The 67145-nt window shown below is 43.5% G+C and overlaps 1 protein-coding gene across 1 annotated transcript; it reads left to right on the plus strand.

Moving 5' to 3' along the window:
- Nucleotides 1-10606: 10606 nt before the first annotated feature.
- Nucleotides 10607-38402, plus strand: LOC110488487 (adhesion G protein-coupled receptor B1). Its single transcript, XM_036971450.1, has 30 exons — nucleotides 10607-11061; nucleotides 15753-16661; nucleotides 17512-17661; nucleotides 17798-17896; nucleotides 18097-18267; nucleotides 18552-18716; nucleotides 20053-20217; nucleotides 20409-20573; nucleotides 20737-20838; nucleotides 20963-21069; nucleotides 21497-21691; nucleotides 21877-21945; nucleotides 23567-23675; nucleotides 24547-24690; nucleotides 24945-25014; nucleotides 25311-25413; nucleotides 25723-25766; nucleotides 28417-28543; nucleotides 31912-32015; nucleotides 32123-32225; nucleotides 32635-32785; nucleotides 33035-33104; nucleotides 33222-33288; nucleotides 33487-33744; nucleotides 33855-33953; nucleotides 34089-34125; nucleotides 34396-35060; nucleotides 35315-35422; nucleotides 35762-35812; nucleotides 36183-38402. Exons 2-30 carry the CDS (start codon nucleotides 15944-15946, stop codon nucleotides 36378-36380), a joined length of 4614 nt encoding a protein of 1537 aa, XP_036827345.1. The 5' UTR covers nucleotides 10607-11061; nucleotides 15753-15943; the 3' UTR covers nucleotides 36381-38402.
- The last annotated feature ends 28743 nt before the right edge of the window (nucleotides 38403-67145 follow it).

Here is a 67145-nt window from a genome sequence, read left to right on the forward strand (position 1 = left end):
GCGGGAAAAGTATACATCGCTGCTGCGTGCTTTGAACGGTGAGTTCTCTCATCGTTTTGAGGATTTCGAAGTGTTGGAAAATTATATGCTGTTGGTTTCCTCTCCCTTCACCGTGGATAACGCTCCCACTGACCTGCAACTTGAGCTTATCAATCTTCAGTCTGATGCAGTGATTGGAGAACTATTCAAAACAATGTCGCTGACGAGGTTCTATGCTTCTCTCGAACAAAACTACCAAAGATTAGAAGTCATGCTCAGAGGATGTTTGTACTGTTTGGGTCAACCGATGTAAGGGAACAGACATTTTCCGTGATGAAATATAACAAGGCACAGATCATCTCTCACTGACTCTCACCTTTCAGCAATCCTGCGCATAGCAATGTTTTACATTTTTTAATTTGTAATTTTATTTCACCTTTATTTAACCAGGTAGGCCATTTGAGAACAAGTTCTCATTTACAACTGCAACCTGGCCAAGATAAAGCTATCAGTGCGACAAAAACAACAACACAGAGTTACACATGAACAAACGTACAGTCAATAACACAATAGAAAGATTCAATGTACAGTGTGTGCAAATGTAGAAGAGTAGGGAGGTAAGGTAATAAATAGGCCATAGATACGAAATAATTACAATTTAGTGCCAAGTTTGGGACCCTAAAATATATAATTGCCACATTCTAAGATCCGATGACAGTATCAGTAATGTGTTTTCGGACCCTCCTTTGGTCGTATTCTCGCTTGGAAGAAATCTCAGATCAATTGGTAAACTCTGATTTACCACCTCCAAAATATCCCTGCACAACATCTATTTGCGCCCCTACTGGATGGAAACTACAAGTGTAATGGCTGTGCTCAATGCAATGGCCCTTACAAATGTAGATCCTTTAAACACCCCCAAACAAGGAAACAGATCCCAATCAAAGGTGTCATCACGTGCTCCACTAAGGCAGTTATTTATCTTATAACTTGTCCTTGTGGTAAAAATGATGTGGGTAAAACAAAGCACGAATTAAAAGTATGTAGCATCGTAACACCATTAGGTGCAAAAAGTCAACTTACCCAGTTGCGGCCCACTTTTTGGAAGCAAACCACTCGATTTCGTCCCTACGTTATATCAGCATCGAACATGTCACCCTCCCTAGGAGACCAGGGTGACCTCGACAATTTATTGTCAAAAGGAGAGGCTGCCTGGATCTTTAATTTAAAGACCCTTGCTCCCTTCAAACTCAACATGGACTTTGATTTGAAGCCATTCTTGTGATTATTGTGATTTTGATATTCATTGTCAATGTTTATAGGCCTATACGAGCCAAATTGTATCCATGATCGTATGCTATCCATTCATGTTTTTGGTATGTTCTTTTTATATCTGAGAATTAACCAATGATATCAGGCCACCCCCGGCCATGATTACAGACACCTGTGTGTGTCCTTTGACACTATATAAAGTAGTCACCCCGTAGTGTTTGTCATTATACCCTGATGAAGACAGCTTGTCTGTTGAAACGTTGGTTATTAGGTTATTCAATTATTGCATCCGAGCTCCTAGAGTGTGCGGCTCTCCTTTAATTTACCAAAAAGCACCTGAACAGCTTCTACCCCCAAAGCCATAAGACTACTGAACAGTTAATCAAATGGACAATTTACATTGACTTCCTTTATTATTTATTTATGTATCTTAATTGTTTTGCACTGGCTCTACGCATACTATCTAGACTCTACCCACACACTGACACATACTACACTGACACTCCAACACACACACACACACACACACACTACATTCGCTCATACACACACACACACACACACACACACACACACTACATTCGCACACACACACACACTACATTCGCTCACACACACAAATGCATATGGACGCCACACACACTTACACATAGACACAATTTCACACATCATGTACGCTGCTGCTACTCTGTTAATTGTAGATCCTGATTGCCTAGTCACTTTTACCCATTCTCACATGTACATACTGTATTACGTCAACTACCTCAACTACCTCGTTCCCCTACACATTGACTCGGTATTGGTACTCCTTGTATATAGCCTCGTTATTGCTTTTATTGTGTTACTATTTCCTTTTTTATTTAGCAAATATTTGTCTTATTGTTTGACTCTGCATTCTTGGGAATGGGCTCTTACAGTTTTTTCCAACTGCTTACACACGTTTTTCAAAACTGTCTCCTTTTTTCAAAACTCTACACAGAATTCCCAAAACTGCACAGACAAAATGCAAAATGCCTCACATATCCTTCAAAATGTAACACTGCATTCAAAATGCCATAAACACATGTCAGAATTAAGCATTTGCATCAAATGGCAAACACTGCTTTGATAATTGTACATTTTTGGATATACCATGTAAACACTGCTTTTCTAAATCTAAAGCTCTTTGGTCTTTCATAGGCTTATATCTACATTTCAATACAATGTTCTACAGTGAAAGTAATCTGCTGAGAGGGGTAACAAGTACACTGTAAACACCAATGCAATGTAGAAACAGAAAATATTTATTAGGCCAAACATTACTGTTGTATACAGTAGCATACAACAAAACCATAAACATATGTGAACCAAAAGTATATTCTTCAGAATACAGTAAAGAACACAATTGTTTGTGTGGGGTCCCGGGGGGGTAGTCCAGGAATTTGTAGGGGGGGGGGATGCTAAGCTACGCTTCATCTCTTCTCCGGCCTGGGTCTGGCCATAACACTTCGTCCACATCAAAAGATACGTTTTCTCTTGCCAAACATCGAGGGAAGTATCTCCTAGCATGGCGTATCCAACCTTGGACAGAGGCAACCTCTATGTCCCCACATGCGTCCGCCATTGCCTGGAGAAGCGGCTGTACATTACTGTAATGCTAAAATAGTCTTTAGATAGTTGCATACCTGTTCTCATTTCTGAAGGTTCGAATTATGGACGCCACTGTAAATCGACTCAAGTTGGGCTGGACTCTCAGTCCAGCCTCTCTCATGATCAAACCGTGGTTGATCACATGATCAACAAGTGTTGCCCTAATCTCATCAGAGATGGCTATCCTTCCTTCTCTTCTTTGCCCTTGTCCTCTTCTTCCTCTTCCTCTCCCTCCTACTCCTCTCGCTCTCTGTCCAATGTTGGCATCCATTGTGACCATTGACCTATTTATAGGCCTATACTACAGTAAAGCAGTGATTGGTTAGTGATCAGTTAAGCTATTAGTGTTTGCACATGTGAGGAGTGAGTGTGTGACCCTGTGAATAAGTGTAGCATTTTGATTGGTTGTGTTTGGAAAAGGAAAGCAAGTCACTTCCTGTTAGATTTCTGTGTTTTAGGTAGAGAATTGTGTGTAGTGTTTTGAAAAAAGTGTTTTATGCAATTGACAACTGAGTCAAAGGCTGAGAAATAGCTTATGGTTTTGGATATTTGGTGTGTAGTTTTGCACTTTGAGTGAGAGGTTTCAAAAATTGTGTGAAAAAACTGTAAGTAAGCATTTCACTGCAAAGTCTACACCTGTTGTATTCGGCGCATGTTACCAATCAAATGTAACTTGTCATCGAAAGAGCAGGTGTAGACTGTACACTTCTTGAAGATGACGTGCTAAACAAAAACAGATGTACATTAGAGCCCGTGGGAGTTGAACTATCGGTCTATCTCTCCAACATTAAGCACCAACATGATATTTACAACCCCTGTACATGCTCCACATTGTCTTCGTTTTGCTACACTTTTACAGATCAAAGAAAAAACATCAAACACGTTTCTCCTCAGCCATTACACAGTTTCCAGAGATTTCTGATTTTTAGTGCACACAGCATCTCTCTTCACTGTGAGGTCTCTTGTCCATGGAATATAAAAAGCAGCGCCCTCTAGAGTAGAGATCGCTTTACAACCACTTGAGCAGGAGAGAAGCCCGAGATGCAGCCTGCTGCTGAGAGAAATAAAAGCAAGTGCCGCACATCTAGCAGGTTGTGACAAGTATTGTGACTGATGGAGTTCATTTAGACATAAAGTGCAAACTCTAAGTTAAACAATGACCCATGGAGGCTGCTAATTTATTGACCCTTATTTTAACAGGTAAGACTACTGAGAACATATTATATTTTACATCAATGACCTGGGAAAGAGTTACAGGGGGAAGGAGAGGGGATGAATGAGCCAATTGGAAGCTGGGGATGATTAGGGGGCCATGATGGTATGAGGTCCAGATTGTGAATTGAACACTCCTACTTTTACAATAAGTGCCATGGGATCTTTAGCGATCGCAGAGTGTCAGGACATCCATTTTAACATCCCATCCGATAGACAGCACCCTATGCAGGGCAATGTTCCCTTCACTGCCCTGGGTCAATGGGACGAGTGTGCGCTACTGGACATCCAACAACACTTCCAGCAGCATCTGGTCTCTCATTTATTTTTTTATTTAATCTTTATTTAACTTGGCAAGTTAGTTAAGTGCATATTCCTATTTACAACAATGGCCAACACCGACCAAACCCCAATCATGGCCGGTTGTGATACAGCCTGGATCTCATGATCCGGGGACCGAACAGGACCGACCCTGCTTTGCTTCAGAACCAAGCCAGCAGTGGGAGCAGGGCGGTATGGTATTGCCAACAATGTTGCTCATGCTGATGATAAAGATAGTTGTAGTAGTAGTAGTAGTACTAGCAGTAGCAGTAGTAGCAGCAGGGGTAGTAGTGGCAGTAGCAGTAGTACTAGTAGTAGCAGCAGTAGTGGATGAAGCACTATTTAGTTAAACAACTATATTGTAGTAACCATCATAGTTTCCCACAGGCCCAGATTATTGTCATGGTTAACATGCAGCATTTTCTCTTTGTATACTACTAGTGCATTGTTACATTGTCGTGCATAGTATGTGTAGCTTGCCATTGTCAATGATGCAGGGGTTGCCTCTGTTTGGACACGACGCTGACTCTGCTACCGGGTGGAAGTGTTTCAAGCAGACTCTGAAATAGCATAGTGAAGGGCTGGCCCGGGCCATGTGGGATGGCTTATGCGGAGGCAGCAGTGGTTGCAGTGGTGGTGATTCCTCACAACTTTCCCTCCCACTGTTATGGGCATCTGTGTACACACCGGTAGCAGTAGGATGATGTTTGGCCATACAGCATAAGTTGTTAAAGTTGTTGTTAAATGCCCAGAAAAATACACAGTTCATTTTGTCTTTTTTTTCTCACCTTGATTTAACCAGGTAGGCCAGTTGAGAACAAGTTCTCATTTCCAACTGCGACCTGGCCAAGATAAAGCAGAGCAGTGTGACAAAAACAGCAACACAGAGTTACACATGGGATAAACAAACGTACAGTCAATAACACAATATAAAAATCTGTATACTGTGTGTGCAAATGTAAGGAGGCAAGGCAATAGTGGCAAAGTAATTACAATTTAGCAATTAACACCAGAGTGATAGATGTGCAGATGAGAATGTGCAAGTAGAAGTACTGGTGTGTAAAAGAACAGAAAAACAAAAACAAATATGGGATGAGGTAGGTAGTTGGTTGGATGGATGGGCTATTTACAGATGGGCTGTGTACAGCTGCAGTGATCGGTAAGCTGCTCTGACAGCTGATGCTTAATGTTAGTGAGGGAGATATGTCTCCAACTTCAGTGATTTTTGCAATTCGTTCCAGTCATTGGCAGCAGAGAACTGGAAGGAAAGGCGGCCAAAGTAGGTGTTGGCTTTGGGGATGACCAGTGAAATATACCTGCTGGAGCACGTGCTACAGATGGGTGTTGCTATGGTGACCAGTGAGCTGAGAAAAGGCGGAGTTAGCAGTTCTATCTTGAGGGAAAATATTGTAATTGAGAATGGACATTTCAGAATTTTTGGTGGCTTTCCTAAGCCAGGATTCAGACACGGCTAGGACATCAGAGTTGGCGGAGTGTGTTAAAGCAGTGAATAAAGCAAACTTAGGAGGGAGGTTTCTGATGTTAACATGCATGAACCCAAGGCTTTTACGGTTGCAGAAGTCAACAAATTAGAGGGCCTGGGGACACACAGGGCCTGGGTTAACCTCTACATCACCAGAGGAACAGAGGAGGAGTAGAATGAGGATGAGGGTACGGCTAAAGGCTATAAGAACTGGTTGTCTAGTGCATTGGGAAAAGAGAATAAAAGGAGCAGATTTCTGGGCGGGGTAGGATAGATTCAGACAAGGGTATGGTAGGGCGCAAGTACAGTGGAGGTACACCTAGGCATTGAGTGACGAGAGAGATTGCATCTCTGGAGGTGCCAGTTAAGCTAGGTGCGGTCTCCGCATGTGTGGAGGGTGGGACAAAGGAGCTATCTGAGGCATGTTGAGCGGGACTAGGGGCTCCGCAGTAAAATGAAACAATGATGCCCTAAACAACAGTATACAAGGAATATTGACATTAGAGAGAGGCATAAAGCAATCACAGGTGTTGATTGAGAGAGCTAAGACAACAACGGGTAAGACAATAATAGGTTAACAGCTAAGACAACAACAGCGGGTAAATGGCGATGACTGGGCAGAGAGGGTCAGCTAGCTACACACAGGGCCTGAGTTCGAGGCTGGGGCCGACAGATAAACAAAATGAAGTACCGTGTTAATGAACAGTCCTACAGGCATCAGCTGTGTAGCTGAGTGATCACAGGGTCCAAGGAGCAGCAATAGATGAATTAGGGAGCCGTTCGGTAGTCATTACTACGCTAGGCAAGCGGGAGACAGAGAGTTCAGAAAGCTAGCGGGCCAGGACTAGCAGATGGATCTTCACCGACATCCACGACGCAGAGGCCGGTTGAGAGCACATCGGACAAATTACGTCAGCAGACCAGTCATGATGGATCGGCGGGGCTCCGTGTCGACAAAGGGTCCAGGCCAATTGGCAAGAGAGGTATTGTAGTTGGTGTTCTTCGTTTGTTAGCCGGGAGATGGGCCTAGCTCGAGGCTAGCTCGAGGATAACTGGTGCTTGCTTCTGGACAAGGGTGTTAGCCACAATAGCCAATCGGTAACCGCTAGCTAGCTGCAATGATCCGGTGTGATGCACCAGAGCTTGCGGCAGGAATCCGGTAACGTAGTAGAAAAAAGCAGTCCGATATGCTCAGGGCTGATAACGTGCTGTGCAGACTGGCAGGTATTATCCGGGCTATCCGGGCTAAAGCGGCTGGTGTCTGAGCTAAAGGTAAAGACCGCTAGCAGTGGCTAACAATGACTAAATAGCTAGTAGCTAATTAGCTGGATAGCTTCTGATGGAGGTTCCAGTTTTAAGGTAAAAAAAAATAGCAGATCCATACCACATTGGGTGAGGCAGGTTGCAGGAAGGTATATTTAATCAGAAAATGGAAAAAAGAGATTGAAATATATTGAAATGTATACAAAGAAAACGGGGGGAAAATGAATATTTACACGGGACAAAAACAAACACGTCTTACTGCTACGCCATCTTGGATTGATTGACATGCTAGTGTGTCAGTTGGATGGTTTGCTTTTGTAACTGTATGGTGCCCAGCTGTCATCCCTCAGCAGACATCGCTGGCTCGTGCTCCTCTTGCCTTCTTAGATCCTAATTAACAGTGTTAGAGCTCTCCTCAGTTGTCCTCCGTCTGCCCTGTTGACCTGACATCAGCGTCTGTGTTCCAAATGGCACCTTATTCAATACATAGTGCACTCCTTTAGACCAGGGCCCTATGGTCCTGATTTCACCCGATGTTTTCCTGAACAGCGGGTGAAATCCGCTCTCCACTGCTGAGTGTCTAATGACTGATCTGATTACACAATTAGTGGACTTGACTTGGTATCTCCATGAGTTCTGTAAATTAATGTAACTCGAAGTCTGTGTCCCAAATGGCACCCTATTCCCTTTGTAGTGCACTACTTTTGATCAGGGCCCACTGGGACAACAACGCGAAACGTCTAGCAACCCAATGATTGCGTGTTCGAATCTCATCACAGACAACTTTATTATTTTTTCTCATTAGCAACATTTCAACTACTTACTACTTTTTAGCTACTTTGCAACTACTTAGCATGTTAGATAACCCTTCCTCTAACCCTAACCTTAACCTTTAACCTAACTCCTAACCTTAACCCTAACCTTAACGCTAACCCCTAAACTCTGGCTAACATTAGCGACAACAAATTGGAATTCGTAACATATAATTTGTTTAGCAAATTTGTAACATATTGTAAGTTCTGCTAATTCGTAATATATTGTATGTTTTGTAAATTTGCAACACAGGATGATAGGCATCTACAAATGTAACATATCATATTAAATGGAGTGTCGCAGATTTACATCTGAGATTTACGTACAGGATCATTTTGAAATGCCCTGAGACCGGGTTGTGTAAGAGCACACCTCTATGTCATTGCCTGCATGCCCCATAATTGTCCTTAAGGTGCATTTCAGACCTCATAAAGGATGTCAGTGCTGCAATGCTCAGATGCCATGACTCATCTCATCCCTCAACTCAAGTAATACTCACAGACCATGTTGTGTGCTCTAGGGTCGCCACAGCCACTAGTGAGTAGGTCTGCACTCCATTACTGTATTTTTGCCTCTTTCTCCAGGGGATGCCACACATGTCACATACTGTATGACATCATTACTTCCATAGTGCACGTGGGCTTTAAGCCCCCAATCTTCTATGACTCTTTACTACTCCCCTATGAGCATTCAGCCACGTGTCTGTCCTTTTGGGGACATCATGATGTTGCCATTAAAGCATATGCATTAAGACAAAAGGGATGATCAGTTAGGAGCTACAACTCGTGTTTCTTGTGGTTTATATAATGTTGAGTCATGTTGTCCGGGTTTTGGGTCTAAATCATGCACAGTCGCCCTCTTAAACAGTTGTAGGTAGGCTTGGATATAGCGCAGTAGGAGCCAATAAATCCAGCAACCTGACGCCCCCATTGGTGCTCTCCTTCCCAGCAGCTCACATGGAGGGACACTCGCATTCCGAACGCCCATTCAGAGTCATCTTACTCCCTAGAAGCGGGGGAGTGTATGGGCTGCTGCAACGTGTTTTCCCTCTTTCCGACATTAATTACGACCTTGCTTCAGCCTATCCCTACCACAATTTTTGATTGACGTGTTTCAGATTTTGCTGTGCCATATCAGAATCATTGGAAAAGTCATGCATTCACTATTAGATTACACAGCATATTGAACTGGGTTTTCTTTTCACTGCATCCACAACCGGGTCTCAGAGCATTTCGTACTATTCTGTACGTAAATCCGAGATACTCCATTTAGTATGATATGTTACAAGTTACAATTGATATTATGTGTTATGAATTTGCTAAATGTATAATATGTTATGAATTTCCAAAGAGTACAATATGTTATACATTTGCTAAACATATGATATGTTATGAATTCTAGCTAGAAGGCTAGGTGCTAACATTAGCTAGCTCAATAACATTAGCTAGGCTAGGGTTTAGGGGTTAGGTTTACATTTAGGGGTTATGTTAAATGGTTAAGGTTAAGGTTAGGGGAAAGGTTCGCTAAAAGGGTTAGGGTTAGGGGGAAAATGAGCTAACAGGCTAAATAGTCGCAAAGTACAGTAGCTAAAAAGTAGTAAGTAGTTGAAAAGTGACCATGATCAGATTCTAAATCACAACCGTTGGGTTGTTAGGCATTCGCAATATACGCCCACCCATCCACCCACTATCAATTAGTTTTTGCCATCTGCCATCTGTCTTATGTAACCATACCAAACATAACATATCATAATAAATGGAGAATCCCGGATTTATGTACAGAAGAATACGAAATGCTCTGAGACCAGGTTGGCATCTTTTATCCCCTATTAAAGCTTTTATTAATCTCTGCCCATGAAACTTAAATTGCCAAGTAACAAGCAGCTGCTCTGTCGATAGAAGCTTTATTGCATGCACCTGTAGTCCAAAACCATATAATATCCCCAAATGATGATGATTTGTTTTATTCTTCAAGGTATTTATCATGTAATTATCGCATTTTATACAATGGTGCATCACATATTAGCCTGCCCTATAGGCTACTTCGCAGATATGGTGTGTGTCATATAATATTATGTTAACTTGAGGCGCTTATACCATTATTTCCAATGATAGCCTATGCTTGACTTGGCGCAGGAGCTATCCAGAGTTGAGTACCGGCACCTCAACTGTTCTACTGCTTGAGCTCTTGTTCCTCTTTCAGAATACTAGCTCAAAAGTATTGTGGAGCTCCTGCACCTAAATATGAACGGTACCGGCACCCAAAGTGAGTACTGGCACCTAATTTCAATCCAAGTCACCAAGTCAAGCACTGATGATAGCCTGCAGTACAGACATAGGCTATGTAGACGACAGCTCCCCTTTCCGGTGCCCATGCTCCTGCGTCCATCTCTGCGTAGTTTGGTGCTCACATCGTCTTTCACTCTCCCTCCTTCTCCTGTCTCTCCCGCCCTCCCTTCTACACACTCACACGCACATATACATACTCCCCCCCCCCCCCCCCCCCCCCCCACCTTTGCGTTGTCTCATTCACTTCAATGTGTTATCCACGCAGAGACTCCGACTCAGAGCAGGGGGGGCGGGGTAGGATAAATACTATTGAGAAGATGCCACAAGGCACACTGAGACTGAAACCCACTTGCAGTTCAAGAACCACAAGCAAGACTCCGAAGCCGGGAGTAAAAGTACCAACGATATATTGGAGCTCATAAAGGAAAGACAAGAATACATCTTCTGCTATTAGGACTTTTTGGAGCTCCGATATACAATCAATTCGATATTTGGCTATAGTCCGTTTACCTGGATATAGCAACCAAGAAAAGTTGGTAGTACACTCTTTGGAGTTTGGTCAGAGTCGTTTTATTTTACTTTTGCTTGTGGAAGTGGACACTGCTCTAGAACTTGGGGTCGATCCGATACAGTCGTGTCTGGACTTGCCATTTACAGTTTCTGCCGTCGCCCCTTGCTGAACGTTTTGGCCCGAACATTCTGCGATGACAACGTGAAGACTCCGAAAGTTGCTTCCTGAATCCAGCTCGAAAAATTGTAGACTTTTGGATGGAGAGTGTGCACTAGAAGAACATTCTCAAGGTACAGTGATATCCGATTCTATTGGTTGATTCATGTTTTATCGTGTTTTGTTGCTTTGTCTTTTTGACAGTTCAATCATGTGGTTTGTCAGTAGTGCTTTGGTCAAATAGTTGGTATTGCAATGTTGTTGTTTTTCTTGATGTGTTTACATGGAAGCTTATGTGAGAAAGTTGTCACTTCATATGTGGAAAAACCTGCCAGACTTTTGGAGAGTTTAGGTACTGGAATCTTAGCATGACTTCAGTCAGTGAAACGGAGCACGCATTAAGACTCACTCGCTGTACACGGTGCTGAACAACGACATTCTGACTCGGTCGCTGTCCATGGTGCTGAACAATGAGAGTCGGGTTCAGTCGCTGTCCAAAACGCTGTCAAAGTACTTCCGTTTGTTTGCAATCGTCTTATTGTTGCATTATTGTGACTTCAGAGAACATTATTGCAGCAACCTGCACATGGGATTCATGATTAGCCTGCAACAACACCACACGGAATGACAAGCTTTAACGCATGTGAATCAAGCATGCAAATGCAAATCATTTCAACAGGTCTCTCATGTACTGCTCCACTTGTTCCTTCTCTCCCTCTAAATCGCCTTTAAGTTATTTTGTGGGAGCAAAGGAACTATCATTCCACCTTGAGAATAGCCGTTCAGATCCGTTTGGGCTGCACGAATCTGAAGGGTATGTGTTGCATTGTTATGATCGCAAACAATCGTCCACGTATTAATGATATCATGCAATTGCTTTACCCTTGGAGATATCAACTTGACGAATCCTTTGTAAGTTTGCACTCAGCCGGGCAATATTTCTCAATGTCGCTGTGCGCTATATGTCATTTCATATAGACACGGACACAGACAGACATCAGAAGAAACCGTGTGCAATGAGCTTGTAAATTGGAAGTGATTCTTGACGACAGCATGCATTTGATCATGTTTATTATGAATGTTATGAACATTTCCGCCGTGGGAGTGGTGATATATTGTCACATGGACAGCAACAGAAATATACATGCATCGGCATTTATCAACAGGTTGCTCTAAGCAAAGATTTCTCAATTATGTTTTCATTTAACTGTCCAGCATTCCCGAGCGTCACAATTATACCCTGCTGAACTCTGACTCATCTCTGAATTTGATTTGATTTAATAACGTCTGTTAAGAACCTATGATTTGATTATGCAACATTTGCTATTCATATTGCTTTAATAGTTTCATGTTTACCATTTCAGTTTTAGTTTATTCTATGACTATGGAACTAGAAAAAACACTTATCGGTATCTTCCGGCTTTGATGACCTTCCTAATGCATGATATCCGGTGCATGCATGTTGTTTTGTCATTTCTGTGACTCAGTATTCATGTAATGCTTCGGAAGTTAAGACACAGGAGCACATACAGACGACTTGTTTTCACATCAAGGTTTGAATTTACTAACTTGCTGCCTGCTGCCATTGCACAACATTCACCGAAAGTGCATTTGGGGAAAAACACACACACACAGTTGCCACAGCAACTGAACTGACTCTTACCATAGGTCTCCAAAACAAAGGGGGGCTGTTAGAGGCAGTAGTGCTTTATAATGTGAATAATTAGGACCATTTTGTTCCAGTGCTAACTAACAAGTCAGATCTCATAGAGAGACACAAAGGGTGTGAACGTGGAATGAAGCAAAGCATATTTAAAGGTTGCCGAAAGCTGTCTTGGCTTGCACATGGCACGCAATTGAATAGAAACAGCTTGAGCCATTTATTTGACTTGATGACCCCGAGAACGCGTTTATTTATTTTTTCATGTTTTTGCTTTTGCTGTGAAAGTCAGCAGAAAGAGAGCAATCTTGCAGAGAAATGAAAAATGGGGACACAAAAGTAGAAGTGACCTCTCCTCCCTCGTTCACCCCCCCCCCCCCCCCCCTCCTCCCCTCCCCCCTAGGGCTTCTATCACAGATGGTTCAGTTGCAGCTTGCTTATTCCCATCTTTCCCTTCTCCAACCTCTGCACAAAAATAGACAAAGTGATAGAAGATCTGGGGATTTGTTTGGTCACCTGCGGCAGCTGTGGACTTAATTGCCTGCATGTTATCTTTTCAGAAGAACCAAGGAGATGTCCCTGTGTTCAAACAGTTCATATACATATTACAGGCAGTGTAGAATAGAGCAAGCTGTGTGGCAATGTACTATGATTTGACTCTGATTAGAGTAGTCAGGACTTGACAGCCACAGGTATATATATCCTGCTGGCAGAATACTTGTCAACTGATCTATGATTGCCTTCAAAACAACCACATATGTACAAGGGGTAATGGTTTCTGTGGCAGCAATAGAACTCCCCCACGCACACCCAGTACTTTCTCACAGCTCTCCATTTTCATTAGTCATGCAAACCCATGGCCCTTCTGGCTTAAAGCGATTCTTCTATCTCTGCAGATCTCCTGTGAAGTCTTGAATCATTGTACTTCAACATAGATATGTTGTACACATTCCTAAGTCCACATCTCCGGAGAGAAACGGGAGTGTTTGTTTACTGGGCTGTTAGTGCTGATGGGTGCATGGTATTATGCAAAGCACAGCATCAGCTCTCTGGTGAAAAATGCCACTTGAAAGCTGTGCATCACAGCACAAACAGACAGAGAGCACCTGATGGTAATTTAGCTCTTTCCCCTCTTCTGAATTTTACACTAATCTGCACAAAAAAAAATCATAACAGCTGTTTCCATAACTACCACCTGATTACGCGTAGGCTGCCTGCTTTTGTAGAAATGTTGTTGACGATAGGGAGAGAGGTAGAGATGGAGCGATGAAGACAGAGATAGAGAGAGAGAGGGAGGGAGCAAGGGTGAGAGAGAGGGGCTGTAAATGTGACAGCCATACATGTTTTTCTCTCCTCAGTCCTCGCCCCATTTAAAGCCCATTTATGGAGCTTCCGGCTGGTTGCTGAGTGGCGGAGGGAGAAGAGAGAGTGAGACACATACTCCCACACAAGCAGAGGTCTACCTCAGAGGGAGAGTATAGGAAGGAGGCTGGTGCAGAGCATGGGCAAATTAATGATGGTCTAGCTTTGAAGGATGCAGGTGCATCGCTACTGAGAGAAGGAAGGAGGAGGCAATGCTGAAGTTGTATTTCAAGTTTTTTTGTATATCATTCTGCACCTGGTTGTACCTCCTGCTACCCCACCCACCCAATAACTTAGCCAAGGCTTTGAATCCCTTTGCAGACCTACTCATAACGTTTTAATTATTTGTGAATTACTCGGCATCAGTTGGTGGGTTAATAGTGTTTTAGGGCTTCTTCCGACATTAGTCACGAGCTCAAGGCGACTGGGCTGCCATAGAGACATGTAGCAGGAAGAATAGCCTTGCCCTGCATGCATGAGAAAGTTGTTGTTGAGCAACAGTCTTCTTCTCTCCTTATTCCCCCTTAGGCCCAGGGAACGACCAGAAACCTAAGTCACCATAACACCTAGACAATGTGTAACCTCATCAAGAATAAGGTGCCACATGGAGAGTCCAGTACAGGGATACTGATCTTGTGTGCTCTTTGTTCCAGGGCCAGATAGGGTTATTCCTATATATGACTTGACAGATACAGATGTAGGATCTTAATTTGAACCAGTTTGCTACTGCAGGAAAATAATCCTGCAGAAACATGCCATTTTAATTATTATGTGGATGACAATTAATGGAGATTTTTGTAGGAGTTGACACATTTTTTACAAGAGAAAATAAAGTCTGAAATTATCAAATGGGAATAACAAACCTCAAATACACTACAAGTTTTAAATGTGATCAAATTAAGATCTTGCATCTGTACCTCTCTCCACAGGGCATTGTAGTGCAGCAACTACATGCTGTATATGTTGGTTTATGTCTAAACACATTTAGGGTGGGAAAAGCAATGTTGCATGAGTGTCATCCCAATGCACTCCACAGCTGCATATTCTAGTGTGGGAACTGGCAATCGAATAGACCCTCCCTTCAGTCTGCCCTGAATGGGGCTCCTGATAACCAAGGCTTCTTCATTTTTGAGGGAACGCAATAGGCAAGGGTCAAACAAAGTTCATGCAACTTGTGGAGCTGTAAGTGAGATCAATGACTTAACCTTACCATGTTGCTCTTGCTTCTCAGATTCCTGGGCATTGTAGAGTGTAATTGACTTTAAGTGTTGTCTGCGGTTCCCAGTGCCAACGCGCCAGCACCAGACGTCAGCCTGACGCACTTCGGTTAGCATTTAGCAGCACATTCCCGTGTGTGGGAGGAAAGAGTGAAAGAAAGAAATAAAGAAAGAGAGGGAAATTGAGAGAGAGCGGAGGCTAGGACTGTAATTGCAGATCCACACACTGTTATTACACTCTGGACCCTCAGTGCATTTGTTCACTGGAGAGATCTGCTGCTGCACAGTATTGCTAATCACAGGCTCAACACTCAAGTGGAGATAGACGTAATCAGGAGACTGGGAATTATTTTTCCACCTTTATTTATACAGGTATGTCAATTACCTCAATTAAGACCAAATTCTCACTAACAAGGATGAGCTGTGCAGGTTGCAATGAGCATATGTATATTAGAAGTTAGTTCTGAAGAATTCCTTGAATTCACCATAGGGCCGAGGTACTTCTTGGTTGGTTCTGATCAGAGAATTGTTACACTTAGTGACCTGTCATGTATCTTTTTTTTTGTCTTCCCTTTTGTCCAAACAGACACATCTTTGACACATGGCTGTCTGTCTGTCCCACTGAAGCCTTTGAACCCCATCCAATTCCTCGGAGAGTAAACCAACAAGTTCCAAGCAACTGAAGTCACATCGCAACAAATTACATAAATAGAGGAGAGAGAAAAGAGTGAAATCGATTTGAGTCCCCTTGAAACGTCCTCTCGAAGCGACCACAGAATGGCGTGGCCACCTCCTCGGTCGGGGCCCTTAGTGGCCCTTGTGGCCCTCCTTTTCCTCGGTTTGACTTCCAGCATCCCGTCTGGCCCAGCCTCTGATACCTGCGCCACCCTGGAGCAGAGCCGCTTCTTTGGGCTGTTCTCTTCGACCGCCAACCTGCCCTCCACGCCGTGCTCCTGGACCCTGCAGAACCCAGACCCTCGCCGCTACACCGTCTACATGAAGATCACAAAGCCCTCCGACTCCTGCCTGCCCCGCCAGGTCAAGACCTTCCAGTTCGACTCCTTCATCGAGACCTCTCGCACCTACCTGGGTATGGAGAGCTTTGATGAAGTCGTCCGATTGTGCGACGCTTCAACATCTGTAACCTACCTGGAGTCTAGCAAGCAGTTCCTGCAGCTCCGCAAGGTGGCGCCAAGACACGGCCTGGAGATTGTGGAGGGAGAGAGCAGCGGTGAGTTCAAGGCCGAGTTCCTGGTGGTGGGCAAGAGGAACCCCAGTATGCCAGCCTGTCAGAAGCTGTGCCAGTGGCTGGAGAATTGTTTGTCCACCAGCACTCATCCCAACCCCTGCGGCATCATGAACACCCCCTGCCAGTGCTGGGAGACCCCCGTCAGGAAGCCCGGTGGCTGCTACCGTGGAGGCGTCTACCTGGAACAGTGCATCCCAACCCCCAGAGACAATGGACGTGACATTGTACGTGACACCGAAATCATAAGTGAGTAGAGTTACCACCACCTAACTGGCTTACTGTGTAATGCTCAATGTCCACGAATCCACTTGTCTGTTTTTGTTTTCCCATCCAATAGAGTCTAGACTAGATTTCTGTCTGGCTGATTGGAATCATGTTCCCTTGGAAGCACAGCCTCCCCATGCCGACTCAAACTAATCAACCCTCCCCCCGTTAATGATCTAAATTCTAGAGGTATAGAGAACGTGAGGTTCTGATGAAGATGTGCCCTTTGCTGCCCCAGTATCATAAGGCATAAATGAAGGGTGTTAGGAAGAGACTGTGCCTCCTTAAGGTCTAAGTGGTCAGATTGCTCCCACTGCACAGTGTTAGCTCGCCATTTTGTTTTCATGGATGGCGGACATGTTTGCTGGCTCTTTGCTGGGGGATTGAGGGATACAAAAGGCACACACACAGTGTACACAAAGCCCTCACAGTTAGCTGGCACAGGAAATCGAAGCCAATCACTTGCAGTAACCATAGCAACACGCCAGCCTTGCACACCGTGCTTTCCAGGGCGCTGGAAAGCAAACAATCATTTCAAATGAAAAACTTTTATCTGGTGTGGTTTCCTCACAAAGAGCTGTCCTTGTGCATTTCTCCTTAGCTCTCTGACAGGCACAGTAATTTCCCGTTACAGTTTTTACATCGAAATCCTTGAGAACACTACCTGAAAAAACATTTACAGTCTTACTGAACTGTAGCAATTTCTATATCTACATTTCTGAGCGGTAGGGCTTTTTAAGAAAGCTCCATCCACATCTATATACCATCTTCAAGAAGGATGTCTCTGGACTTGTGTGTGATGCCATGTGTCTCATGTTTTTCTCTTCTGCAGAGGGCTGGAATGGTTGGGGCCGCTGGTCTGAGTGCAGTATGGAGTGCGGGGGTGGAGTCCAGGTGCGCAGCCGAGCCTGTCATCCAGAGGATAGTGTGTGTGAAGGCGTGGTCGAAGAGGGGCGGGCCTGCAACCCTCAGCCCTGCATTGGTGAGTCTACCTGTCAATCTAGCTGTCTAGTTGTTTTCTTGGAAGTCTGTAATGTCTAACCTACTGTCTGTCTTTGTTTTGATCTGTTTGGAAGCAGCTTGAGTTTCAGCTCACTAATCATCGTTTACCTCCCAAGGTCAAGTGCGTGCCCGTAGCCAAGCCCTAGCTTCCATTGTTGGCCTGAAAAGAGAGAACGCTGATGTTCCTAGCACTGGAGTCGTGGCCCCTCAAACAGGTGAGATACACATTCTGGTGATAAAGGATACAAAATCCAGTTTTGGAGATAGTTGGAGAGGTGTTTACGATAGTATAATACATTTAAGAGACCGGTAGATCATTTGCAGTTATGTCATGTAAAGCTTAGCTCTACCATATAAGTTGTGTTACGGCCGCCGGACCTTCAGCGCTGACTCTTTGACCCCTGACCTTTTGTAGTGGACGCTGCTGCGGTTGCAGATGAGTGGTCCCCCTGGAGTGTGTGTTCAGTGAGCTGTGGAGAGGGCTGGCAGGCCCGCTCCCGTTTCTGTGTTACGTCCTCCTACAGCACCCAATGCACCGGCCCCCTCCGCGAGAACCGGCCCTGCAACAACACCATGGTTTGCCCCGGTAAGTGGTGGCTCATTTACCGGGGGCCGTGTTTAGGGTGGTGTTTAGGGTGTGTGTGTGTGTGTCTCTAGACACGTTGGCAACTCTGGTCAAAATCACAACTCCACCTAGTGGATAGCTCGTGAAATGGTCCCCTCCTTGAACTCACAGTCAATAAATAACCCAAAGACCCTACAACTCAGTTACCTATGAATAATTTATGTTCATTTTGATGGCAAAACCATCACGTTAAAAAAAATATATATGTTTGGTGACATGGTCTGAATTTTTCCTCTTGTTTTCAGTTGATGGAGCTTGGGACGAGTGGTCCCCATGGAGCCTGTGCTCTTCCACCTGCGGCCGTGGTTACCGTGACCGCACCCGCACCTGCAAGCAGCCCCAGAACGGAGGAGAACCCTGCAAGGGACCCATCAAACAGACCAAGTTCTGCAACATCGCAGTCTGCCCAGGTTAGCCTTATTACTTACTTAATTATGACATATGCCACTTGGCTGACTCTTTTATCCAAAGCAACTTACAACAGTGAGTGCATGCATTTAAGTATATGTGAACCTAGCGGGAATTGAACTCACCACCCTAACTCTTAATGAGCATATCTTTGTCAATGGGTTGGCTTTGTCACTGACCCCTGTGGGAAGAACTCTGACTGACTAAGAGACGTTCACTTTCAAGGCTTCTCTCTTTCGTCCTTCCTGACTTCCTGCCCGTTCTAACTCACATCTAAAATCCTTTAGTGATGGTGGTTATCGTGGGGAGTAAAAGTGTTGGTTTGGCATCACATCTGACGTACTGTATCTGCAGAACAAATACCTGCAGGGCTTAGTCATGGGCTATACAGGCAGTGAGTCATACACTCCTCATGGTCATCCTCACCACTCTCACTCTCTCACACACACACACGTCGGAGCTTCAGTTCTCTCTCTGGTGATACATGCACACCGCCCACTGGCAGTGAATGGTTAGTCCTCTTCTCTCTCTCACCTGAATGTTTAGTCAGTCTGATACCTAGACGTTTTTTAATTAAAATAACAATGGCTTTATATTTTGCAATTCCGTTATTCACTTAGCACATAGCTGATTGTCTGCCGCTCCTCAATACTTTGGAGTTAACTCATTCAATCTGCCTGGCCATGTAGTTTCATACTGTGGACAGCAGATGGCAATATGCACCACCAAGAGATGACCGCTGTAAATGAAAATCCCATTCTAACACTGGACTTGGCAGTGAGAGAAAAAAAAGGCTCCTGCATCATCCATGTAGGCTGATGGGATCACTTAATGAGGTGAAACTCGGGGAGTGATGGAATCCGACGTCCTCCAGAGGCTCCTAATTAGGCCTGCCATCCCGTGTTGGGAGACATAGACTGCATCTTAAATGGCACCCTATTCCCTATATATAGTGCACTACTTTTGACCAGAGCCCATGGGATAGCTATAGGGCTCTGGTCTTCCCATACGACACATAGTTGTAAGCCCATGTTGACCTCCAATGAGCGAGCAGACATTTTTCTCCCTTTAAATACAGTACACTTGATGAGGTTCTCCAACGACTGGAGGGTTTTGTGTGTCGTTTGAGGAGGGCAATTGGTTGGGGAGGCATTTAGAGTTAGAGACACCTGCAGTGGTGCATGAAGGGCAAACGAGAGCAGAAGTTGAGCTTTCACTGCTGCTCAGTCTCAAAGTAGGACATGTTGAAATGTTAATAGCATCTCTGTGCCATGATGATTACTGGCCCGAGGCTTGACGGTGTCCTAATTCTCCACCTCCCTCTCTGGTTCCCTCTAGTGGACGGTGCCTGGAACGAATGGTCCGGTTGGACCACCTGCTCCGCCTCTTGCTCGAATGGCACCAAGCAGAGGACACGTGAATGCAACGGACCGTCCTACGGAGGCTCGGAGTGCCGTGGTGATTGGCGTGAGACCAACAACTGCTTCCTGAAAGATTGCCCAGGTAGACAGCTAGCACCACCAAGTTTGTAATGGAGACCTCTTTTGTCATAATAACTTGTCAATCACCCTGTTCCAGACGTAGTCTATGTGTAAAAGGCCAGCATTGGGCCACTATGGCCAGTAAAAGGCCACTATGGCTACTGGTCAGTCTGTCGAAGGTCAGGGAAAAAACATTTGTTTGTCTCTCTCTAGTTGATGGACGCTGGTTATCATGGAGCTCATGGGGAAGCTGCAGCAAGACCTGTGGTGGAGGAAGCCAGCAGAGACAAAGGATGTGCGAAGGACCTTACTTTGGTGGAGAGCCTTGCCCTGGAGAGAGAGGAGAGCTGAGACGCTGCAACGAGAAAAGATGCCCAGGTCAGTGAGTTGAAACAACATGGCTGACATGTGGGGTGAAATCAAATTCAGTGGTTCAACACAAAACAACAGTTTTCTAATACAACTTGACCAAAGACAACCAAGCAATACTTTGATTCAATGCAACCAAATATGCAACCAAGTCTCCTTCTCTTCTCTTCAGAACCCCATGAGATCTGTCAGGAGGAGACCGACGGCGATGTTGTGTGGAAGAGAACCCCAGCAGGAGATATGGCGGCCGTTACCTGCCCTAGAGATTCCACAGGTCAGTACATTAACACATGTAGCCCATTATTCTTAAAATATATAAATGTACTTCACATGTTTAAGTAATGTAATCATCCCTGTGTATGATGATGCTGACCTCCGGTACTCTGTCGTACACACAGGCTTGACCTTGCGCCGATGCACCCTTGGCGCTGTAGGCCTTGCTTATTGGGAGAATCCGACCTACATCAAGTGCATCTCCAAGAACTACCAGGACATTTCCACATTGGTAAGTTGACTAGACCAGAAAGGAGTGTCTGGAGATGTATCTTCCAACAACCGTGCTAGTTATGATCGTCTATTGTTGTCTCACACAATTAGTAGTCAATCCTTTAAACTCTGAAGATGCTGCCCTTAAAGTCATAGCTACAAACCATTAGAGATGGGGCTCACTACAATGATAGATACCTAATATGAAGATTGTTGAAAACACATCTCCACAACCTATGATTTCCCGGCAGTGTACTCAAGCTACGTTGTATCAAACTCAACTCCGGAACTCAAAGCAAGTTCCACTGCGTTATTTCATTGTTCCCCTCTAATCAGGGACTGAAACAGACCTGGGACACCAGGTGCTTGCAATTAAATATGATCCAGGGGAGTTGAATGCTCCTGAACTAGAGTGTGACCTCTCTACTTACCCTCCCGTCCTATAGGCCCAGGATGGTGTTGATAAGGCTAAGAAGGGCCTGATGGCTGATGGGATTTCTGAGGTGATCTCCCGACTGAGGGCCACCTCTGATGAGGGGACCAAGTACAGCGGAGACCTACTGTCCATCATGGATGTCCTCAGGAACACCACTGAGATCTACAAAGGAGCTGGATACAGCCTGAGCAATGCCGATGTGGAGGTCAGTCCGAAATACTGTGTTGCTTTTGAATTAAGCATTGCAAATAAAATTGCAATGTGTATTGTCACTCACACATTATAAGCTATTCCTTTTGCCATTGTGTTATGTTCGGACACTCCTCCGGCAAAGTATGATTTGGGCTTGATCAAGTCTAACACCTATCGCTCATATCTCCTTCTCTACAGAACTATGCCCAGACAATCAGCAACTTACTGAAGGAGGAACATCATGACAAATGGGAGGAGGCACAGCTGGTGAGTGACAAGTTCTGAGAGCAGTGTATTTAGGCAATGCAACATGTGAATAGGTGCGAGTGGATGACTGTGTCACTGAGAAAAAGAGTGGTGGAGAAAGTTTTTCATCCTTTGTCAGGTTTGTGTGAGAGATGGAGTGGAGGAGAAAGTTCGGTCTGTGAGAGCGAATGGGGGAAAAAGTGGTAACTGGTGGTACCTCATTATCACCCCCCCCCCCCCCCCCCCATAGTAAAAAACAGGACACTCCATAGTAAAAAACAGGACACTCAGAGAAAGAATGGGCAGTATGTGAGAGTATTGATTAAAAGGAACAGAACATGTGTCATTTCAATCCTCACCCCTTGACTTCCCTCACACCACCCCATACTGAAGATAGTGTTAGGAGCATTTTTAACATGTTATGCTCTGAATCAGATGAGCCTCGTGATAATTTTAAGGAAGACTCTTGGCGTTTTTTTTTCTCATTTGTCATGAGAAGTCAAATCACTTTCAGGACACAAACTAAAAACGAATTGTATAGTTGTTGTTGAGGCAACCACAAATGAGGACATTGTGCAATATTTAGTTTCTAACGAATGTCTGTGTCTTTAAAGGAAATTAAGTTAATGTATATATAATTTGATATACAGAAGAATATACATAACTGTCTTATGATTTATATTATCTTGTTTGACATCCCACTGTGATTTGTCTTTACCTTTTATGATTTTGTTACTTTAAACCCCTGTTCAAGTGAACTTTGACCTCCAGCCTCATGGATAGGATTAGTCCAGGTATTATTGTAATAGATATTGTGTTCTCAATAGCCTACTTGGTTAGATAAAAGTAATACATCTATTAGTATGGAAAACTCCAGTCACTAATCAAAAGGCTCCACATTCAGGGAATAACAATTTGCTTGTCAAATTGAAGATGATCTGATTACGAATTAGCCGTGTGTCAGTTCGGGGCAGAGAGAAAGAGCAAGGCAGACAGGGAGAATCACAACGCCCACTCTCCAATCTGTGCGTCTCCATACCAACCCACAGACCATGGTCGTTGTAAAGAAGGGACACATACACAGACACTGTACAATATGTATTACACAGATATACACACACCTTTCGCCCACATCGCTACAGTTCTGCGTCAGAGAGGCGCAAGAGCCCTCCCTCCCGTCCACAGAGAACAGAGAGAAAAAGAGGAGAGCGAATCAACAGCCTGCTGCCTGATGCCCATATATGTCCCTCCGGAAGTTAGGAGGCTCCACAGTCGATGATAGTGCTTTTCACTGCTCAGGAACATTGGTAATGTGAAAGACTAAGATACAGTATGAAAGGCATTACATATACAGTGCGGTATAAGGCCTATACGTTCATTGTTCCTCTTTATGCTCAGCATAGATAAGCGATGCTATGAAAAACAAATGGTCTCCCAGCCGGCAAAACTGGCATTGTAATAGTGACGCAATTTCAACCGGACAACAACAAGTTCTGGTTGTAAATTCATTGTAATGACGTTCATTCAACCAACTTCAAACAACCCAAGGATGTTTCTGAGTTTCCTTTATATAAACGTATGGTCTCCCCTCCTCTTTTCTTCCTTCTCGCTCTCTCCCTCCCTCCACTTAACTCTCCTCTAGATGGGCGCTTACGTCAAGGAGTTCTTGCAGCTCGTCGAGGACTTTGTGGACATGATCGGTATGCAGATGAAGGACTTCCAGGACATTTATGAAGTCACTGAGAATTTAGGTGAGCCCCTCATTTTTCCTGGCAGGAGCTCTCTGCTCTGACATCCCACGGTGATTTGTCTTTACCTTTTATCCGGCCACAGAGTGCATCAATCTTAATCATGTCACCGAAGAGAGGTTCTAGATTAACAAGAAAAAATGTACCTGTTATCACTGTGACATTTTGGCAGGCCCGTTAGTAGCAATCCATCTTCAAGATAGTTTTGTCCTATAGCAGCTGAAATATGTCACAAATCTTATCAAATACAATTTTATTTGTCACATGCTTAGACAACAGGTGTTGGCTAATAGTGAAATGCTTACTTAGGGGTCCTTTTCCAACAAAGCAGAGTTAAATAATTTTTTTTAATGAAAAAAAATAAACAATTAAATAGTGACACGAGGAATAAATTATACAGTGAATAACTAATAAAAAGAATGAGTAAAAATAACATGGCTACATATAGGGAGCAGAAAATAACATGGCTAGTAAACAGGAAGTACCAATACCGAGTCGATGAGCTAGATGCAAAGATACAAAGATAAACCCCATCCTGCATGTTACCAATTACGTGGGAGGAAGCTAGAATCCGATTGGGTTTTACATAAGCTCTCAGAGAAGGCACATACTGTCCAAACTGTAGAACTCACACTTATTTCTTGCCATGCCGCCTTGGCTATAGCAAAGCTGACATTCACAATCCCAGTTCACACAGGATTCAGCAGCAACTCCTCCAGACAGTTAAAAGAAATGATGTGTGACGCATGAAACCATAGCTGTCCTCGGCTCTTCACTTACCAAACCCTAAGGGAGTCGCAGTATCCTATACACACCATGTATTCCAGGGACACTCTTTGACACGACACCTTCCATCTCTTTTTCTCCTCTCCAGTGTTGAGCATCCATAAGCGCCCCACAGCCATGACCACCGACTTCACCTTCCCAGTGAAAGGATGGAGAGGCATGATGGACTGGGTCAGGACCTCAGAGGAGAAGATCACCGTCTCCCGCGACGCTCTGTCCATCGACCAGTCCGGTGAGAATGGCATACATACTGTATTTAAATAGTGTACATTCACAACCACTGATGCATGTATGGTACAGATAGTCTACAGATACACATGTGTGTACGTATTTGTGTGAAGAAACCGATAGCAGACAGTAAAACAAAACCGTTCTGCGGAGTCTCAAAACACCTCGAAGCTCTCGCCTGCTCTTGTTGACACCCACTGTTTTCTTCTCTCCTAGTGAATAATAACAATAATAATTGTGTATTTGTGTCTGTGACAGAGGGCACCACTGCATTTGTGACCGGGATCATTCTGTACAGAAACCTCAGCTCCATCCTATCCTTCCAAAGGTAAGACTTTCCTACTGAATGACTCCTACTCTATTCTAGCACACTTTTACAGTGCCCTCTTGAGACACCTTGGGGGAAGGTAGACTTTACTCCATTGAAACCCGGGCAGGCACGGGACTGATTAACAGGCATATGGTTACTCACTGTACAAACCCCATTCAAACCATTTTAGCATTCCCCTGAAGTATTCGCCGTTGATTGCCAATTCATCCCATCAAACACTGGAAATGCTCCGACAGCACATTACCAGTACTGTGCTTTTGTTTGACCAAATGTCCTGTCTCTTCTCTCCTCAGTAACAGCAGCGTACTCAACTCTAAGGTAGTTACGGTTGTGGTCAAGCCCACCCCAGGTCTGCTCTCCACCCCAGTGGAAATCGAGTTCCCCCACCTCCATAATGTAAGTTCCCATTGGATACCCACCTAATGGCCCTTTAGAACTACAAGTCCCCTAAGGGTATTGTCGTTTTTTTTTTAAATTTTAAACAAGCAGCAGTACGTTAAGTCGCATGAATAAACCTTGCGTCATTGCGGTAATGAGGAGTGGAAATTTTAGTGCAGTGGGTGAGGTTGGGGGGAAAGAAACGTTGGATGGTGGTTAGCGCCATGCTGTTGCATCTCACGCATGTGATAATAGATTGTCCAATTGTGCATCCCCACGCATTTCCTTTTCCTTAGATCCTTACCCCGCCTTTTCTATTTTTCCCAGGACACCATCAATGAAACGTGCATCTCCTGGGATGAGAGTGAAACGTAAGTGGTGACTAATGTTGTTTACATCCCGTTTGTCTTTTCACATTCATAAATATCCATATTTTCATAATTCTGTCAACCCATTTGGTGATAGTTGATTATTCCAGAAAGCTCAAAGGCCATTCACTACTGCTTCTATCACTTGATATGAGCACTTTAGCTATATAAGTCACTGTGATGCAGCATTGTTGCAACTCTTGTAATGTCAATCATCTGGACAAGCAGGGACAGAGCATCAATAGATTATGTTGACATGACCCATCTCTCTGGGCTTTAAGGGTAACAGCCGCTCTTATCCTCAGAGCCTCCTGTGACACCTTTCACTGATCAACAAGTCATCTGGATCCATTCATACCCCACTAACTAGGCAGAGACACAACACAGAGGCTAAATTGATGTTAAGTTTAATTCCGAGTATAGCTATTCATCCAAAGACAATGGCAACTCTTCTTCTCCCATCTCTCCCGTGTCCATTTTGTCATTTTAGAGGTTAATAGATGTTAACAGGAAGTGACACATGGACTTTAAAAAAAAATATGTTTAGATGCATTTTAATGCATCCTGAATACCCCCCGCTGTTCAACTTACCCCCAGCTCTGGATCACCGTGGGGCATTGGGTGGATCCTAAATGGTACCCTATCCCCTATATCGCACACTACTTTTGACCAGAGCCCCATAGGGAATAGGTTGTCATTTTGGAGGCAGCCGTTACTGTGCCCTCCTGAAGCACAGGTGGGCCATTTGCATTTAGATAGATTTGTACACTTGTGGAGCTCAGATAAGCACTGCAATGCATTCAGCTGAGGTCCCGTCCACATCCGCATCCCTTCCCTTCCCCACCTGAGAGAAGCAGCCCAAGAGAAGAAAAACAGAGGTAGAGGAGAAAATGTCATTCACTCATACACTTTCAGAAGGGAGGGGGGTAGGACAAGGGAGGGGATACGTGCCTCCAGCCAAATTAGTTTCATTTTAGACAGCGGATGTGATTAATGCCTAGATGGAGGGAGGATAGGGGGAAATGGTAGAGAGGGAGAAGCCCTGGATCAGAGTTTGGGTCAAAGTTTACTTTGTGGAGGAGCACTTGTTTGGTTTTGAGGCAGGCTCACTGGGGAAATGCCATTATTCTACATGTCCATTCACACCCAACTGTCTATGCTATGCTACAGACACAGATTGAGGCCAAGTGCTAAGCTAGGCTATTCTAGAGTCAGTGTCCATCTCTCAGTGACATGCTATTATTATTAGATATTAGACTAATTCCAAGCTAACATACTCTGTCTGATCCCTTTTCAAAGCTACACAGTCAGATATTGCATAGTTACACAAACCATACCAAGGAACAATGCCTTCTGACCCATCTGAGTGATCTGAGAAATCGAGCAGGCAAGCAGGCATTAAACTGTACTGGCAGCAGAGCAAAGCCTCCTCTCCAAGTTGACTTTGCTGTTGACTGCAGTGACTCCTGCTATTTCCTCATAGTCTCCCTTCGATGCTCGACAGTGTGTGGACTAATGTCCACACATTAGGGGGGGGGCTGGCTGGTGGTGGTGGTGGTGATCACAGCCTTTTGCTCAGGCAGGCTCACCAGTTTGTGCCCGGGCCCACGGTTCAATGCCTCGCTCCCTTCTCTCTCCCCCCTGACACTCACATCATGTGAAACGCTGCAGGGTGGCAGTGTCTGCTGCTGCACAGTGCAGCCAGATAACTTTATCCCCATGTGTCATAATAATAGGGACTATGTCACAGAACTAAATGTAACGCTCTACTGTATAACCACTCATTCATGATGTGGAAAAGGGATTGTTGCCGTCTTAAGATTGTTGATTACAATGTATTTTAATGGTCACTGATGACAAGACGTTGCCCTTTGTCTCCATACCTAAAACTGGATATTCTGGGATGGAAAATCCATAGTGGCCATCTTAATAACTGAGAGTTAAAATTATACACAGTAGATGTTCAAAAGGTTTAGAGAAGACCCTATGGCAGTCTTAGAGGTCATGCGTGAAGCGAAGGGCACCAGTAGAAGGGCACCAATGAAATCCATCATGTTTCTTATTTTACTCATACTTTTGAGAAACTGTGCAAGAAAAATTGTATTCTCATTTACAACCTCCTCTTTCAGTGTAGGCTTGTTGGGGATATCCAGTGTCCACCATCTCGTATCTAATGTCTCTTGGGAAAGATGGTCAAGAATATAAATTAGACAGATTCTTGTTTATGTTTTTGGTATAGAATTAGCAGCAATAAAGTGTTCATCCCATAGCAAGGCTGCCATTTCAGGTGTTAGAACTACAATTACACTCCTAGTTATTATAACAAAACAGTTTTTCTTGTGAAAGCAACAGGTTAATTCCTATATGATTTCTGTGTAATGAGAACTTAGATTTGCATAAAAACTCGCACACATACCACGTATCTTATCAATCACATATCAGCTATATGAATTCCTCTGCATTTCAAATTACCATGCAAAACTGAAAGACCTGTGATTTGCTACTACAAATATGCCGGGCATATTTTACGTGGTTTTATTATAGACTAGGCTACAATGATTTTGGGGGGATGGAGAGGTTGATTTGAGACATTTCTCGGATTATGTTTCCTCTCTCATAACCCGCTGTTCCCTTTCACTCTCGCCCTGTGCAGTTCTTCGCTGCTTGGATCTTGGTCTGCGCGTAGCTGCAGAGCGGTCGCCGTTGATTCTTTCAGAACCAAATGCGTCTGTGACAGGCTCTCCACCTTCGCCATTTTAGCGCGGCTGAACCCTGATATGGTAAGTGTTGCGCTTATTTACCTTGTGTTCCTTCAATGTTGACGTCCGTTATGTGTGTGTGATGGAAGAATTCAATGTAAACAGTAGGCGTTGTTTTTCGAAAGGCTCGGTTTCGCGCTGCCAGCCTCCCCCTCTTTGTCTCTGTGCAGGTGCCATTGACCATAGATAGGTTTGATAGACTGGTGATTTGAATGGTCAGACAAATGCAAGTAACATGTCGATATTCGATACGAAATGCCATTTCTATCAAAATAACGATCGATTAATGTTAGGCTAATAATAGCCCTAATCGTTACATTTTAATGATGGTTTTCAACTAGACTCACTGTCTTATTCAAATATGTGCAAATAACATTCCCGTGTGTGCATTAATAATCGGAGATAATTCCGTGTCATTCTTATCAATTGAATGAAATTGATAAATTCATGTTTAAAAACATAAAGCTAAATGGTTTCGTTGTGACCTACAAATAGAGTGAAGCGTTTTCAAGCGTCACTTGAAAAATCATATCAGAATTTGTTCTACATATCAGAAATGTGTCTACATTTGTGCTTTAAATGTATTTTTCCATTTGATCAAGATTATTCATTCATGCATTTTGGGTATTCAAATTCATAGGGGATTGCATTGCATAGTTTTCACAGCATGCATTGACTTGGTGGAACATATACTTTGATTAGTGTATTCATTCTATCAATACTCAAAGAGCTCTATTGCGCAAAGGCAAAGTGTAATTTACCCCAGTTTAGATTGTGCCTCCATAGCAGTTCACTCTCTAGTTGCCCTGGTAACGACTTCTGCAGCAGCAAGCTTGGTCTGTGTGATTTTTGCTAACTGAGATATTGAGGGGGGGGGGGGGGGGGGGAACCACCATGACCAAAACCACACTGACAATCAACAGATAGGACAGGCTATTACAATTCAGAGAAATGCAGGTTTTGTCTCAGATCGGCTTAATTGCACATAGGATTACCTTCCATTCCACTGCAAACATCAGATACTAACCTGTAGTGGGCTCAGCAGAATAGATATACAGCATGTCAAAGCCTATACACATGCACAGTCACTCAGTCAGTATGCTTGGACTGCATGATTCTATTGCATCTAGCAAAAGATGCTGCCAATCTGAACATAAGAGATGCAATCTGGGCTTTGTTTGTCTCTAGACCTGTTGTCATCGATTTGTTTGGTCTCTGTTGCCGGTCTGGAAAAGAGAAAGGTAGCTACAGCGCCCCCTGTGTTTGTGAGAAGACAACAAAACCAGCCACCCCTACCTGCCTCCCATAGTCGACGGCCAGCTGCGCCAATCATTTCGCCTGCCAATACCTCTGAATCCTCTTACACCCCCCGTCCCCCCCCCACCCCACCCCATCCTCCTCCCTACCACCCCACCCCTACGGATCGCATATCAAGTCTCTCTGAAAAATGCCAAAGACTCTGGCCAATGAGAAGCGGATGTCTGGTTGTGCATTGACGGTTCCACCCGCCCACCATCCTTTGATGTGTGCTGTAGACATTTTCAATACTGTCCCTCCGGCTGCCAACTGTATGGGAGAGGAGAGAACAGCCAGACACTGCAGTGTTTCAGCTCTCATTTGATAAGGTCTGCTCCCTGGACCCTGCACCAACGAGAACGTGTCTTGGACACATGGTCAAAGAGGCAGGAGTGGCCCACCTAGTTAGTCAGTGGAGAGAACCTTGTCCACTGGACCCCAATTAGAGCGGTGCGCACTGGGTAATCAACCCTTATCACAAATGAAAATGCACACTTAATAGGCACCATAAAGGACTCTTTTTTTTCTCCTGTCCTGATTTTAGGTTTAGGAGAAAATGGGAACTTTGGGATTCCTTCAAAGGCAAAAGCAAGACATGGCTCATATTTAGATCAAACTCGCTGGATTACAGTTTCACTCAGTAGCCCATGGCGAAAGGCAGCATCAACCCAGATAGACAGACAAATAGGGAGGGAGGCAGTGAAGCTAGCATACTGCTGCCACAGTTATTTTTCTCCCTGGCATTAGCAAACGGCAGTTCAGCTCACCCCTCCGCTATCTGCCATCTGGTTTGGGAGCCTCTGATGTAGTTGGATAGATTTCTAAACAAATGTGCTGTGCTAATTTATCATTTGGCTGCCGCAGGCCCGGGTTTGCCAGCTGTGCTGTGATATGAGGTATGTCCACGCAGAGAGCAGATAGCGATATAGACGGCCCTCCAAGGCACCGCATTCATCCCCATTTTAGCCTCTCGGGCATTATCTGCATTTTCTGCAATGCCAAAGCGATGTGGCTCTTATGGTATTTCCTATGCTACAGACACAACACTTGATGGGTTTATCATAGAAATCCACTGGAGGGCGTAGCCAATTTCACTTTCCTCGCACCTCAGGTTTATCACGTTTGAAGCATTGGTTTTGATTTTTTTTCCCCTTCCTCAGCAATTAGCTCGCCCCTTAGCCTTTCCCACCTCTTTATATGTGCCACAATTCCTAACCCCGGTCAAAATGCCTCATTAGATTCTTCGCCTGTGAAGGCTTCCACATTGGGCGCCTGAACAGGGTTTGTCCGCGTCTCATTTGCACCTCAGTGATGCATATTCATCTATGGTGTTAAATGAACTCAACCCCTCCAAAGTCTATTCAAAGCACGGGGACGAAGCCCCAGCCAATTAGCTGGTGGGAGTGGGTGGGGGGCAATGGGTCCCTCTCATCAGTATTGGCGCCCTCGTAGCCCCCCAGGTGAGTCAGCATCAGGGCTAACAGGGTGCGAGACCTCTCCCGTGTGCCCGCCGCTAAGGGTTCAGTGTGCCAGGTCTGAGACACAGGCGGGCACTAAGCTGCTGTCAGAGGCGTGGGAGGTGATAACCTGTCCACTCCTACAGGGAGGGGTAACAAGACACTGGGCACACACACAGACACAGTAAATATCCCCTCATAGAAAGGCACCGCGGCATATAAATCCATGCAGATATCAGCTTGTAAGGAAGGCCCGGGATATTTCTCCCTCTTTCTCTCTCTCCCTCTGCTTAGTAGTGGGAGATATATGTTCTGTGTCCTCCATGCCTCATTTGCTGGTTCAAAAGCTCAATGGGAAAACGCAGTGACCTCGGGCCGAGTCTTTGGCTCGCCGCTCTATCTTTCTGACACGTTCACCTTGGGGTCACCTTGCCTTAGCCGTGGCCTAATTGTGCCATTCAGCTGTCTGCCCACAGGGAGCCGTCTGCTGTTGCAGATAGCGCAGCAGAGAGTAGACTCACTGCCTGTGTGTGTGTGTGCGTGTTTTTATGTGTTAGCCTTTTTTCATGTATGTGTGTTTGCTGGTGTGCAGCGTAGTAAGGGAATGTATTGTGTTGTCTTGTCTCCTCTCTACAGAACATGGATAAGAATCTTCTTCCCTCTGTGACGCTCATCGTGGGCTGTGGGGTCTCCTCTCTCACCCTACTGCTCCTCATCATCATCTATGTCTCCGTCTGGAAGTAAGTGCCCCCTGGAAGCAAAACCACTATTACACATTTCACGTCTTTGTGTGCGCAACACGCTTCGTCTTCCCCACCGTCCTCACTCTCTCCATTTCGTCCTCCAGGTATATCCGCTCGGAGCGCTCGGTGATCCTCATCAACTTCTGCCTCTCCATTATCTGCTCCAATGCCCTCATTCTGGTTGGACAAACCCAAGCTCGCAACAAGGTATGGCACAATTCTAACCAATCCCCTCTTCTTTTTCCTTCTTCTCTATGGCTTTGACCTTCTCTATGGCTTTGAGACCTTCTTTATGGCTTTGACCTTCTCTATGGCTTTAACCTTCTCTATGGATTTGACCTTCTCTATGGCTTTGAGACCTTCTCTATGGCTTTGACCTTCTCTATGGCTTTGAGACCTTCTTTATGGCTTTGACCTTCTCTATGGCTTTAACCTTCTCTATGGATTTGACCTTCTCTATGGCTTTGAGACCTTCTCTATGGCTTTGACCTTCTCTATGGCGTTGACCTTCTCTATGGCTTTGACCTTCTCTATGGCTTTGAGACCTTGGAGATTAACCGCACCACTGACACCGTTTTTCTCTCACTCTCTTTTTCCCTTTCCCTCCTTCCTTCAGGTGGTGTGTGGAGTGGTGGCCGCCCTCCTCCACTTCTTCTTCCTCTCATCTTTCTGCTGGGTGCTGACGGAAGCATGGCAGTCCTACATGGCTGTCACGGGCCGTCTGCGCAACCGCATCATCCGCAAGCGTTTCCTCTGCTTGGGCTGGGGTACGTACCTTAATAAATGGTTTTCTGTCTGTCACTCTGTCTGTATTTCTGTCCATAGAAATATAATTGCTAGAATTCAAAGTGTAAATAAAGTAATAATTTGTTTATGACTCTGTTACTGTCTCTATGTGTCTGTCTTTCCTCTTCCAACCATCTTTGGACATTCTAGCTGTACGTTTTCCTGTATTTCTGCCATTTATTTCTTGTTCAACCCTAACTCTGTTCCTTCTCTCCCCCGCTCTCTTATAGGACTCCCTGCTCTGGTGGTGGCTGTGTCTGTTGGATTTACCAAGGCTAAGGGATATGGCACCGTCAACTAGTAAGTTGAACCTAAATCTGTTTCTTCCTCCCCACCTTTCTTCCCTCCGCTCTCTCTCTCTAACTCCCTTTCTCCAGCTCATGTAATAATTGCTCTTGTTCTGTCTGTTCCCTGTAGCTGCTGGCTCTCTCTGGAGGGTGGACTCCTCTACTCGTTCGTTGGGCCCGCTGCTGCTGTTGTTCTGGTATATATCCCTGTATATCTAAAAATATTTCGAAAAACATAAAAATACTTATTAATGAATGCTTTACCATACATTCTCTTATGACATATGGTAGTTAAACCAATTTCTAACCATTGCTAGCCATATTGATAGCCATAGTTAAACCCATTGCTCACTACAATTGTCTCACTCATTGTGTCTTTAACTTCTTTCGAACAGGTGAACATGGTAATTGGCATCCTGGTCTTCAACAAACTGGTGTCCAAGGACGGCATCACCGATGTCAAACTGAAGGAGCGAGCGGGAGCGTCACTGTGGAGCTCCTGTGTGATTCTGCCCCTGCTGGCCCTCACCTGGATGTCCGCTGTCCTGGCCATGACCGACCGCCGCTCCGCTCTCTTCCAGATCCTCTTCGCGGTCTTTGACTCCCTGGAAGGTTTCATAATCGTCATGGTGCACTGCATCCTGCGTAGAGAGGCAAGCACAACGTTTTCACCTCGGAAGTTATTTTCCTACGTTTTGGTTTGTATTGAAGGGTGTTTCCGAATGTAGCTGACTGTTTGGTCATTTCGCCACTATTTTCATAGGTTCAAGATGCAGTGAAATGCAGAGTTGTTGACCGTAAGGACGATGGCAATGGAGATTCTGGCAGTTCCCTCCAAAATAGCCACCACACCCAGCTCATGGTGAGTGTCTTTGTTTATGCTTATAATGTCGGAATAACATAGTTATGAATGACTGAAACTTGTGTTTTCAATGTAAAAGTAAATACACTTTCGATCAGTACTAATGAAACCATCTCTTTGTATTTTGTTTTACAGTCTGATTTCGAAAAGGATGCTGACTCCAACAGACCTGGTGAGCCTCTTTCCTTTCATTCCTCTCCTAACCATTTTTCCATTCACTTACTTAAATGCCCTTTCATTCGTGGAGGTCATTTGTGTTGTCCATTTAGAATGAAGATATTTTAGAGGCAGGTTGCTACTTAAGCACTTTGATTACTTCTAAAATCTATTATTTACGTTTGACCATCCTTTCAATCAATGTGAATCAACAGACATGCCCAGCATCATTTTACTGTCAGTGCACTCTCTTACCTATTTGCCCCGACCCTCCTCTCCATTCCAGGTGGCATGAACTCCTCCTGTGAGGAGAAGATGCCCCTCCCACCTCAGCTACCCCTCCCCATGAGCTCCAACTTCCACACCCTGCCCTCCCACACCACCAAGGCCCACATGCAGGCCGTGCCCGAGTACTCCAGCCACACCCTCACCCTGAAGAGGGAGAAGACCCGGCTGCATGGTGGCATGGACCCGTCCTCCTGCGGGAAACCCGTCTACGTGTGCGAAGGCGAGCTCTTCCAGCAGCTGGACGCCAACCTGGCGCGTGGCCAGGCGGAGGGGAGCTGCCCCGACGGTAGCGGCTACTTGCTCCTGCCCAACACCACCTCCACCCTTCGCAAGGCCAAAGAGGACCCGTCCAAGTACAACATCAGCGTGGAGCAGCTTCCACAGACCAGGCTGGTTCATCTCAGTGGGCCATTCGCTGAGCCCCAGGCTGCCTTCGGACTCAAGACGCTACCGTCCGACCGGGTCAGCGTGTCCTACTCGGAGAGGGACTCTCCCGTCCAGAACATCCACAACATGTCCAGCGAGTCTCACATCACCCACAGCAGCCTGGGAGACACCTTCGACTCAATGAACTCCATGATGTCCAAGAGCGAGACCATCTCCACACTGTCCATGAGCTCCCTGGAGAGACAGAAGTCCCGTTACGCTGAATTAGATTTCGAGGTATGTATCATTATGTAACCAAGACAACGTTGTTATAGAACAAATACTGTATTGTCATGTTAATAGCACATCTGTAAACTTATAATAAACATGGAATAACTTTAAAGAGCTGAATGTAAGCAATCTCAAGTGTATATTTGTATATTAACCAATAATATGGATAGAATTCATCAGTAGGAAATTACATTTGTCTAAAATGGGGTCATTTTGTGCCATTTGCTGACTTACTATTCTTATTCCCATGTGTCGTGTAGAAGATAATGCACACAAGGAAACGTCACCAAAACATGTTCCAGGACCTCAACAGGAAATTACATCACGCTGAGAAACAAGACAGAGAGTCCCCTGCTTCAGACAGCAAGGTAAATAATCCTATAGGCATCTATTTTACAGTGTACACACAGATTCACATACAGTTAACTGAATTTTTTGTTTAAATGCCGCAGAAAATAAATGGGCAGTTGCTAGGCTAGACAACATTAATAGAGAACGAGAGAGACCATTCCAAGCAATGCAACATCTTCAATCATCTTTGTCATGCAGACATGCTGAGTCTTTATTTACATAAGAGTATTGTTCTGGAAGAAAACCTGACCTCAGCCAACCATATTGACCTCGGCGGTTATTGAAATTGCATTTAGCAGTCTTTTAAGAATGTTTAAATAATGATGTTTTTTTATTCTTTTTATTTTTCCTAACAGTCTGTGAGATGGAGTGTGTCCTCTGGAGGAAGTGACAAAACAAACCACAGCGTGAGTCCTATTACCCATACTGGTCTAACTGACTGAATATGCCTTTTCTGGCATTGTAAATAGGGCATACTCAGCATTGCAAGGCTTCACTAGCTCCCCAGTATGAGAGGAACAGTTTATCCACATTACGCAATCATATTAGCAATTTTTAAGTTACCTTTAAAAGGTAGTTCATGGCAAGCCGATTGACAGTTGTTTGGATTAAACAAGGAAAGACTACAATGACTGACCGTTGATCTGCCTATCAACCAAATTCACAATTTTCATTACAATATTAGGTCCAACTTTATTTCATTGGACTATCCCCAAATCCAATTTGGGCCCATTGATGATACCAATACTCATGGCCTTTTTTTGTTCACCTCTTCAGGACAAGCAACTGCCACAGGTGGAGAGACCCTGGGAAGGTGTCCAGAGGACCCAGCACTCGCCCCCCGCCTGGGTGCGGAAGGACCTGGAGCCCCTGGCCGCGTCGCCCCTGCATATGCAGCAGGTGGAGTGGGAGAAGGCTGGAGCCACCATCCCAATGGTCAGCCAGGACATCATCGACCTGCAGACGGAGGTCTGAGAGGAGAAGCCTGAGATTGTTCCTTATAGTTCCACCTCAGTCACCTATTCTATTGGTTGGGGGAGAAGAAGAGCCATGGATCCACGTGGATCGAGTTAGAGGAAGCCAATAATGAACAGGTGAAGAGAGGAGGGGGTAGAGAGAGCTGAGAGAGTGCTGAACCCAGAATCCATGTCTTCAGACCCTTAGCAAGAGAAAGATGGAAGGAGGGAGGCTATTGTGTTGTGCTGTGGGGATTTGTTTTCCAGCAGGGACTTGATAATGAGCAACACTAGAGAAGCACTGTGATTCTGACCTGCGGTTAGTGTCAGGTAGTGACGGATGGTTCCATGGTTCCAAGGACTGGTTCTGGTTCTGTTCGCAGCCCGACCACTGAGAGGTTTCTTACCGCCTGGGCTCAGGAGAGGTGTGGTCGACATGGTTAAAATGCAGTCAACATTCCCCTTTGACTCGTTTTAAAACGCCGGGTCTCACTTTACCCGGGAGCTCCAACCAAACGTAACATTTGTACGCCTGTGTTTGTGGCCAAGGCATCTTCCAAGTTAGCTAGGACAAGGCAAGAGGAGCGATCTGGACTCCCTTCAGACTTGGGGTCTGACTCAACGCGGTGGTTTATCAATCAATGCTTGATCATGCTTGCAGAGCTGAGAATTATTCTTATTATCATTATCATGTTGTTATAGTATTATGATTCTCATTCTTCTTCTTATTATTATTGTTGTCATTATCATGTTATAGTATTATGATTATCATTCTTCTGATTATTATTATCATTATCATGTTATATTATTATGATTCTCATTCTTATTATTATCTGTATTATGTTTGATTGTTTTAGCATCGATTTGAGTTTATATCTTACTACTGGTGAATTTACAGTTTTTTGCACTGTATATATCATTAGGCTCAAATATTTGATTTGAATTGGAAACCCCAAAAAAAGGACTGCAAAGCATTGGGACAGCCATTGGGACAGCCAGCATTGGGAGCACAACCCTGGTTCTGCCAGCATTCTGCCTCCGCAGCACATGGCATGACTGGAAGAACAACCAGCTTTTTTTTACAGGAATAGCAGTGCATTCTGGGAACTGCTGGGCAGCATCATCAGGAAGTGGTGGACAAAGACCACTCGAATCCCACCACTCCTCCTCAGCTGGCGGCAGAATGCAGGCTCCTCCGGGTTCATAATAAACAAGAGCCCCCACCATGAGATCTCGTTTCCATCCTGCTACGCGCGCAGCCTTGCAGACAGAAGCCCAGGACTAGAAGCCGTCGGGCACTTGCCAAAACGACATGACTTCACTTCCGCAGTGCCAGCTACTAAAAGACTTCAACACAACATATGTGTTTTAAAACCATCAGTGTGAAACTCGTGCAAAATGATGGGCGCTTGATGCTCAAGCAGGACTGATATCAGGATTATAAGGCCGATTTTTCTTAAGATGTTTCAATACTCTTTTATAACCTGTTCCTCCCATTTACAGAGCATATAGATACTTTATTGTATAACAAATCTGTGTTAGTAATGAAACTCATTCATTCAAAAGAGGTTTGCTTGTGTTCCGAGTGGAAGCGTAAGACTACAAATTATTTGGAGGTCTATGATTGGTAGATTATTGTAATTCTAAAAAACAGATGTTATATAGAATTAATAATAGCCTATACGAATATATCTAAAAAAAACTCTTCTTCAGGATAACTGTTTTGATTCCATACCTCACAGTGTGGAATAACTGAACCTCATGTCTTCTGTAATAGTGTTTTGGATCATCTTGTCATATTACCCTACAGTATGTGCCCAAAATCTTTCCTGTCCCCTATTTCTTCCTTCCTAGCCATAGCGCCCAATACATACCCCCCCGAGTTACTTGTATCAAATACCCATTTGTATCTACACTTCCCCTTAGTTTTTTTTGTTAGAATACAACTTTTTTTGAGTTTCTCTTGTTGTAAATGTACAGTTTTCAGAGCACAAGATGAATGTGATTTTTGTTCTAATAAAATTAAAACATATCTAAATGAGCTGTCCTTGTTAGTACCTGAAATGATGTTGGCAATGGCACAGTCTTAATTATTTACCAGGATAAATTAAATAATTTAGCTGGATCTGACACTCCACAGCCCTTAACCTGTACTGCATATTCACTCACCCCTAAAACAGCAGGGTGATATGGACAAAAATACATGTTATGATATGTTGACTGAATTATCATATCGATAAATAGAATGATACACAGCCCAGCTCTGACCCCTACTACCAAATAGTTCAACTCTCCATCTCATTTGTATGTGATATTTGGAAGGTTATGGAAGTTCTCTTAGTTAACCACAAAACCAACTCACCGTTTGGTCCTTCTACTTCTATCACAGGGCCATCATCCACCATGTTCTGTGATGGTGCTTCCAAGTAGAGCTGAAGTAGAGCTGAGCTTCATTGTAACTGATGTGGTACTGCTCTATATGCCAGGCACCAGCTCAAGTAATATTCTAGAAATAGGACAATAGTGCAATAAGTTCGAGAGGGAACTAACTAAAAATGGATGCCGATTTCGTTTGGTCGCATAGCTTTTATAATCATTTGGGTCCCTAAATATAGAACCAAGTCCCAGGTAAAAAGGAAATCTACAAGGTGATAAAAGTGTGCTGCTCCATAGTTCTATTTTCATTAGAGAAGAAAGCTTTGTGCCAAGTTGATGTGACCCATTCCAGAAATATGAAAATCAACACAGAGAAGATCTACATTATTATGCAGGAGAAGCCAAAATAGCATATATTGACCTTTTTCAAAAACACAACCCATCTCCAACAACCCAAATGTACTTTCCAGTTTATCTAAGTATTGTTGTTTGATATCTGAATTCCTGAATTCTGAGTTCCTGAATGTTAATTGAACACATCTAATTCTGCATAAGACCGAATAGATTTGCATTATCCGCACTGCTCATTTTCACGAGGTCATCTGGAGAGCGAGCTTATCTGGTTTGGTTGAGAGCTCTCTGCTTTAGGGGCCCTGGTCCACTGACGGAATTAAAGACGAAGCCATTTGCCATTTGCAACAGGGTCTTCTGATATTGCGACCCTCTTAAAGTAATAGGCATTCAGCCATGCATATGAGCAATTTGTTTTGGTGTAAGGACAGGAATCAGGAACTGAACCCCCTGCCTTATGCAACACCTGTTCCTGTGTGACTCAATTGGGACAGTAGGAGCATGGTGCTAGGAATGCTATACGCTTAGGGTTAGTGTTGTGGACATGAAGATAAGGTTAGGGCTAAGGTTAGGTTGGGGCTAAGGTTTTTCTCAGGTATTTTACCATATATTCTTTCAAATACATGTGGAAATCCCAAATTATCTGTAAATTGTTTAATTAGGAGTGCGTAGGCGTGCCCCTTTAACTTTCTGAATTCTGAAGAAATTCATTGTTTGCTTATCGGAAAATATTACCACCAATGTCCACATAGGACCATGTAGATTGGTTGTCTCTGAGACCCCACCCAACAACAAAAACAAGTGACAACAGCAATGAGATCCAGATGCAACATCATGCTCGTCATCACCCTCAATGCCCCACTGCTAATACCTTCCTAAAGCCCTCAAATGCCACTCTTCTGTTCATTCCTTACCTCTGTTCTTGTGCGTTCCAGTATGAAGTAGCACCTAGCTGGATACGGGGGGGGGGGGGGGGCTGTCATGTAATTGAAGTCTGTTGCCATGGAAACTGCAGATGCTACTCCTGGGGATGGTTGGTGAAGCAGACAGAGCTTGCGTCCCAAATGGCACCCTATTTAATTTATAGTGCACCACTTGTGACCAGATTCTTGTGTCCTGGTCAAAAGTAGTGCACTATATAGGGAATGGGGCACCATTTGGGATGTAGAAGAGGCAACTGTGGTGGTGGCTTTTAGCAGAGAGAGGAGGAGAGGAGACACTACCGGTTCTTGCTGCAGGCAATCATGTTCCTGCCTAATGATTGTCAGCACTAATAATGGTATGAGATTGTGAAATGTAAAACAGCAATGTCATCTGAAGATGTCTCTAGTCTGTATTGCATTTGGCTCCTTCTAGTGATTCACATTGTCTCCCATAATCACTCTGTCGACTTGAGAGGAGAATGAAAAGAGAAGGAAAGCAATACGGGGTAGCGCTTTACTCTAGGCCCCCTATGTACAGTTCTGTATGCATTCATGAGACCTTTGTAACAGCTACAGAAGATATTATAGCATCCGACATAGCCAGTCATAAACATTGAACAAATAATGAAGATGTTATGAAGCTGACAGCAAAATGTGGCCCATTATTGATGAACTCTGTAAACTTGAGAGGAGAATTTAAAAAATGGAAAGCAACATTGATTAACCTCGTGTTACCCTGAAGTAGAGCATATTCCTGTGCACGTTGGAGATATACACTACCGGTCAAAAGTTTCAGAATACCTACTCATTCAAGGGTTTTTCCATTATTTTTACTATTTTCTACAGTGTAGAATAATAGTGAAGATATCGAAATGATGAAATAACACATGGAATCATGCAGTAACCAAAAAAAGTGTTCAACAAATCAAAATATATTTTATATTTGAGATTCTTCAAAAAGCCACCCTTTGCCTTGTTGACAGCTTTGCACACTCTTGGCATTCTCTCAACCAGCTTCACCTGGAATGCTTTTCCAACAGTCTTGAGGGAGTTCCCACATATGCTGAGCACTTGTTGGATACTTTGCGGTCCAACTCATCCCAAACCATCTCAATTTGGTTGAGGTCGGGGGACTGTGGAGGCCAGGTCATCTGATGCTACACTCCATCACTCGCCTTCTTGGTAAAATAGCCCTTACACAGCATGGAGGTGTGTTGGGTAATTTTTCTATTGAAAAACAAATAGTAGTCCCTAAGCCCAAACCATATGGGATGGCGTATCACTGCACAATGCTGTGGTAGCCATGCTGGTTAAGTGTGTCTGCCTTGAATTCTAAATGAATCACTGACATTGTCACCAGCAAAGCACCCCCACTCCTCCTCCATGCTTTACAGTGGGAAATACACATGCAGAGATCATCCGTTCACCCCACACCACGTCACAAAGACACGGCAGTTGGAACCAAAAATCTCAAATTTCGACTCCAGACCAAAAGGACAGATTTCCACCAGTCTAATGTCCATTACTCGTGTTTCTTGGCCCAAGCAAGTCTCTACTTCTTATTGGTGTCCTTTAGTAGTGGTTTCTTTGCAGAAATTCGACCATGAAGGCCTGATTCACACTTCTCTCCCCTGAACAGTTGATGAAATGTGTCTGTTACTTGAACTCTGTGTAACATTTACTTGGGCTGCAATTTCTGAGGCTTGCAACTCTAATGAACTTATCCTCTGCAGCAGACGTAACACTAGATCTTCCATTCCTGTGCCGGTCCTCATGAGAGCCAGTTTCATCTTAGCACTTGATGGTTTTTGCAAATGTACCTGCAATTTCTAGAAATGTTCTGTATTGACTGACCTTCATGTCTTAAAGTAATGATGGACTGTTGTTTCTCTTTGCTTATTTGAGCTGTTCTTGCCATAATATGGACTTAGCCCTATTTGGTAAAAGACCATCTTCTGTATACCCACCTACCTTGTAACAACACAACTGACTGGCTCAAACGCATTAAGGAAATAAATTTCACAAATTCACTTTTGAGAAGGCACACCTGTTAATTTAAATGCATTCCAGGTGACTACCTGATGAAGCTGGTTGAGAGAATGCCAAGAATGGTCATCAAGGCAAAGGGTGGCTACTTTGAAGAATCTCTCATTTGTTTAACACTTTTTTGGTTACTACATGATTCCATATGTGTTATTTCATCATTTTGGGGTCTTCGGTATTATTCTACAATGTAGAAAATAGTACAAATAAAGAAAAACCCTTGAATAAGTAGGTGTTCTAAAACTTTTGACCGGTAGTGTAGGTTGCAGAAATATGGATTTGACTCATTTACATTTATGCAGACACTCTTATCCAGAGCATCATACAGTAGTGAGTGCATACATGTTCACATTTTGTTTGTACTGGTCCCCCATGGGAACCAAACCCACAACCATAGTGTTGCAAGTGCCATATTCTACCAACTGAACCAATGTTTTGTTCAGACTGTTTTTCATGGCTGCAAGTGGTCTACACAAATCAAAATATCTTGATTATTCAATTCAGCGTAAAAAAAGTGGGGTCCTGTAGGCAATGCCTATTGTAACACAGAGTAGAGAGCAGAACAAAGCATCGAGCATAGAGCCATCCATTTTCCATCTCATGCATGTCCAGTGAGCCCTAAATGAATCTGTGCATGAGTGCTTTTCCCATAAATCAAGATGATAAAGACTTTACATTCAATCCCAGTCTAGCTCTACTTTCTGCCCAGTGAGAAGGACGTTCTGCTTCTTTGGCTAAAAGCCATGTTAATGCAGTAGTGTTCACAGCAACAAACAAGTTAATAAGCCAGGGAAGACCTCTGACATTCAATTGCAATGTTCATTATTTAATTGGCTTGGTTGTGTGGGCCTTCGTTTCCAGCTCTGGAAAACAAACAAGGCTTTCTGGTGCAGCGAGGATTCTCTTATCTGTCACACAGACAGTGTGACACATTCAAAGGGGCCAGACTCTAATGCGTTGTTTCCGATGGTGGCATTACTGCTGAATATCAATGTGCATTTGAAAGCAATCACACCACTTATTGAATCAGGATGTCAGGGGAAGGGGCTGGGGAGGGTACGGGGAGGGGGGGGGGGGGGGGGCGTTGGCGTTCCGTTGCTCTGAAAGGAGCACTTACACATTTTATGGGAATTATCCTTTTCTCTCTTTCTCATTGTGAAAAAATACCATATTCGTGCCATTGAAAAAAATTGCCTCCCACGTGATACCTACCTACCATGAATGACAAAATGTCAAATGCAATGGATTACAGCTGTGTTTGTGCGTCATATCTAAATGCCAACAGTCTCTTGAGCGTAGTTCCCTGGAGGGGTATGGTCACTGATTGGGGGCGGGTGGGTAATGACTGGCTATGGCACTGATGGGATGGTAAGAGGCCTGATGTGAAAAGAAAAGGACATAAGGTACATTCAATAGCTATGGAGAGTTAGGGAGACAACAGACTCGAAAATCAGAGATAAAAAGGTCAAATAAAGTGTACCTTACTAGAGTGTAGCCTGGGTATCAAAACTGTTTGTGCAATCTGTTTCCCATTCACTCTTCATACTTCATACCACTCTTTCTCAAGAGGTAATGTTTGATATTTGAATCAGTTCCGGTATTTATCGAAATACACTATCACTATATATATATACACAAAAGGTATGTGGACAGCCCTTCAAATTAGTGGAAGCATCACCTGTTGCCAATCGAGCATAGACAAACATTGGCAGAACTGAAGAGCTCATTGACTTTCTTTTTTTTTTAATATATATATATTTTTGAAATTTTACCTCTTTTTCTCCCCAATTTCGTGGTATCCAATTGTTGTAGTAGCTACTATCTTGTCTCATCGCTACTACTCCCGGGAGAGACGAAGGTTGAAAGTCATGCGTCCTCCGATACACAACCCAACCAAGCCGCACTGCTTCTTAACACAGTGCGAATCCAACCCGGAAGCCAGCCGCACCAATGTGTCAGAGGAAACACTGTGCACCTGGCCACCTTGGTTAGCGCACACTGCACCCAGCCTGCCACAGGAGTCGCTGGTGCGCGATGAGACAAGGACACCCCTACCGACCAAGCCCTCCCTAACCCGGGCGACGCTAGGCCAATTGTGCATCGCCCCACGGACCTCCCGGTCGCGGCCGGTTACGACAGAGCCTGGGCGCGAACCCAGGGACTCTGGTGGCACAGCTGGCACTGCAGTACAGCGCCCTTAACCACTGCGCCACCCGGGAGGCCCTCCAAGCTCATTGACTTTCAACGTGGCACCGTCATAGGATGCCAACTTTCCAACAAGTCAGTTCATCAAATTTCTGCCCTGCTAGAGCTGCCCCGGTCAACTGTAAGTGCTGTTATAGTGAAGTGGAAACGTCTAGGAGCAACAACGGCTCAGCCGTAAAGTGGTAGGCCACACAAACTCACAGAACAGGACCACAGAGTGCTGAAGTGCGTAGCGCGTAAAAATTGCCTGTCCTCAGTTGCAACACTCACTAACGAGTTCCAAACTGCCTCTGGAAACAACATCAGCACAATAACTTTTAGTCGGGAGCTTCATTAAATGGATTTCTATGGCCGAGCAGCTGCACACAAGCCTAAGAGCACCATGCGCAACACCAAGTGTTGGCTGGAGTGGTGTAAAGTTCACCGTCATTGGCCTCTGGAGCAGTGGAAACACGTTCTCTGGAGTGATGAATCTTGCTTCACCATCTGGCAGTCCAACGTATGAATCTAGGTTTGGTGGCTGCCAAGAGAACACTACCTGTTCCAATGCATAGTGCCAACTGTAAAGTTTGGTGGAGGAATAATGGTCTGTACACCTGCTTCCCTCGTCACGCATATCAGCGATCATTTGGACTCACCTGCACTCAATCACCTGTTATTTCCTTCCCTATATTTGTCTGTCCCCCAACTCTGTTCCTTGCTTCCACATTAATGTTTGTATGTTGTTTTGTTACCCCTGTGAGGACGCTGTTTCTGTCTTGTTCCTTGTCTGTTCCTCATTAAAATGTTTGACTCCCCGTACCTGCTTCTCAACTCCAGTGTCGGTCCTTAAAGAATGCGGAAGCCATCAAACAAAGCATCAGGGAAGGGCTGGCATGGTTACACATGATCTGCGGTCGTGAGGCCGGTTGAATATACTGCCAAATTCTCTAAAATTACGCTGGAGGCCGCTTATGGTGGAGAAATTAAGATTAAATTCTCTGGCAATGCTCTCAAATTTGAGGCATTGTGTCGTGTGCCTATTATTGTCCCCAGCACAAGGCTTTAGATAAATAAGCTTTTTGTGTGTATGGAACAGCATTTTAGAGAAATAAGCTTTTTGTGCATAGAAAACTTTTCTGGGATCTTTTATTTCAACTCATAATACATGGTACCAACACTTAACATAATGCGTTTATATTTTTGTTCAGTATAGTTTAAGGTTAAAAGTAGGCATGTTGGGGCCTCCCGGGTGGCGCATTGGTTAAGGGCTGTGCCAGAGACTCTGGGTTCGTGTCCAGGCTCTGTCGTAACCGGCCGCGACCGGAAGGTCCGTGGTGCGACGCACAATTGGCCTAGCGTCGTCCGGGTTAGGGAGGGTTTGGCCGGTAGGGATATCCTTGTCTCATCGCGCACCAGCGACTCGCGCACCAGCGACTCCGGGTGCAGTGCACGCTAACCAAGGTTGCCAGGTGCACAGTGTTTCCTCTTACACATTGGTGCGGCTGGCTTCCGGGTTGGATGCGCACTGTGTTAAGAAGCAGTGCAGCTTGGCTGGGTTGTGTATCGGAGGACGCATGACTTTCAACCTTCGTTTCTCCCGAGCCTGTATTACATGTTAACTGCAAAGTAGGCTTACCTGGCAGAAGTATATCGTGGGGAGTATATAATTTGTATCTATTATTTCTTAATTGCAAACTTCGCCTAGTTTCAGATGGTCGGACGCTAGAGGTCCTGGGGTCCTGGGGGTCCTGGGCCACCATGGTCCTTGCCCATCCAAATAAAATATTGATCATTTATTTGACCGAGATACACGCCAACAGAAAGACGCATCAACCTCCTATAAAGCATCCGTGCGAGCGAAACAGCGCCCCTCTGACTCCGTATGACTCCGATCATGCACCTGATTAGATCTGGACAAAAGGAGTACATTATGAAGCCATGGATTATAGGAAACATCCGCACCGAGCTAAAGGCTAGAGCTGCCGCTTTCAAGGAGCGGCACACTAGTCCAGAAGCTTATAAAAAAATCCCGCTATGCCCTCAGACGAACCATCAAACAGGCAAAGTGTCAATACAGGACTAAGATTGAATCCTACTACACTGGCTCTGACGCTCGTTGGATGTGGCAGGGCTTGAAATTTATTACGGACTACAAAGGGAAACCCAGCCGCGAGCTGCCCAGTGACGCGAATCTACCAGACGAGCTACAGTGCCTTGCAAAAGTATTCGGCCCCCTTGAACTTTGCGACCTTTTGCCACATTTCAGGCTTCAAACATAAAGATATAAAACTGTATTTTTTTGTGAAGAATCAACAACAAGTGGGACACAATCATGAAGTGGAACGACATTTATTGGATATTTCAAACTTTTTTAACAAATCAAAAACTGAAAAATTGGGCGTGCAAAATTATTCAGCCCCTTTACTTTCAGTGCAGCAAACTCTCTCCAGAAGTTCAGTGAGGATCTGTGAATGATCTAATGTTGACCTAAATGACTAATGATGATAAATACAATCCACCTGTGTGTAATCAAGTCTCCGTATAAATGCACCTGCACTGTGATAGTCTCAGAGGTCCGTCAAAAGCGCAGAGAGCATCATGAAGAACAAGGAACACACCAGGCAGGTCCAAGATACTGTTGTGAAGAAGTTTAAAGCCGGATTTGGATACAAAAAGATTTCCCAAGCTTTAAACATCCCAAGGAGCAATGTGCAAGCGATAATATTGAAATGGAAGGAGTATCAGACCACTGCAAATCTATCAAGACCTGGCCGTCCCTCTAAACTTTCAGCTCATACAAGGAGAAGACTGATCAGAGATGCAGCCAAGAGGACCATGATCACTCTGGATGAACTGCAGAGATCTACAGCTGAGGTGGGAGACTCTGTCCATTGGACAACAATCAGTCGTATATTGCACAAATCTGGCCTTTATGGAAGAGTGGCAAGAAGAAAGCCATTTCTTAAAGATATCCTTAAAAAGTGTCGTTTAAAGTTTGCCACAACGCACCTAGGAGACACACCAAACATGTGGAAGAAGGTGCTCTGGTCAGATGAAACCAAAATTGAACTTTTTGGCAACAATGCGAAACGTTATGTTTGGCGTAAAAGCAACACAGCTCATCACCCTGAACACACCATCCCCACTGTCAAACATGGTGGTGGCAGCATCATGGTTTGGGCCTGCTTTTCTTAAGCAGGGACAGGGAAGATGGTTAAAATTGATGGGAAGATGGATGGAGCCAAATACAGGACCATTCTGGAAGAAAACCTGATGGAGTCTGCAAAAGACCTGAGACTGGGACGGAGATTTGTCTTCCAACAAGACAATGATCCAAAACATAAAGCAAAATCTACAATGGAATGGTTCAATAATAAACATATCCAGGTGTTAGAATGGCCAAGTCAAAGTCCAGACCTGAATCCAATCGAGAATCTGTGGAAAGAACTGAAAACTGCTGTTCACAAATGCTCTCCATCCAACCTCACTGAGCTCGAGCTGTTTTGCAAGGAGGAATGGGAAAAAAATTCAGTCTCTCGATGTGCAAAACTGATAGAGACATACCCCAAGCAACTTACAGCTGTAATCGCAGCAAAAGGTGGCACTACAAAGTATTAACTTAAGGGGGCTGAATAATTTTGCACGCCCAATTTTTCAGTTTTTGATTTGTTCAAAAAGTTTGAAATATCCAATAAATGTCGTTCCACTTCATGATTGTGTCCCACTTGTTGTTGATTCTTCACAAAAAAATACAGTTTTATATCTTTATGTTTGAAGCCTGAAATGTGGCAAAAGGTCGCAAAGTTCAAGTGGGCCGAATACTTTCGCAAGGCACTGTAAATGCCTTTTATGAGCACCAGCTGTTCCGGATGACTGTGTGATGACTGTGTGATCACGCTCTCTGGGCCAACTGGCAAGTGTCTTCCCTGAATTTTTAACCTATCCCTGACCGAGTCTGTAATACTAACATGTTTCAAACAGACCACCATAGTCCCTGTTCCCAAGAAAGCGAAGGTAACCTGCCTAAACGATTTCCACCCTGTCGCACTCACGTTGGTAGCCATGAAGTGCTTTGAAAGGCTGGTGATGGCTCACAACACCATCGTGCCGGAAACCCTAGAACAATTCCAATACCTCCCAAACAGATCCACAGATGACGCAATCTCAATCACACTTCACACTGCCCTTTCCCACCTGAACAAAAGGAACACCTATGTGAGAATGCTGTTTATTGACTACAACTCAGCGTTCAACACCATAGTGCCGACAAAGCTCACCACCAAGCTAAGGACCCTGGGACTAAACACCTCCCTCTGCAACTGGATCCTGGACGGGCTGCCCCCAGGTGGTAAGGGTAAGCAACAGCACATCCACCACACTGATCCTCACGGCTTTCCAATTCATCCCAAAGGTGTTTGATAGGGTTGAGGTCAGGGCTCTGTGCAGGTCAGTCAGGTTCTTCCACACCGATCTCGACAAACCATTTCTATATGGACTTCACTTTGTGCATGAAGGCATTGTCATGCTGAAACCTTGAAATGGGCCTTCCCCAAACTGTTGCCACAAAGTTGGAAGCACAGAATTGTCTAGAATGTCATTGTATCCTGTAGCGTTAATATTTCCCTTCATTGGAACTAAGGGACCTAGCCCGAACCATGGAAAACAGCCCCAGACCATTATTCCTCCTCCACCAAACTTTACAGTTGGCTTTAACTTTACTATGCATTTGAGCAGATAGCGTTCTCCTGGCATACGCCAAACCAAGATTTGTCCGTTGGACTGTCAGATGGTGAAGCGTAATACATCACTCCAGAAAATGCATTTCCACTGCTCCAGAGTCCAATGATGGTGAGCTTAACACCTCTCCAGACGATTCTTGGCATTGCGCATGGTGTTCTTAGGCTTGTGTGCGGCTGCTAGGCCATGGAAACCCATTTCATTAAGCTGCAGACTAAGACTATTTTTTACACGCTACGCGCTTCAGCACTCGGCATCCCGTTCTGTGAGCTTGTGTGGCCTACCACTTCGGAGCAAAGCCGTTGCTCCAAGACGTTTCCATTTCACAATAACAGCACTTACAGTTGACCAGTGCAGCTCTAGCAGGGCAGAAATCTGATTAACTGGAAAGGTGGCATCCTACAGTGGGGCAAAAAAGTATTTAGTCAGCCACAAATTGTGCAAGTTCTCCCACTTAAAAAGATGAGGCCTGTAATTTTCATCATAGGTACACTTTAACGATGACCGACAAAATGAGAGAGAAAAAATCCAGAAAATCACATTGTAGGATTTTTAATGAATTTATTTGCAAATTATGGTGGAAAATAAGTATTTGGTCATCTACAAACAAGCAAGATTTCTGGCACTCACAGACCTGTGACTTCTTCTTTAAGAGGCTCCTCTGTCCTCCACTCGTTACCTGTATTAATGGCACCTGTTTGAACTTGTTATCAGTATAAAAGACACCTGTCCACAACCTCAAACAGTCACACTCCAAACTCCACTATGGTCAAGACCAAAGAGCTGTCAAAGGACACCAGAAACAAAATTGTAGACGTGCACCAGGCTGGGAAGACTGAATCTGCAATAGGTAAGCAGCTTGGTTTGAAGAAATCAACTGTGGGAGCAATTATTAGGAAATGGAAGACATACAAGACCACTGATAATCTCCCTCGATCTGGGGCTCCACGCAAGATCTCACCCCGTGGGGTCAAAATGATCACAAGGACGGTTAGCAAAAATCCCAGAACCACACGGGGGGACCTAGTGAATGACCTGCAGAGAGCTGGGACCAAAGTAACAAAGCCTACCATCAGTAACACACTACGCCGCCAGGGACTCAAATTCTGCAGTGCCAGACGTGTCCCCCTGCTTAAGCCAGTACATGTCCAGGCCCGTCTGAAGTTTGCTAGAGAGCATTTGGATGATCCAGAAGAAGATTGGGAGAATGTCATATGGTCAGATGAAAGCAAAATATAACTTTCTGGTAAAAACTCAACTTGTCGTGTTTGGAGGACAAAGAATGCTGAGTTGCATCCAAAGAACACCATACCTACTGTGAAGCATGGGGGTGGAAACATCATGCTTTGGGGCTGTTTTTCTGCAAAGGGACCAGAACGACTGATCTATGTAAAGGAAAGAATGAATGGGGCCATGTAATCGTGAGATTTTGAGTGAAAACCTCCTTCCATCAGCAAGGGCATTGAAGATGAAACATGGCTTGGTCTATCAACATGACAAGGAGTGCCTTCGTAAGAAGCATTTCAAGGTCCTGGAGTGGCCTAGCCAGTCTCCAGATCTCAACCCCATAGAAAATCTTTGGAGGGAGTTGAAAGTCCGTGTTGCCCAGCAACAGCCCCAAAACATCACTGCTCTAGAGGATATCTGCATGGAGGAATGGGCCAAAATACCAGCAACAGTGTGTGAAAACCTTGTGAAGACTTACAGAAAAACTTTGACCTCTGTCATTGCCAACAAAGGGTATATAACAAAGTATTGAGATAAACTTTTGTTATTGACCAAATACTTATTTTCCACCATAATTTGCAAATAAATTCATAAAAAATCCTACAATGTGATTTTCTAGATTTTTTTTCTCATTTTGTCTGTCATAGTTGAAGTGTACCTATGATGAAAATTACAGGCCTCTCTCATCTTTTTAAGTGGGAGAACTTGCACAATTGGTGGCTGACTAAATACTTTTTTGCCCCACTGTATGATGGTGCCACGTTGAAAGTCACTGAGCTCTTCAGTACGGGCCATTTTACTGCCAATGTTTGTCTATGGAGATTACATGGATGTGTGCTCGATTTTATATACCTGTCAGCAACGGTTATGGCTGAAATAGCCGAATCCACTCATTTTAAGGGGTGTCCACATACTTTTGTATATATAGTGTGTCTTAACAGGAAAAAGTGCACTACTCTCTATTGTACAGTAAGGACATGGGGAAGAGTTGCAGGGGAGAGGAGAAGAGAAGAATGTTCCTATTTGAAAGCTGGAAAAAATGAGTAGTTCTTTACCCGTTTATTTTTTTTTAGTAGCTCTCATGCTAGAAAACGTTGGAGACCCCTGGCCTATCCTATTTTTTGATAATACCCTAATAAAGTTAAGCAACTTTTGGGAACGTCTGGTGTGGTATGGCTATTATTTGGCTTAGCTATTGCAGGCTTATGAAAGCAATGGGCACAGGCACTCCAACTGATTCTAACAGTTGAACTTAAGGTGAGGAAGAATATTTTATAATGCTTATCTTTATAAAAAGATGTTTTGATCAGAAATTTACCAATTAGCCTCATTCTGTACGCTTATATCTGTTTAGCATAGAAATTTATAAAAATCAATTTTCTGGAACATGGCGCCTGCATATCTTTCTAGCTTTCTCTCCGTCTCTCTAGGGCTAAAACAAAGCGTGTCTCCCTTAATATTTATTTTTGAAATATGAATATCATACAGTGTATGAATAGGCCTATATGCATGCAATGCCTTGATGCATTTAGTGCTCAAATATCCAACAGCTGAACCGTTAGGTATACAATTGTTTCAGGAAAGAAAAAACAATAAATATACTATTTGTTTGTTTGTATTATTATTATTATTATTATTATTATTATTATTGCTGAACATTGGACCTCGTTATTATTATATTGCTTATGGTCCAGGACATTTAGACAATGATGACTCCACACCAATTAATGGACTATATATTGAAGTGTCATACAGACTGGGGTTCCTTCCTTGTGGGGCGACAGCGCATTAAATCCCTATGGGCTAAACTGATTAGGATAGTTAGCCAGTCCCATATGATCTACCACACAATTACTTTTGGTTTGGGTTTTTTCTTCCTGTTGATGGCTGTCCACCTCCGTTTACGCAACTGTATTCGGGTAGCATTCAGACCCATTTACTTTTTCCACATTTTGTTACGTTACAGCCTTATTCTAAAATGGATTCAATTGTTATTTTCATCAACAGTAAAATCTACACACATAATGACAAAGCAAAAACAGGTTTATGAAAAACAAATTGCTGGTCCGTAACAACATGTGGATTATTGTGAATATCTAGATTATAGACTGCATTTCTTTCACATACCCTCTTCTTTTTTTGTACATAGTAAAGAAAACATACAGCACCTTCAGCACCTAACATTTGCCCATTATTCTTCAAAAAAATTCTTCAAGCTCTGTCAAATTTGTTGTTGATCATTGCTAGACAACCGTTTTAAAGGTCGTGTCATACATTTTCAAGTAGATTTAAGTCTAAACTGTGACTCGGCCACTCAAAGGGTCTAAATATTTATATTAATAAGGTATTTCAGTTGTTGTTTTTTTACATTTGCTAAAATGTCTAAAATCCTGTTTTTACATTAGGGTGTAGATTGATGGGGGGGGGGGGGGGGGGGGGGGGGGACACGACAATTGAATCAATTTTAGAATAAGGCTGTAATGTCACAAAATGTGTCAAGGTGTCTGAATACTTTCCGAATACACTGTAATTGATATAGTGAAAAGGAGGACGCCTGTACAGAATAAAACTATTCCAAAACATGCATGCTGTTTGCAACAAGATAATAATTGGAAGTGAGCAATTCAATTGTGAGATGTCATAAGGTTAGATACGTGTGCCTATTAGTTTGGCTGCAAAATCTATAAGAAATACCGCCAAGCCATACCAAGCCACAGGAAAAGCAGACACACAGTGAGCACATTTACCGTGAGTATAGATTTCATAAACCAATAGCAAAGAACAGACAATGACACTGGCAACATGGAACAAAATCAATGCATTGAAGGCACGTTTTTGCAGGAAACATTTATGCAAGTCAATGTTTCACACAGAGACATCTTGCCTCATCTTGAAAGCTCTCTGTGTGACCTTACTCTGTCTTTGCTCAGGTTTGTGCTGTTGCCAGGATACTATTTCCCATGGCAACACTTGAGCTGGTGAGGTGAGCAGCAGTGAACAGAACAGATGCAGGTAGCGGGCTGCTGTGTCTCCCGACCAGAAGTCCATATATGTTCATATACCGGTGACAAAGTAACTGAAAAATCAATAAGTAATTACAAGAATGCACTCAGCTGAACTGTGACAGTACCAACAGCTATTCATCCCAATGTGTGCACCAGTGTATGTACTTTTTCCTCACTGTCCATGCTGTATTGTAGACTGTGTTGTGCAGGGCATTACAGGTTATAGCAATTCATGTACTTCTATTGATGTAGGTCTATTCAATTTGTTTAGCCGGAGAGTATTGCTCCCCCAATCATCCTTCTTTTGTTTGTTTTTCTCAATAAGTGAGGTATTATTTCTGCTAAATGCCAATGCCACAAAAAATATTTTTTTGGCAATTAGGAGGTTATTGATGACGACACTGGTCAGAACTGTCTGATTGCACTGTTTTTGAATGAGACAATATCAACTTATTGTAAACCAAATAATCAAACATTTCTAAATGAAATCACTTGATAGACTAAATGCCAGACAACTTTTCAGGAAAATGAATGTAATAATGATTCAGGATATTCATATCAACTATTTGCTTATGCAAAACTGAGAGAGAAATTCATTCCTTATCAATATCCTTGAGATATGTTTTCCATAAATTTGTCTTTGATCTCATCCTTATTCAACCCTCTTTTATAGAATAATGCATTAGATTAGGCTGTCATGTTGAACTTAAATGCGGAAATTATTCTGTTTATATAAGGGGGTCAAAAATCTTGATTAATATTTACAGCATTTGGGAGAATTGGAGTCGGTCTTGCTATAGGTCTATACATTAGAGGACACTGCCACCAGTTGTTCTAACAGTGGAACTGCATCCGTTACCCTATCCTCCACTGTGTACAGGAATAAGCTAAGGATAGTGTTCAATAGAACATGGAGTTTCATTAGCTTTGAATGGGGAACAACAGTAATTGCGAAATAAACTTATTTCTGAGAAAATAAATGCGTAACCTGTGATTGTACTAGGAAGATGGACCTTGTATAGGGCAATTCCATGCCAGTGTAGGCCGAAACTACTTTTGGTGTCTCAGATGGTTCTGGCAATTCTCACATAGTAACCTCATTTTTTAGAAACCCATGACGAAAGTGGTCATTTTAGGCCCTTTTTAGACCTATACATGCCTCCTGTAAGATTATCTGTGAACCGTACATGAATACAGATAACATTTGGTGTCATTACACTCCTTATAAAATATGGAGTGTGTCTTGAAAACTACTTTTCTCGAACATATACACGACATGACCAAAGGTATGTGGACACCTGCTGGTCGAACATCTTCCAAAATCATGGGCATTAATGGGAAGTTGGTGCCCATTTGCTGTTATAACAGCCTCCACTCTTCTGGAAAGGCTTTCCACTCAATGTTGAAACGTTGCCCGAATCAGGAAAAAAATGCCCCAGACCATTATTCCTCCTCCACCAAACTTTACAGTTGGCACTATGCATTGGGGCAGGTAGCGTTCTTCTGGCATCCGCCAAACCCAGATTCATCTGTAGGGCTGCCAGGTGGTGAAGCGTGATTAATCACTCCAGAGAACGTGTTTACACTGCTCCAGAGTCCAATGGCGGCAAACTTTACACCACTCCAGCTGACACTTGGCATTGCGCATGGTGATCTTAGGCTTGTGTGCGGGATGCTCAGCCATGGAAACCCATGGCCGAGCATGCTGTTTGTCGGGAAACTGTCCCGACAAACAGTTATTGTGCTGATGTTGCTTCCAGAGGCAGTTTGGAACTGAGTGTTGCAACCGAGGACAGACGAGTTTTACACGGTAAGCGCTTCAGCACTCGCTGATCGTGTTTTGTGAGCTTTTGTGACCTACCAAGTTACGGCTGTGCCATTGTTGAGCCTAGACGTTTCCACTTCACAATAACAGCACTTACAGTTGACTGGGGCAGCTCTAGCAGGGCAGAAATTTGACTAACTGACTTGTTGGAAAGGTGGCATCCTATGACGCTGCCACCTTGAAAGTCACTGTGCTCTCTTCTACCGTCATTTTCTATGAAGATTGCATGGTTGTGTGGTCTATTTTATACACCTTACCTGCTTACTTCATTTGCACACACTGTATACAGATTTTCTATTGTGTTATTGACTGTACATTTGTTTATCCCATGTGTAACTCTGTTGTTTTTGTCACAATGCTTTGCTTTATCTTGGCCAGGTCACAGTTGTAAATGAGAACTTGTTCTCAACTGGCCTACCTGGTTAAATAAAAGGTGAAATAAAAATAAAATGTAAAAAGTTTAAAAACCTGTCAATAATGAGTGTGGCTGAAATAGCCAAGTCCACTAATTTGAAGGGGTGTCCACATACTTTTGTATACAGTTCATTCGGAAAGTATACAGACCACTTTAATTTTAATGCATTTTGTTACGTTACAGCTTTATTCTAAAATGTATTAAATATATTTTTTTCCTCATCAATCTACACACAATGCCCCATAATGACAAAGTAAACACTTTTATTTTAGTAAATGTATAAAAAAAAATAAAAAACTGAAACATCACATTTACATAAGTATTCAGACCCTTTCCTCAGTACTTTGTTGAAGCACCTTTGGCAGCGATTACAGCCTCAAGTCTTGGGTATGACGCTACAAGCTTGGCACACCTGTATTTGGGGAGTTTCTCACATTTTTCTCTGTAGATCCTCTCAAGCTCTGTCAGGTTGGATGGGGAGCGTTGCTGCACAGCTACTTTCAAGTCTCTCCAGAGATATTCGATTGGGTTCAAGTGCAGGCTCTGGCTGGGCCACTCAAGGACATTGAGACTTGTCCCGAAGTCACTCCTGCGTTGTCTTGGCTGTGTGCTTAGGGTCGTTGTCCTGTTGGAAGTTGAACCTTCGCCCCAGTCTGAGGTCCTGAGCAGGTTATCAAGCATCTCTGTACTTTGCTACATTAATCTTTCCCTCGATCCTGACTAGTCTGCCAGTCCCTGCCACTGAAAAACATACGCACAACATGATACTGCCACCACCATGCTTCACCGTATGGATGGTGCCAGGTTTCCTCCAGACGTGATGCTTGGCAATCAGGCAAAACAGTTCAATCTTCATCAGAACAGAGAATCTTGTTTCTCATGGTCTGAGAGTCTTTAGACGCCTTTTGGCAAACTCCTAGTGGGCTGTCATGTGCCTTTTGAGGAATGGCTTCCATCTGGCCACTCTACCATAAAAGGCGTGATTGGTGGAGTGCTGCCGAGATGGTTGTCTTTCTGGAAGGTTCTCCCATTTCTACAGAGAAACTCTTGAGCTCTGAGTGACCATCGGGTTCTTGGTCACCTCCCTGACCAATGCCCTTCTCCCCCAATTGCTTAGTTTGGCCGGGCGGCCAGCTCTTGGAAGTGTCTTGATGGTTCCAAGCTTCTTTAATTTAGGAATGGTGGAGGCCACTGTGTTCATGGGGACCTTCAATGCTGCAGAAATGTTTTGGTACACTTCCCCAGATCTGTGCCTCGACACAAATCTGTCTCGGAGCTCTACGAACAATTCCTTCGACCTCATGGCTTGGTTTTTTCTCTGACATGCACTGTCAACTGTGGCACCTTATATAGACAGTCGTGTGCTTTTCCAAATCATGTCCAATCAATTGGATTTACCACAGCTGGACTCCAAGTTGTTGAAACATCTCAAGGTGTCAGAAGGTGAGTGTAGCTGATGCATGAAGTCAGGCGCAGGAGAGCAGAATGAGTGAGCAACGTACTTTACTCAACAAGGCACAAGGTAACAATTACACTTGACCAAAACAAGACGGTAAAGATAACGCACGGGTGAACACAGCATCCGTCAAAAAACCAGCCATCAAAAATAAACCTAACTGAACATGTAATAATCCCGCACAACACCATGGGGGAAACAGAGGGTTTAAATACAGGAACAAATAATTGTGAAATGGAAAAAACAGGTGTGTGAAAACAAAGACAAAACCAAAAGGAAAAAGAAAAGTGGATCGGCGATGGCTGGTAGACCGGTGACGTTGAATGCCGAGCGACGCCCGAACAAGGAGAAGCACCGACTTCGCCGGAAGTCATGACACAAGGATGCACCTGAGCTCAATTTCGAGTCTCATAGCAAAGGGTCTGAATACTTATGTAAATAAGTTTTTTTTTTAATACATTTGCAAAAAATGTTTTTACCTGTTTCGCTTCGTCATTTATTTAATCCATTTTAGATTAAGGCTGTAATGTAACAAAATGTGGAAAAAGTCAAGGGGTCTGAATACTTTCCGAAGGTATATAGTATATTTTTTGGAAAATAGATGTTTTATGCAGATTGCTGTTAGATTTGAGCAGGACTCGCCTCCCTCGCCGCTTTTGCCTATTCACGTCACGGACCATAGACCGATGCACCGCGGCTCAGATTAATAGAACTCCGTCAATGAAGGGATTCTAAACCAGCCCGTAGTCTTGTCACTTGACTAGGCGAAGCTGGGGAGGGAGACACGTCCTGCTCAAATCAATCTGTTGTCAACAAAGCAGCATGATCCATCTTTCAGAAACTTATAACATCTCTTTTCCATACAATTCTGTGCCACCGGCTTCGCCCAGGTTAGTATTGCGGAGTAACTACAATATTGTTTCTCCTATCACAACCATTGAACTCTGTAACTGTTTTAAAGTCACCTTTGGCCTCATGGTGAAATCCCTGAGAGGTTCTCTTCCTCTCCTGCAACTGAGTTAGGAAGGACGCCTGTATCTTTGTGGTGACTGGGTGTATTGATACACCACCCAAAGTCTAATTAATCACTTCGCCATCCTCAAAAGGGATATTCAATGTAAAAAAATTACTTCTAATAGATGCCCTTCTTTGCAAGGCATTGGAAAACCTCCCTGGTTTTTGTGGTTGAAATTCACTGTTTGACTGAGGGACCTTATAATTATGTGTGGGGTACAGAGATTAAAAATATGTTTTAAAATCATATTAAGCACTATAATTGCACACAGTGAGTCCATGAAATGTATTATGTGACTTAAGCACATTTTTACTCCTGAACTTATTTAGGCTTGTGACAACAAAGGGGTTGACTACTTATTGACTAAAGAGACTTCAGCTTTTCAACATTATTCCACTTGGACGTCATGGGGGATTGTGTGTAGGCCGGTGACCCACAAATCTCAATTTAAATTCAGGCTGTAACACAACAAAAATGTGAAACAATCAAAGGGAGGCAGTCCGGTTTCTAAACTAATGCAATCACTTTTCACCTGGTGAAAACTATGCCTACCTGGATGCATGGTTCAGATTAATAGAACACCCTCATTTCGAAGTAGAGAGCAGGAATCACAATACCTCCCATGGTCATTGAGCATCCACCCTCCGCAACTGTGAGGATGGAGAATGTCGGGGCCGGTGAGCTGTATTCTCATCCAGCTGTGAAGGAAGCTCGATGGGATTTGTCATCCAGATTGGGTCCTTTTGACTAACTTCCATGACTCACGTGTTCTAAATGCGTACAAAACACCCACCACCTCTAACAATATGGACAGTTTACCATTGTACAATCACAATGCCACTTCCAGACAGTACTTCAGGATGCGTGATGAATGTGATTTCACTCAGAGTGATAGGAATCAAAGGAACGTTTTAATTTAAAATGGGCTTTGCGTCAGACCCATCATATATAGCCCCTAAAGATAATGATCCATGGACCATGGGAATCAGGGCATTTTACAGGAAGGATGAGGGTTTTTAGTCCAAGGAAATCTGTGATTGGATTTCATGAGGACACCCAAACAAGAATGGGTTATGTGACCAAGCAGGTCAACAAGATTGTAGTAGGCAACCATAGTAGTTGTCTTGTAAACAACCCCAGTTCATGGTTCTGCTTGATAATGCTCTCACAATTCCTAGATTTCTTCTGCTACAAAACACCAATGTGCAAAGCATTTTATTTAATAAAAATACACGTACAGTATATTGTATTTTAAAATACAAAAATACATTTGCAAGTGGCCGGCTGAACAACAACAATCTCAGTAACAGTTACAGAAACGTCTTACTTGCTATGTCTGTGGCATGTTGTTCATCTGCCTTAGTTGAATGTACTGTCAGTCTGGATAAGAGCTAAATGATCAACATGTACAGTATATGTGAAAATGAACAATGGCAAAGCACACATTGTTCATTTTCACATATACTGTACATGTTGATCATTTAGCTCTTATCCAGACTGACAGTACATTCAACTATTGTCATTGGCCTTGTTCGTCAACAATCTACAAAAATAGTCTGAAAGTTGAAGAATATTTTTTAAAGATTCATAAAAAATGAACTAAAATAGTCGTTGCATAAGTATTCAGCCCCTTTGTTTAGGCAAGGCTGAATTAGTTCAGGAATAGAATTTGGTTAAACAAATCACATAATAAGTTACATGGACTCACTATGTGTGAAATAATAGGTGTTGGTATGATTTTTGAATGACTAATTCTTCCTCTGTCACCCATACGACATCTGTAAGGCCCCGCAGTCAAGTATTGAATTTCAAGCACAGACTCGACTACAAAGACCAGGGAGATTTTCAAAGGCCTCATAAAGAAGGGCAGTGATTGGTAACAATAACAAATCAGCATGGTCAAGTTGAGCATGAGAAATGGGGGGGGGGGGGCCTTGGTCAGGGAGGTGACCAAGAACCCAATGGTCACTCTGACAGAGCTCCAGAGTTCCTCTGTGGAGATAGGAAAACCTTTCAGAAGGACAACCGTCTCTGCAGCACTCCACTAATCAGGCCTTAATGGTAGAGTGGCCAGGTGGAAGCCACTCCTCAGAAAAAAGACACATGACAGCCCGCTTGGAGTTTTCCAAAAGACACCAAAAAGACTCTCAGACCATGAGAAACAAGATTCTCTGGCTGGTGAAACCAAGACTGAACTCGTTGGCCTGAATGCCAACGGTCACGTCTGGAGGAAACCTGGCACCATCCCTACGGTGAAGCATGGTGGTGGCAGCATCATGCTGTGGAGATGTTTTTCAGCGGTAGGGACTGGGAGACTAGTTAGGATCGAGGGAAAGATGAACGGACCAAAGTACAGCAAGATCCTGCTCCAGAGTGCTCATGACTTCAGACTGGGGCCAAGACAACGCAGGAGTGGCTTCGGGACAAGTCTCTGAATGTCCTTGAGTGGCCCAGCCAGGGCGAGACCTGAAAATAGCTGTGCAGCGACGCTCCCCATCCAACCTGACAGAACTTGAGAGGATCTGCAGAGAAAAATGGGAGAAACTCCCCAAATACAGGTGTGCCAAGATTGTAAAATCAAGATTGCAGTCTGAATACTTATGTACAGTGCCTTGCGAAAGTATTCGGCCCCCTTGAACTTTGCAACCTTTTGCCACATTTCAGGCTTCAAACATAAAGATATAAAACTGTATTTTTTTGTGAAGAATCAACAACAAGTGGGACACAATCATGAAGTGGAACGACATTTATTGGATATTTCAAACTTTTTTAACAAATCAAAAACTGAAAAATTGGGCGTGCAAAATTATTCAGTCCCCTTAAGTTAATACTTTGAAGCGCCACCTTTTGCTGCGATTACAGCTGTAAGTCGCTTGGGGTATGTCTCTATCAGTTTTGCACATCGAGAGACTGAAATTTTTTCCCATTCCTCCTTGCAAAACAGCACGAGCTCAGTGAGGTTGGATGGAGAGCATTTGGGAACAGCAGTTTTCAGTTCTTTCCACAGATTCTCGATTGGATTCAGGTCTGGACTTTGACTTGGCCATTCTAACACCTGGATATGTTTATTTTTGAACCATTCCATTGTAGATTTTGCTTTATGTTTTAGATCATTGTCTTGTTGGAAGACAAATCTCCGTCCCAGTCTCAGGTCTTTTGCAGACTCCATCAGGTTTTCTTCCAGACTGGTCCTGTATTTGGCTCCATCCATCTCCCCATCAATTTTAACCATCTTCCCTGTCCCTGCTGAAGAAAAGCAGGCCCAAACCATGATGCTGCCACCACCATGTTTGACAGTGGGGATGGTGTGTTCAGCTGTGTTGCTTTTACGCCAAACATAACGTTTTGCATTGTTGCCAAAAAGTTCAATTTTGGTTTCATCTGACCAGAGCACCTTCTTCCACATGTTTGGCGTGTCTCCTAGGTGGCTTGTGGCAAACTTTAAATAACACTTTTTATGGATATCTTTAAGAAATGGCTTTCTTCTTGCCACTCTTCCATAAAGGCCAGATTTGTGCAATATACGACTGATTGTTGTCCTATGGACAGAGTCTCCCACCTCAGCTGTAGATCGCTGCAGGTCATCCAGAGTGATCATGGGCCTCTTGGCTGCATCTCTGATCAATCTTCTCCTTGTATGAGCTGAAGGTTTAGAGGGACGGCCAGGTCTTGGTAGATTTGCAGTGGTCTGATACTCCTTCCATTTCAATATTATCGCTTGCACAGTGCTCCTTGGGATGTTTAAAGCTTGGGAAATCTTTTTGTATCCAAATCCGGCTTTAAACTTCTTCACAACAGTATCCCGGACCTGCCTGGTGTGTTCCTTGTTCTTCATGATGCTCTCTGCGCTTTTAACGGACCTCTGAGACTATCACAGTGCAGGTGCATTTATACGGAGACTTGATTACACACAGGTGGATTGTATTTATCATCATTAGTCATTTAGGTCAACATTGGATCATTCAGAGATCCTCACGGAACTTCTGGAGAGAGTTTGCTGCACTGAAAGTAAAGGGGCTGAATAATTTTGCACGCCCAATTTTTCAGTTTTTGATTTGTTAAAAAAGTTTGAAATATCCAATAAATGTCGTTCCACTTCATGATTGTGTCCCACTTGTTGTTGATTCTTCACAAAAAAATACAGTTTTATATCTTTATGTTTGAAGCCTGAAATGTGGCAAAAGGTCGCAAAGTTCAAGGGGGCCGAATACTTTCGCAAGGCACTGTAAATGTGATAGTTTAGTTTATATAAATATATATATATATATATATATATATATATATAAACTATATACACACACACAAATTCTGAAAACATGTTTTTTCTTTGTCATTATGGGGTATTGTGTGTAGATTGAACCAAGGTTGCCAGGTGCACAGTGTTTCCTCTGACACATTGGAGCGGCTGGCTTCCGGGTTGGATGCGCGCTGTGTTAAGAAGCAGTGCGGCTAGGTTGGGTTGTGTATCGGAGGACGCATGACTTTCAACCTTCGTCTCTCCCGAGCCCGTACGGGAGTTGTAGCGATGAGACAAGATAGTAGCTACTACAACAATTGGACACCACGAAATTGGGGAGAAAAGGGGTTAAAAATTCAACAACAAAAAAAACAAGGACATTTCTAAGTGACCCCAAACTTTTGAACGGTAGTGTATATGTGATGGTATGTATACATATTATGGACAGTATGCGGATAGAATATACAGTGCAGTGAAAAAGTACCTGCCCCCTGTAACGGCTTTCGTCGTCGGATGAGGAAGAGTAGTCGGACCAAAGCGCAGCGTGGTAAGTGTTCATGTTTGTTTATTGAACACTAACACAAAATGACAAGAGACTAAATGAAAGCGAAACAAAGGTGCAAACACTAAACAGAAAATAACTACCCACAAAACCCATGTGGGAAAAAGCTACCTAAGTATGGTTCCCAATCAGAAACAACGATAGACAGCTGTCCCTGATTGAGAACCATACCCGGCCAAAACAAAGAAATACAAAACATAGAAAAAGGACATAGAATGCCCACCCAAATCACACCCTGACCAAACCAAAATAGAGACATAAAAAGCTATCTACGGTCAGGGAGTGACACCCCCTTTCCATACTGAGCGTTATCACATCCTCAAAATCCTCAACCAAAACCCGACACTAGACAAAGGGAACCTGAGTTTTAAAAAAAATACACTTATTTCTTTATTTAATCAACAAAGATATACACACCCAATTCCCCAAGGCAATTGCCCCCCTACACTCAACAACTGCTCCTGCCACCCCAAGCTGCAATGACTGCAACCATACACCTCATGCAAATCTTATTGAATGTATTCAAATGTAAAGTTACAAGTTTGTGATCGGTGTTAAATCTTTCACACATCATGAGTCAAGCTTGCACAATGTAATTACACATTTGCAAATGGTACTTGCAACCACAAATCTCAATGTGCAACCACGAAATTCAAAATACAACTCATTATAATCCCTTAAAGAAGTGGCATATTATACTGACATTTGCTCGCATGATTAAAACAAAGATATGTCTTCCCCAGATTGTCGTTAGATGGCAGCAAATAGTTGTGCAATGTCTTCGCATGTGAATCTTTAGACTTGTTCCAGCCACGCCCACATGTTGAAAGGACACATTACCACATTTTAAAGTACACAGCCAAGGGTTGGGCAGGAGTGGATTTGAAACGGTAGCTGCAGCAGTAGGCCTGTTAATCTGCATAGTTGAGAAATTGCAATGGCAAGGCTACTATTAAGATCCAACTTTAGGGGCTTCTTTGCCACCCAGTTCAGGATGTTATCCGACCAGGTAAATGTAATGACAGTTTTGTATGGTATAGTAGTTAATTTAGTTGGAGCTCTCATAGCTAGTAAGTAGCCTAACAAGACTGATAGCAATATCCAAGAAATAGTCCTTGTATTATTTGTCGCATATTGATAAATTCTATATTACAGATGGTTGGTAATGTTTCTGTTTCATTGTTTTAATTCATTTGTAGCCAAGACATCCATCATGAACTTTAGTAACTCATGTGGCAGTGTTGTACATGTTTTCTCAGGAAATCAGAAAGAGGACTGGAAATGTGTCTAGTACCACATTGAAGGCATAGTCCAATCATTAAGGATGTCTAGTAAATGCTATGTCATTATATTTAACCCAATGCTCTCCAAAATAACCTAAGATAACTCTTCAGGTTTGTGGTATGTTTTTCTTTTTCGGCTGTTCTGCCAAACATTTGTTCTGGAGGTAAGTCGAGATCGGTAGCCGAAGTCTACGCCCCTTCGTTGTCGATTGTTCAACTTTAGGTTAATCTTCAATAATCTTTGTTGACATTCAAAGACACGATTTGTTTTCGTGCACATTTTTTCATTGAGAAATACTGCACCAAACATCTTAGTTATATGTAAAAAATCTCCTTGGCAAAAATGTCAAAATTATTGACAGATTTCTTGAATTAATTAGGAGTATTTTGGGTAAGCGAATTACTGGCTACGGCGACTCAAAATGGACAAACCGCTATTGCCGCTTTTTTCTTGTTTTTCAATCGAAGGTATTTTAACCTCTATGGGACGGGCGGGTATCCCTAAACCGGGACGGTTGTTGCTAACGTGCGTTAATGTGACTAGAATGACTTTGTATACAACAGCCAACCTTACGGGACATAGACTTGTCTTATATGGGCAGAAAGCTTACATTCTTGTTAATATCAGTGCAGTGTCTAACAGTATATAATACAGTGAAAAAATAGCATAGACATTCCTGGGAGTGTGTAAACTTAAATGTTTTATTATCAATACATTTTTGTATGTTCTCTATAGTTATGTACTTGAATATGTAAAAATGGACAAATTCGGCACATTTGTGCAAACTCCTGGCAGACTTGATACAAAATATTGTGCAGTAATGTAATTCTTCACTGGATTAGTCTGAAACTTTGCACATACACTGCTGCCATCTGGTGGCCAAAATCTAAATTACACCTATACTCCTGTTTGAAAGTATGGCCTTTCGTGATAAACACGTTTTTTTGTTTGTATTATCTTGCTTCAGGTCCTGGCCTACAGGGTGTTAGATTTGGCGAAAAAACTTTTTTAAAAAGAGTACGATCCTGAAGAGGTTTTAAGGGAGTATGCGCGCAAACTCGTTTGGTTCGCCTAGCAACTGAAGCATGCTGACGCCTTGTTCGACTTTCCCCATGGGAGACCTGGACTCAGATTCACCCGTGACACTTGTGGGATGATCCTTTTTGGGAGGGGTCTACCTTAATTTGTCCAATACAAACTCTTGTTTTCAATACAAAACGTTTTCTGTTTGAAGTAAATGGTTTCTGTTGCCAAACGTTTGCAACAGATTTGGCATTATGAATACACTCCTGGTTTTACTTAAGCCATGTTAGAGAAATCAATCAACCAACCTTTTCTCTCCCTCTCGCTCCTCAGGCAGAAGGAGCAGTTGTATGCCCTATGGAAGCACCATGAAGAGGAGATTGACCACAGTAAGAAAGAGATTGAGCGCTTGCAGCGTGAGATTGCCTGTCACAAAGGCAACATCAAGAAGCTGAAACATGATGACTAAACTCAGTCTTCAGTCCTCTTCACACGGCTTACATTACTACCTATCCCATATATCACTCATTGCCTGATTTGGTGTTTGTCAGCCTGGTCTCATAGACTAGACGTAACATAGTAAACAACTATTTAGTATATTTTACATTTGGTATGGTTACAGATGGTTACATAAGGCAAAAGTAGAGTGGTTGGTATGGGTGGGTGTTTTGCAGTGGCGACCTGTCATTCAGCCCCTCATTTTTAGAATGTTATTTTAGCATTAATACTTGTCACATAACAGTTTGCAAACCATGTAAAAAATATAAAAAAATGAAAAAAATCATTGAGTTAATAAAGCTGCATACAGACATGGTCTCTTTTTTGCTTTCTTGTGTAGGCAGCTCCAAAATGCAGGAATTTCAGCCTAGCTCAGTGCATTCTGTGGTGATGGGGCAGCCAGCGGAAAATATGGAGTGTAGGGGTTGGGAATGTACTCATGGGGACACTACGTCACCGCCAAATCTAAGGGTAGAGCTCGAAAATTCAAGCCCCTTGGGTGCTGCCATAGAGTTACATTAGAAGTGCCTATCCGGCCTGCCGAGTGGCGCGCAGTGGTCTAAACGCAGTGCTAATTGTGCCACTAGAGATTCTGGGTTCGAGTCCAGGCTCTGTCGCAGCCGGCCACGACCGGGAGACCCATGGGGCGGTGCACAATTGGCCCAGCCTTGTCCGGGTTAGGGGAGGGTTTGGCCAGCAGGGATGTTCTTGTCCCATTGCGCACTAGAGACTCATGTGGCTGGCCGAGTGCAGTGCACGCTGACATGGTAGCCAGGTGCACGTGTTTCCTCCGACACATTGGTGCAGCTGGCTTCCGGGTTAAGTGGGCATTGCGTCTTAACCTTCCCCTCTCCCGAGTCCGTATGGGAGTTGCAGTGATGAGACAAGACTGTAACTACAAATTGGGGAGAAAAAAGGGTAAAAGTAACAAAAATATATAAATACAAAAATAAAATAAATAAAACGAGCTCCGATTGGGAAAATAAGTTTTGAACGTTCATCCGGAATTGAATGTTCAACTCGGAATTGAAAGTTGGGAACTCGGGCCTCTTTCTAGAGCTACAACCTGAAGATCCCTGATGTCATCATGATTTGACCTTGTTTTTTTCAGAGTTCCCAGTTGTTTTGAAAGCACCATAAATCCAGAGAATGCCAGACAAATTTGCCCACAAAGGACCGGTGCGCCACATTCCTGATCAAGTGAGCACAGCACAAGCTGAGTCCACAAGCTGCTGCATAAATGATGTAATATGCCAGAGAGATATGTATACTGTAGCTAAGAAAGTTATACTATGTTGTGTAGTACGGTGTTAGTAGCCCATGTGCCTTACCCTAATAATTTACTCTATTTTCCCCTCTTAATTTTACCTAGTGTTCTGTTCTGTTCTGACGGATTGCCTCTTATCTGCTTGTCGTCCCGGTATTCCAGTTTGTACATCTCAATTGTCAGTTGAAACCACATTTGTTTAAACAAGTCAGCCATATCAGCAGTTTTTTTAAAGGCAGGAAATTAAGGTGAATTAACTGTTTTGCTGCCAGATAAGGCTCTGCTGATAGACAGGTGTAGCTGTTAGGACAGCTTTATGTAGGCCCTAACAGTTTGCGGGCACTGTTTGTCAC

The sequence above is a fragment of the Oncorhynchus mykiss genome, chromosome 32 (assembly GCF_013265735.2).
Source record: "Oncorhynchus mykiss isolate Arlee chromosome 32, USDA_OmykA_1.1, whole genome shotgun sequence".
Lineage (NCBI taxonomy): Eukaryota > Metazoa > Chordata > Actinopteri > Salmoniformes > Salmonidae > Oncorhynchus > Oncorhynchus mykiss.

Excerpts from the sequence above, each read along its gene's own strand:
- LOC110488487 (XM_036971450.1), top strand. The coding sequence starts at position 15,944 with ATGGCGTGGCCACCTCCTCGGTCGGGGCCCTTAGTGGCCCTTGTGGCC. Across the intron at positions 32,226-32,634 it reads AAACCCAAGCTCGCAACAAG|GTGGTGTGTGGAGTGGTGGC; the intron begins GTATGGCACAAT and ends TCCTTCCTTCAG. Across the intron at positions 35,813-36,182 it reads GTGACAAAACAAACCACAGC|GACAAGCAACTGCCACAGGT; the intron begins GTGAGTCCTATT and ends TCACCTCTTCAG.